The sequence below is a fragment of the Procambarus clarkii genome, chromosome 9, assembly GCF_040958095.1.
Source record: "Procambarus clarkii isolate CNS0578487 chromosome 9, FALCON_Pclarkii_2.0, whole genome shotgun sequence".
In the NCBI taxonomy this organism is placed as follows: Eukaryota; Metazoa; Arthropoda; class Malacostraca; order Decapoda; family Cambaridae; genus Procambarus; species Procambarus clarkii.
The window spans coordinates 38,476,417-38,548,505 of record NC_091158.1 but is presented as its reverse complement, the minus strand read 5'-3'; the positions used below and the strand labels follow the sequence as shown (position 1 = coordinate 38,548,505).

The 72,089-nt window shown below is 47.7% G+C and overlaps 10 protein-coding genes across 10 annotated transcripts; 2 read left to right on the top strand and 8 right to left on the bottom strand.

Moving 5' to 3' along the window:
* The first annotated feature begins 19,379 nt into the window (after positions 1 to 19,379).
* On the top strand, positions 19,380 to 20,207 carry LOC138362891 (ice nucleation protein-like). Its single transcript, XM_069321467.1, has one exon. The coding sequence runs from the start codon at positions 19,380 to 19,382 to the stop codon at positions 20,205 to 20,207; it is 828 nt and encodes a 275-aa protein (XP_069177568.1).
* Positions 20,208 to 20,299: 92 nt separating this feature from the next.
* LOC138362890 (placenta-expressed transcript 1 protein-like) lies at positions 20,300 to 22,419 on the bottom strand. Its single transcript, XM_069321466.1, has 2 exons — positions 22,226 to 22,419; positions 20,300 to 20,513 (listed from the first exon to the last, which is right to left on the bottom strand). Exons 1-2 carry the CDS (start codon positions 22,417 to 22,419, stop codon positions 20,300 to 20,302), a joined length of 408 nt encoding a protein of 135 aa, XP_069177567.1.
* A 2,774-nt stretch (positions 22,420 to 25,193) lies between these two features.
* Positions 25,194 to 26,270, top strand: LOC123751389 (RNA-binding protein 12B-like). Its single transcript, XM_069321465.1, has 2 exons — positions 25,194 to 25,722; positions 25,768 to 26,270. The coding sequence occupies exons 1-2, from the start codon at positions 25,194 to 25,196 to the stop codon at positions 26,268 to 26,270; spliced, it is 1,032 nt and encodes a 343-aa protein (XP_069177566.1).
* A 3,160-nt stretch (positions 26,271 to 29,430) lies between these two features.
* On the bottom strand, positions 29,431 to 30,126 carry LOC138362889 (antifreeze protein Maxi-like). Its single transcript, XM_069321464.1, has one exon. The coding sequence runs from the start codon at positions 30,124 to 30,126 to the stop codon at positions 29,431 to 29,433; it is 696 nt and encodes a 231-aa protein (XP_069177565.1).
* Positions 30,127 to 32,300: 2,174 nt separating this feature from the next.
* LOC138362888 (antifreeze protein Maxi-like) lies at positions 32,301 to 32,996 on the bottom strand. Its single transcript, XM_069321463.1, has one exon. It carries the CDS (start codon positions 32,994 to 32,996, stop codon positions 32,301 to 32,303), a length of 696 nt encoding a protein of 231 aa, XP_069177564.1.
* Positions 32,997 to 33,224: 228 nt separating this feature from the next.
* Positions 33,225 to 34,948, bottom strand: LOC138362887 (uncharacterized). Its single transcript, XM_069321462.1, has 2 exons — positions 34,944 to 34,948; positions 33,225 to 34,746 (listed from the first exon to the last, which is right to left on the bottom strand). The coding sequence occupies exons 1-2, from the start codon at positions 34,946 to 34,948 to the stop codon at positions 33,225 to 33,227; spliced, it is 1,527 nt and encodes a 508-aa protein (XP_069177563.1).
* Positions 34,949 to 35,836: 888 nt separating this feature from the next.
* LOC138362886 (antifreeze protein Maxi-like) lies at positions 35,837 to 36,574 on the bottom strand. Its single transcript, XM_069321461.1, has one exon. It carries the CDS (start codon positions 36,572 to 36,574, stop codon positions 35,837 to 35,839), a length of 738 nt encoding a protein of 245 aa, XP_069177562.1.
* Positions 36,575 to 41,092: 4,518 nt separating this feature from the next.
* Positions 41,093 to 43,143, bottom strand: LOC138362885 (uncharacterized). Its single transcript, XM_069321459.1, has 3 exons — positions 43,118 to 43,143; positions 42,085 to 42,848; positions 41,093 to 41,973 (listed from the first exon to the last, which is right to left on the bottom strand). Exons 1-3 carry the CDS (start codon positions 43,141 to 43,143, stop codon positions 41,093 to 41,095), a joined length of 1,671 nt encoding a protein of 556 aa, XP_069177560.1.
* A 2,800-nt stretch (positions 43,144 to 45,943) lies between these two features.
* Positions 45,944 to 47,947, bottom strand: LOC138362884 (uncharacterized). The gene is made up of 3 exons (XM_069321458.1): positions 47,923 to 47,947; positions 46,972 to 47,799; positions 45,944 to 46,818 (listed from the first exon to the last, which is right to left on the bottom strand). The coding sequence occupies exons 1-3, from the start codon at positions 47,945 to 47,947 to the stop codon at positions 45,944 to 45,946; spliced, it is 1,728 nt and encodes a 575-aa protein (XP_069177559.1).
* A 3,758-nt stretch (positions 47,948 to 51,705) lies between these two features.
* On the bottom strand, positions 51,706 to 56,045 carry LOC138362883 (uncharacterized). Its single transcript, XM_069321457.1, has 4 exons — positions 55,996 to 56,045; positions 53,127 to 53,691; positions 52,917 to 52,950; positions 51,706 to 52,517 (listed from the first exon to the last, which is right to left on the bottom strand). Exons 1-4 carry the CDS (start codon positions 56,043 to 56,045, stop codon positions 51,706 to 51,708), a joined length of 1,461 nt encoding a protein of 486 aa, XP_069177558.1.
* Between the last annotated feature and the right edge of the window lie 16,044 nt (positions 56,046 to 72,089).

The following is a 72,089-nucleotide window of genomic DNA, read 5'->3' as shown; positions in this document are numbered from 1 at the left end:
CATGAGACTAAGAGAAAGATCACAGAAAAAATGGAGATACTTGTGAAAATATGAACTGAATGGGCTGTGATCATTTGAAGAACATGGAGTGAATATGGAAAACATGGATGAGAATACGATGAGCACAGAGAATATAGAGAAAATATGCAAATACAGTACGATTATTGAAGGTTTGGATAAGTTGGGGATGAGAAGGTAAGGGAGGGAAAGGGTAAGGTGAGATTTTGACCGTGTGATTATTGCTTACTTGGGTAAACAAAAGGTATTGAAGGTAAGGTGTTATATGGCCGTGTGAATATTATATAGCTGAGTACAAAAAGGATATTAACGGTAATGATGTTTACTTTGATAGACTGGAGAGGGGCTTGATCTGAAATAATTTGATAAACTAAGGTGGAGGACATGAGCTGAAACAGGGTTAATGTCTTGATTTATTTTACTACATAGAATTATAGCAGGTCTAAATTTTTTTGAAAATTAATGGGTTATTAACGAAGATACGAGAGAGAGCTAAGGCGGAAGACATGAGCTAAAACTCGATTAATGTCTTGATTTATTTTACTACGTAGAAATATAGTGATCTTAAATTTCAGGGGAATTGATCTGATAATAAAGAACATGTACAAATGAGCTAAGGCAGCGGACGTGAGCTAGAGTTTGGTAATTGTTCGGAACTATTTTACTATGTTTGAAATTACCGCAGTTACAAATTTCAGGAAAAATTAGTCTGTTACCAAAGAACTTGTACAAATGAACTAAGGTGGGGGACATGAGCTGTAGCTCAGTAACTGACTTGATCTTATTTACTGTGTCTGAAATACAGGGGGTTAAAAAATTCAGGGAAATTGATCTGCTACTGAAGAACTTGTACAAATGAACTATGGTGGAGGAGAAGAGTTGGAGTTCGGTAACTGACTTGATCTTATTTTTTGTGTCTGTAATACAGAGGGTTAAAATTTCAGGGAAATTGATTAGGTGTTACCGAAGATACGAGAGGGAACAAAGGCTGTGGACAGAAGCTGGAACTCGGTAATTGTTCGGATCTTATTTACTAAGTCTGAAATATGACTGTTTAAAATTAGGCTAAAATTGGGCTATTAGTAGCGAAAATGTGGTCTCTAACAAATTTCGATCATGAACTGGACTCTGATTATTTTTTGGGTATAAACTGGACCCTGAATATTTTCGGGAATAAACTGGACTCTGACGATTTTTCAGTAAAAAATGGACTCTGAGGAAAATTGGTTTGAAAATTGACTCTGACGAATTTTGCTTACAAAATGGACTCTTACTAACTTTCATAGATTACAGGACTGAATATTTTCTGGCACAAACTGGACTCTGAATATTTTAGGGCACAAACTGGACTCTGAATATTTTAGGGCACAAACTGGACTCTGAATAATTTCTGTCTATAACTGAACTCTGATGAAATTTGTGCTTAAACTGGACTCTGACGAAATTCTGACTACAACTGGACTCTGTCCAATTTCAGTCTATTACAGGTGAAAAAGCCATAAATGGTTATAACAACAAAAAACTTACTGTTAAGATGTCTGTTTTCCTTAACAAAACTTCTATGATCATATTCTCAGAAAATGGTCTTTGAAAAAATTTGTTGGTTTGAAAAGAGACAAACTTTGTCCGTAGAGCTTATTCATAGTAAGAACTGGAAAAAATTCAAATTTTCCCCCTAAGAAATCCGTAGGAGCATAATAGCCATTTTTTCTGAATTTTTGTAAAGGTTTTCCTACTTAATTTCCCCCATAAGAACTCTTAACAAACCTCTAAAACCTCAGAAATTAATTTTCTCATCAGAATTCCTTAATTCCAAATCAGTGACTGCCCAAATTATCCTGGAACCCCTGACTACTCAGCGTCCTCTTCCCAAAAGTTCGGTGAAACCGGTAAGACATATCGTCCCTTTTTCCAAGAAAAAAGGGACGATGAGTCGTCATCCCTACTACTGCTGGCCACTCACTGCATGCTGGCCACTCATTATATGCTGGTCACTCAATGCCTGCTGACCACTCACTCCATGCTGGCCACTCAATGCCTGCTGACCACTCCTTATATGTTGGTCACTCAATGCCTGCTGACCACTCACTGCATGCTGGCCACACACTGCATGTTGGTCACTCACTGCATGCTGGCCACTCAATGCCTGCTGACCACTCACTGCATACTGGCCACTCACTACATGCTGGCCACTCACTTCACGCTGGCCACTCAAAGCGTTCTGGTCACTCACTGCATGCTTGCCACTCAATGCCTGCTGACCACTCACTGCATGCTGGCCACTCACTACATGCTGGCCACTCACTTCACGCTGGCCACTCAAAGCGTTCTGGTCACTCACTGCATGCTGGCCACTGAATGCATGCTGACCACTCACTGCATGCTGGCCACTCACTTCACGCTGGCCACTCAAAGCGTTCTGGTCACTCACTGCATGCTTGCCACTCAATGCTTGCTGACCACTCACTACATGCTGGCCACTCACTACATGCTGGTCACTCACTACATGCTGGCCACACACTACATGCTGGCCACACACTACATGCTGGCCACTCACTGCATGTGGACCACTCACTACAAGCTGGTCAGTCACTGCATGCTGGCCACTCACTGCATGCTGATCACTCACTGCATGTTAGCCACTCAATGCCTGCTCACCCCTAACTTCATGCTGGCAACTCACTACATACTTGTCACTCACTGCATCCTTCCACTCAATGCCTGCTGGCCACTCACTACATGCTGGCCACTCACTACATGCTGGCCACTCACTGCATGCTGGCCACTCACTACATGCTGGCCACTCACTACATGCTGGCCACTCACTGCATGCTGGCCACTCAATGCCTGCTGACCAATTACTGCATGCTGACCACTCACTTCATGCTGGCCACTCACTGCATGCTGACCACTCACTGCATGTTGGCCACTCATTAAATGCTGACCACTCATTGCATGCTGACCACTCACTTTATGCCGGCCACTCACTGTATGCTGGCCACTCACTGCATGTTGACCACTCACTACAAGCTTGACACTCACTGCAAGCTGGCTATTCACTGCATACTGACCACTCACTACATGCTGGCCACTCACTGTATGCTGGCCACTCAATGCCTGCTTACCACTCACTGCATGCTGGTCACTCACTGCATGCTGGCCACTCATTACATGCTGGCCACTCAATGCCTGCTTACCACTCACTGCATGCTGGTCACTCATTACATGCTGGCCACTCACTGCATGCTGGCTATTCACTGCATGCTGGCTATTCACTGCATGCTGGCTATTCACTGCATGCTGGCTATTCACTGCATGCTGGCTATTCACTACATGCTGGCTATTCACTGCATGCTGGCTATTCACTGCATGCTGGCTATTCACTGCATGCTGGCTATTCACTACATGCTGGCTATTCACTGCATGCTGGCTATTCACTGCATGCTGGCTATTCACTGCATGCTGGCTATTCACTACATGCTGGCTATTCACTGCATGCTGGTTATTCACTACATGCTGGCTATTCACTGCATGCTGGCTATTCACTGCATGCTGGCTATTCACTGCATGCTGGCTATTCACTACATGCTGGCTATTCACTGCATGCTGGCTATTCACTACATGCTGGCCACTCACTGCATGTTGGCCACTCACTGCATGCTGGCTATTCACTACATGCTGGCTATTCACTTCATGCTGGCTATTCACTGCATGCTGGCTATTCACTGCATGCTGGCTATTCACTACATGCTGGCTATTCACTGCATGCTGGCTATTCACTACATGCTGGCTATTCACTGCATGCTGGCCACTCACTGCATGCTGGGCACTCACTGCATGCTGGGCACTCATTACATGCTGGCGACTCACTACATGCTGGCCACTCACTGAATGCTGGCTATTCACTGCATGCTGGGCACTCACTGCATGCTGGCCACTCACTGCATGCTGGGCACTCACTGCATGCTGGGCACTCACTGCATGCTGGCCACTCACTGCATGCTGGGCACTCACTGCATGCTGGGCACTCACTACATGCTGGCGACTCACTACATGCTGGCCACTCACTGCATGCTGGCCACTCAGTACATGCTGGCCACTCACTGCGTGCTGGCTATTCACTGCATGCTGGCTATTCACTGCATGCTGGCTATTCACTGCATGCTGGCCATTCATTACATGCTGGCCTCTCACAGCATGCTTTCCACTCACTGCATGGTGGCCACTCATTACATGCTGACCACTCACTGCATGCTGGCCACTCACTGTATGCTAACCACTCAATGCATGTTGACCACTCACTACAAGCTGGGCACTCACTGCATGCTGGCCACTCACTGTTTGCTCGCCACTCATTATATGCTGGCCACACAATGCCTGCTGACCACTCACTGCATGCTGCCATTCACTGCATGCTGGCCACTCACTAAATGTTGGCCACTCACTGCTTGCTTGCCACACACTGTATACTGGCCACTCACTACATGCTGGCCAATCATTATATGCTGGCCACTCAATGCCTGCTGACCACTTACTGCATGCTGGCCACTCACTGTATGATGGCGACTCACTGCATGCTGGCCACTCACAACATGCTGGCCACTCACTTCATGCTGGCCACTCACTGCATGCTGGCCACTCCCTGCATGCTGGCCACTCACATCATGCTGGCCACTCAATGCCTGTTTGCCACTAACTGCATGCTGCAACTCAATGCCTGTTGACCACTTACTGCATGCTGGCCACTCACTGTATGATGGCGACTCACTGCATGCTGGCCACTCACAACATGCTGGCCACTCACTTCATGCTGGCCACTCACTGCATGCTGGCCACTCCCTGCATGCTGGCCACTCACTGCATGCTGGCCACTCACAACATGCTGGCCACTCACTACATGCTGGCCACTCACATCATGCTGGCCACTCACTGCATGTTGACCACTCACTACATGCTGGCCACTCACATCATGCTGGCCACTCACTGCATGTTGACCACTCACTACATGCTGGCCACTCACTGCATGCTGGCCACTCACTGCATGTTGACCACTCACTACATGCTGGCCACTCACATCATGCTGGCCACTCACTGCATGTTGACCACTCACTACATGCTGGCCACTCACATCATGCTGGCCACTCACTGCATGTTGACCACTCACTACATGCTGGCCACTCACATCATGCTGGCCACTCACTGCATGTTGACCACTCACTACATGCTGGCCACTCACATCATGCTGGCCACTCACTGCATGTTGACCACTCACTACATGCTGGCCACTCACTGCATGCTGGCCACTCACTGCATGTTGACCACTCACTACATGCTGGCCACTCACATCATGCTGGCCACTCACTGCATGTTGACCACTCACTACATGCTGGCCACTCACATCATGCTGGCCACTCACTGCATGTTGACCACTCACTACATGCAGGCCACTCACTACATGCTGGCCACTCACTACATGCTGGCCACTCACTGCATGCTGGCCACTCAAAGCCTGCTGGCCACTCACTGCATGTTTGCCACTCAATGCCTGCTGACCACTCACTACATGCTGGCCACTCACTACATGCTGGCCACTCACTACATGCTGGCCACTCACTACATGCTGGCCACTCACTGCATGTTTGCCACTCATTAAATGCTGACCACTCACTGCATGTTGGCCACTCATTAAATGCTGACCACTCATTGCATGCTGGCCTCTATCTACATGCTGGCCACTCACTACACGCTTGCCACTCTCTGAATAGTGCCCACTCACTGCATGTTTGCCACTCATTAAATGCTGACCACTCACTGCATGTTGGCCACTCATTTCATGCTGGCCATTCACTGCATGCAGGCCATTCACTAAATGCGGGCCACTCACTACATTGTGGCCACACACTACATGCTGGCCACACACTTCATGCTGGCCACTCACTGCATGTTGGCCACTCACTGCATGCTGGCCACTCACTGCATGATGGCCACTCACTGCATGCGGGCCACTCACAACATGCTGACCACTCAAAGCCTGCTGACCACTTCCTGCATGCTGGTCACTCACTGTATGTTGGCAGCTCACTGCATGCTGGGCACTCACTACATGCTGGCGACTTACTACATGCTGGCCACTCACTGCATGCTGGCCACTCACTACATGCTGGCCACTCACTACATACTGGCCACTCACTACATGCTGGCCACTCACTACATGCTAGCCACTCACTGCATGTTCGCCACTCACTACATGCTAGCCACTCACTTCTTGCTGGCCACTCATTACATGCTGACCACTCACTGTATGCTCTCCACTCACTGTATGCTGGCCACTCACTGTATGCTGACCACTCAATGCATGTTTACCACTCACTACAAGCTGGGCACTCACTGCATGCTGGCCACACAATGCCTGCTGGCCACTCACTGCATGCTGGCCACTCACTGCATGCTGGCCACTCACTGTATGCTGACCACTCAATGCATGTTGACCACTCACTACATGATAGCCACTCACTTCTTGCTGGTCATTCACTACATGCTGGCCACTCACTGCATGCTGGCCTCACACTACATACAGCCAACTCAGTGCATGCCGGACACTCACTGCATGTTGACCACTCACTGCATGCTGGCCAATCATTATATGCTGGCCACTCAATGCCTGCTGACCACTTACTGCATGCTGGCCACTCACTGTATAATGGCCACTCACTGTATGCTGGCCAGTCACTTCATGTTGACCACACACTGCATGCTGGCCACTCACTGCATGTTGGCCACAAACTACATGCTGGCCACTCACTACATGCTGGCCACAAACTACATGCTGGCCACTCACTACATGCTGGCCACTTACTGCATGCTGGCCACTCACTGCCTGCTAACCAATTACTGCATGCTGCCCACTCACTGTATGGTGGCCACTCAATGCCTGCTGACCACTCACTGCATGCTGGCCACACACTGCATGCTGGCCACTCACTGCATGTTGGCCACACACTGCATGCTGGCCACTCACTGCATGTTGGCCACTCACTGCATGCTGGCCACTCACTGCATGCTGGCCACTCACTGCATGTTGGCCACACACTGCATGCTGGCCACTCACTGCATGTTGGCCACTCACTGCATGCTGGCCACTCACTGCATGCTGGCCACTCACTGCATGCTGGCCACTCACTGCATGCTGGCCACTCACTGCATGCTGGCCACTCACTGCATGCTGGCCACTCACTGCATGCTGGCCAGAAACTACATGCTGGCCACTCACTACATGCTGGCCACTTACTGCATGCTGGCCACTCAGTGCCTGCTGGCCACTCACTGCATGCTGTCTACTCAAAGCCTTGCTGGCCACTCAATGCCTGCTGACCACTCACTGCGTGCTGACCACTCACTGCATGCTGGCCACTCACTGCATGCTGGCCACTCACTGCATGCTGGCCACTCACTGCATACTGGCCTCTGTCTACATGCTGGCCACTCACTACATTCTGGCCACTCACTACATATTGGCCACTCACTTCATGATAGCCACTCACTGCATGCTAGCCACTCACTGCATGCTGGACACTCACTGCATGCTGGCCACTCACTACTTGCTGGCCACTCATTAAATGCTGGCAACTCACTACATTCTGGCCACTCACTACATGCTGGCCACTCACTTCATGCTGGCCACTCACTGCATGCTGGCCACTCACTTCATGCTGGCCACTCACTTCATGCTGGACACTCACTACATGCTGGCCACTCACTTCATGCTGGCCACTCACTGCATGCTGGCCACTCACTATATGCTGGCCACTCACTGCATGTTGGCCACTCACTACAAGCTGGCCACTCACTGCATGCTGGCCACTCACTTCATGCTGGCCACTCACTACATGCTGGCCACTCACTTCATGCTGGCCACTCACTGCATGCTGGCCACTCACTGCATGATGGCCACTCACTGCATTATGGCCACTCACTGCATGCTGGCCACTCACTGCATGATGGCCACTCACTGCATTATGGCCACTCACTGCATGCTGGCCACTCACTGTATGCTGGCCATTCACTGCATGTTGGCCACTCACTAGAAGCTGGCCACTCACTGCATGCTGGCAACTCACTGCATGCTGGCCACTCATTACATGCTGGTCACTCATTACATGCTGACCACTCATTGCATGCTGACCACTCACTTTATGCCGGCCACTCACTGTATGCTGGCCACTCACTGCATGTTGACCACTCACTACAAGCTTGACACTCACTGCAAGCTGGCTATTCACTGCATACTGACCACTCACTACATGCTGGCCACTCACTGTATGCTGGCCACTCAATGCCTGCTTACCACTCACTGCATGCTGGTCACTCACTGCATGCTGGCCACTCATTACATGCTGGCCACTCAATGCCTGCTTACCACTCACTGCATGCTGGTCACTCATTACATGCTGGCCACTCACTGCATGCTGGCTATTCACTGCATGCTGGCTATTCACTGCATGCTGGCTATTCACTGCATGCTGGCTATTCACTGCATGCTGGCTATTCACTACATGCTGGCTATTCACTGCATGCTGGCTATTCACTGCATGCTGGCTATTCACTGCATGCTGGCTATTCACTACATGCTGGCTATTCACTGCATGCTGGCTATTCACTGCATGCTGGCTATTCACTGCATGCTGGCTATTCACTACATGCTGGCTATTCACTGCATGCTGGTTATTCACTACATGCTGGCTATTCACTGCATGCTGGCTATTCACTGCATGCTGGCTATTCACTGCATGCTGGCTATTCACTACATGCTGGCTATTCACTGCATGCTGGCTATTCACTACATGCTGGCCACTCACTGCATGTTGGCCACTCACTGCATGCTGGCTATTCACTACATGCTGGCTATTCACTGCATGCTGGCTATTCACTGCATGCTGGCTATTCACTGCATGCTGGCTATTCACTACATGCTGGCTATTCACTGCATGCTGGCTATTCACTACATGCTGGCTATTCACTGCATGCTGGCCACTCACTGCATGCTGGGCACTCACTGCATGCTGGGCACTCATTACATGCTGGCGACTCACTACATGCTGGCCACTCACTGAATGCTGGCTATTCACTGCATGCTGGGCACTCACTGCATGCTGGCCACTCACTGCATGCTGGGCACTCACTGCATGCTGGGCACTCACTGCATGCTGGCCACTCACTGCATGCTGGGCACTCACTGCATGCTGGGCACTCACTACATGCTGGCGACTCACTACATGCTGGCCACTCACTGCATGCTGGCCACTCAGTACATGCTGGCCACTCACTGCGTGCTGGCTATTCACTGCATGCTGGCTATTCACTGCATGCTGGCTATTCACTGCATGCTGGCCACTCAGTACATGCTGGCCACTCACTGCATGGTGGCCACTCATTACATGCTGACCACTCACTGCATGCTGGCCACTCACTGTATGCTAACCACTCAATGCATGTTGACCACTCACTACAAGCTGGGCACTCACTGCATGCTGGCCACTCACTGTTTGCTCGCCACTCATTATATGCTGGCCACACAATGCCTGCTGACCACTCACTGCATGCTGCCATTCACTGCATGCTGGCCACTCACTAAATGTTGGCCACTCACTGCTTGCTTGCCACACACTGTATACTGGCCACTCACTACATGCTGGCCAATCATTATATGCTGGCCACTCAATGCCTGCTGACCACTTACTGCATGCTGGCCACTCACTGTATGATGGCGACTCACTGCATGCTGGCCACTGACAACATGCTGGCCACTCACTTCATGCTGGCCACTCACTGCATGCTGGCCACTCCCTGCATGCTGGCCACTCACATCATGCTGGCCACTCAATGCCTGTTTGCCACTAACTGCATGCTGCAACTCAATGCCTGTTGACCACTTACTGCATGCTGGCCACTCACTGTATGATGGCGACTCACTGCATGCTGGCCACTCACAACATGCTGGCCACTCACTTCATGCTGGCCACTCACTGCATGCTGGCCACTCCCTGCATGCTGGCCACTCACTGCATGCTGGCCACTCACAACATGCTGGCCACTCACTACATGCTGGCCACTCACATCATGCTGGCCACTCACTGCATGTTGACCACTCACTACATGCTGGCCACTCACATCATGGTGGCCACTCACTGCATGTTGACCACTCACTACATGCTGGCCACTCACTGCATGCTGGCCACTCACTGCATGTTGACCACTCACTACATGCTGGCCACTCACATCATGCTGGCCACTCACTGCATGTTGACCACTCACTACATGCTGGCCACTCACATCATGCTGGCCACTCACTGCATGTTGACCACTCACTACATGCTGGCCACTCACATCATGCTGGCCACTCACTGCATGTTGACCACTCACTACATGCTGGCCACTCACATCATGCTGGCCACTCACTGCATGTTGACCACTCACTACATGCTGGCCACTCACTGCATGCTGGCCACTCACTGCATGTTGACCACTCACTACATGCTGGCCACTCACATCATGCTGGCCACTCACTGCATGTTGACCACTCACTACATGCTGGCCACTCACATCATGCTGGCCACTCACTGCATGTTGACCACTCACTACATGCAGGCCACTCACTACATGCTGGCCACTCACTACATGCTGGCCACTCACTGCATGCTGGCCACTCAAAGCCTGCTGGCCACTCACTGCATGTTTGCCACTCAATGCCTGCTGACCACTCACTACATGCTGGCCACTCACTACATGCTGGCCACTCACTACATGCTGGCCACTCACTACATGCTGGCCACTCACTGCATGTTTGCCACTCATTAAATGCTGACCACTCACTGCATGTTGGCCACTCATTAAATGCTGACCACTCATTGCATGCTGGCCTCTATCTACATGCTGGCCACTCACTACACGCTTGCCACTCTCTGAATAGTGCCCACTCACTGCATGTTTGCCACTCATTAAATGCTGACCACTCACTGCATGTTGGCCACTCATTTCATGCTGGCCATTCACTGCATGCAGGCCATTCACTAAATGCGGGCCACTCACTACATTGTGGCCACACACTACATGCTGGCCACACACTTCATGCTGGCCACTCACTGCATGTTGGCCACTCACTGCATGCTGGCCACTCACTGCATGATGGCCACTCACTGCATGCGGGCCACTCACAACATGCTGACCACTCAAAGCCTGCTGACCACTTCCTGCATGCTGGTCACTCACTGTATGTTGGCAGCTCACTGCATGCTGGGCACTCACTACATGCTGGCGACTTACTACATGCTGGCCACTCACTGCATGCTGGCCACTCACTACATGCTGGCCACTCACTACATACTGGCCACTCACTACATGCTGGCCACTCACTACATGCTAGCCACTCACTGCATGTTCGCCACTCACTACATGCTAGCCACTCACTTCTTGCTGGCCACTCATTACATGCTGACCACTCACTGTATGCTCTCCACTCACTGTATGCTGGCCACTCACTGTATGCTGACCACTCAATGCATGTTTACCACTCACTACAAGCTGGGCACTCACTGCATGCTGGCCACACAATGCCTGCTGGCCACTCACTGCATGCTGGCCACTCACTGCATGCTGGCCACTCACTGTATGCTGACCACTCAATGCATGTTGACCACTCACTACATGATAGCCACTCACTTCTTGCTGGTCATTCACTACATGCTGGCCACTCACTGCATGCTGGCCTCACACTACATACAGCCAACTCAGTGCATGCCGGACACTCACTGCATGTTGACCACTCACTGCATGCTGGCCAATCATTATATGCTGGCCACTCAATGCCTGCTGACCACTTACTGCATGCTGGCCACTCACTGTATAATGGCCACTCACTGTATGCTGGCCAGTCACTTCATGTTGACCACACACTGCATGCTGGCCACTCACTGCATGTTGGCCACAAACTACATGCTGGCCACTCACTACATGCTGGCCACAAACTACATGCTGGCCACTCACTACATGCTGGCCACTTACTGCATGCTGGCCACTCACTGCCTGCTAACCAATTACTGCATGCTGCCCACTCACTGTATGGTGGCCACTCAATGCCTGCTGACCACTCACTGCATGCTGGCCACACACTGCATGCTGGCCACTCACTGCATGTTGGCCACACACTGCATGCTGGCCACTCACTGCATGTTGGCCACTCACTGCATGCTGGCCACTCACTGCATGCTGGCCACTCACTGCATGTTGGCCACACACTGCATGCTGGCCACTCACTGCATGTTGGCCACTCACTGCATGCTGGCCACTCACTGCATGCTGGCCACTCACTGCATGCTGGCCACTCACTGCATGCTGGCCACTCACTGCATGCTGGCCACTCACTGCATGCTGGCCACTCACTGCATGCTGGCCAGAAACTACATGCTGGCCACTCACTACATGCTGGCCACTTACTGCATGCTGGCCACTCAGTGCCTGCTGGCCACTCACTGCATGCTGTCTACTCAAAGCCTTGCTGGCCACTCAATGCCTGCTGACCACTCACTGCGTGCTGACCACTCACTGCATGCTGGCCACTCACTGCATGCTGGCCACTCACTGCATGCTGGCCACTCACTGCATACTGGCCTCTGTCTACATGCTGGCCACTCACTACATTCTGGCCACTCACTACATATTGGCCACTCACTTCATGATAGCCACTCACTGCATGCTAGCCACTCACTGCATGCTGGACACTCACTGCATGCTGGCCACTCACTACTTGCTGGCCACTCATTAAATGCTGGCAACTCACTACATTCTGGCCACTCACTGCATGCTGGCCACTCACTGCATGCTGGGCACTCACTGCATGCTGGGCACTCACTGCATGCTGGCCACTCACTGCATGCTGGGCACTCACTGCATGCTGGGCACTCACTACATGCTGGCGACTCACTACATGCTGGCCACTCACTGCATGCTGGCCACTCAGTACATGCTGGCCACTCACTGCGTGCTGGCTATTCACTGCATGCTGGCTATTCACTGCATGCTGGCTATTCACTGCATGCTGGCCATTCATTACATGCTGGCCTCTCACAGCATGCTTTCCACTCACTGCATGGTGGCCACTCATTACATGCTGACCACTCACTGCATGCTGGCCACTCACTGTATGCTAACCACTCAATGCATGTTGACCACTCACTACAAGCTGGGCACTCACTGCATGCTGGCCACTCACTGTTTGCTCGCCACTCATTATATGCTGGCCACACAATGCCTGCTGACCACTCACTGCATGCTGCCATTCACTGCATGCTGGCCACTCACTAAATGTTGGCCACTCACTGCTTGCTTGCCACACACTGTATACTGGCCACTCACTACATGCTGGCCAATCATTATATGCTGGCCACTCAATGCCTGCTGACCACTTACTGCATGCTGGCCACTCACTGTATGATGGCGACTCACTGCATGCTGGCCACTCACAACATGCTGGCCACTCACTTCATGCTGGCCACTCACTGCATGCTGGCCACTCCCTGCATGCTGGCCACTCACATCATGCTGGCCACTCAATGCCTGTTTGCCACTAACTGCATGCTGCAACTCAATGCCTGTTGACCACTTACTGCATGCTGGCCACTCACTGTATGATGGCGACTCACTGCATGCTGGCCACTCACAACATGCTGGCCACTCACTTCATGCTGGCCACTCACTGCATGCTGGCCACTCCCTGCATGCTGGCCACTCACTGCATGCTGGCCACTCACAACATGCTGGCCACTCACTACATGCTGGCCACTCACATCATGCTGGCCACTCACTGCATGTTGACCACTCACTACATGCTGGCCACTCACATCATGCTGGCCACTCACTGCATGTTGACCACTCACTACATGCTGGCCACTCACTGCATGCTGGCCACTCACTGCATGTTGACCACTCACTACATGCTGGCCACTCACATCATGCTGGCCACTCACTGCATGTTGACCACTGTGGGAACCGACCTGTGAGATTTATATTTATTTAATTTATATGAATTTATATTTACGTTAATTTATATACTTCGATAGCAATTTGTATAATGATAAGTGGACTGTATTTCTGCAATAATCTCATAATCTCACAAATCGATCCTCTACACATTAGGGGGGTTTATATTTATATGTATGCAGCCAATCAAACTACAGTAACTACATACATTGAAAAGGTTCCTTATCTTATAGTACAGCAGGTTAGTCCACCAGGTATAACTAGGGTGTAGACACCAAATTATCCTCTTTGAGGTAGCTTCCATATCACCCAGTAACTGGTGCACAAATCTTCCATCCTCGTCTTGACCTGTCAAAAGTGCGCTAGCTGTGAAGCCAGAATCCTATATATGACAAGCTATATCAGAGAAAACACTATACAGTACATAGAACATGAAGACCTGGCTTAATTACCTTTAGTATGAGGCGATTTCGCGTTCTAACCGGGTCACCCTATATAATGACATTAATGGCCACTAATGATAGATAATGGGTTTCGGAAAGAACACTTAACTTGATTTGTTGACAGCGTGTTGACAGATGGTACACCTTTGGTATCCATAACACTACGTCCAAGTAAAATTAACAGGAGCCGAATTTGCTCCCGTGTGAGCCTCTGGTCTCGTATAAACAACAATGGCTGCCCTCCTTCCCCACTGACGCCTGGCCTACTTTGTCCAGATTTCAGAAAGTGATAGAAGGGTCACATTTACTCTACTTTAATATTGATAATTAAGTTAATTTATATAAGATGTTTTTATGATGGTAAAGTCCAAAGACTTATGTATTTAAGAATAATTCCCAGCAGAATAGCTGGTGAATTATAATAGTATGTGGTGATGATATCCCGTTTTCTATAGACGGTAATTCCACTACAAGTTACGTTTTCTATGGGTAACTTGTTGGTAATACAGTTATTATCTGTATGATATATTAAATGGTGTCGGATTTTCCGACAACCACTCACTACATGCTGGCCACTCACATCATGCTGGCCACTCACTGCATGTTGACCACTCACTACATGCTGGCCACTCACATCATGCTGGCCACTCACTGCATGTTGACCACTCACTACATGCTGGCCACTCACATCATGCTGGCCACTCACTGCATGTTGACCACTCACTACATGCTGGCCACTCACTGCATGCTGGCCACTCACTGCATGTTGACCACTCACTACATGCTGGCCACTCACATCATGCTGGCCACTCACTGCATGTTGACCACTCACTACATGCTGGCCACTCACATCATGCTGGCCACTCACTGCATGTTGACCACTCACTACATGCAGGCCACTCACTACATGCTGGCCACTCACTACATGCTGGCCACTCACTGCATGCTGGCCACTCAAAGCCTGCTGGCCACTCACTGCATGTTTGCCACTCAATGCCTGCTGACCACTCACTACATGCTGGCCACTCACTACATGCTGGCCACTCACTACATGCTGGCCACTCACTACATGCTGGCCACTCACTGCATGTTTGCCACTCATTAAATGCTGACCACTCACTGCATGTTGGCCACTCATTAAATGCTGACCACTCATTGCATGCTGGCCTCTATCTACATGCTGGCCACTCACTACACGCTTGCCACTCTCTGAATAGTGCCCACTCACTGCATGTTTGCCACTCATTAAATGCTGACCACTCACTGCATGTTGGCCACTCATTTCATGCTGGCCATTCACTGCATGCAGGCCATTCACTAAATGCGGGCCACTCACTACATTGTGGCCACACACTACATGCTGGCCACACACTTCATGCTGGCCACTCACTGCATGTTGGCCACTCACTGCATGCTGGCCACTCACTGCATGATGGCCACTCACTGCATGCGGGCCACTCACAACATGCTGACCACTCAAAGCCTGCTGACCACTTCCTGCATGCTGGTCACTCACTGTATGTTGGCAGCTCACTGCATGCTGGGCACTCACTACATGCTGGCGACTTACTACATGCTGGCCACTCACTGCATGCTGGCCACTCACTACATGCTGGCCACTCACTACATACTGGCCACTCACTACATGCTGGCCACTCACTACATGCTAGCCACTCACTGCATGTTCGCCACTCACTACATGCTAGCCACTCACTTCTTGCTGGCCACTCATTACATGCTGACCACTCACTGTATGCTCTCCACTCACTGTATGCTGGCCACTCACTGTATGCTGACCACTCAATGCATGTTTACCACTCACTACAAGCTGGGCACTCACTGCATGCTGGCCACACAATGCCTGCTGGCCACTCACTGCATGCTGGCCACTCACTGCATGCTGGCCACTCACTGTATGCTGACCACTCAATGCATGTTGACCACTCACTACATGATAGCCACTCACTTCTTGCTGGTCATTCACTACATGCTGGCCACTCACTGCATGCTGGCCTCACACTACATACAGCCAACTCAGTGCATGCCGGACACTCACTGCATGTTGACCACTCACTGCATGCTGGCCAATCATTATATGCTGGCCACTCAATGCCTGCAGACCACTTACTGCATGCTGGCCACTCACTGTATAATGGCCACTCACTGTATGCTGGCCAGTCACTTCATGTTGACCACACACTGCATGCTGGCCACTCACTGCATGTTGGCCACAAACTACATGCTGGCCACTCACTACATGCTGGCCACAAACTACATGCTGGCCACTCACTACATGCTGGCCACTTACTGCATGCTGGCCACTCACTGCCTGCTAACCAATTACTGCTTGCTGCCCACTCACTGTATGGTGGCCACTCAATGCCTGCTGACCACTCACTGCATGCTGGCCACACACTGCATGCTGGCCACTCACTGCATGTTGGCCACACACTGCATGCTGGCCACTCACTGCATGTTGGCCACTCACTGCATGCTGGCCACTCACTGCATGCTGGCCACTCACTGCATGTTGGCCACACACTGCATGCTGGCCACTCACTGCATGTTGGCCACTCACTGCATGCTGGCCACTCACTGCATGCTGGCCACTCACTGCATGCTGGCCACTCACTGCATGCTGGCCACTCACTGCATGCTGGCCACTCACTGCATGCTGGCCACTCACTGCATGCTGGCCAGAAACTACATGCTGGCCACTCACTACATGCTGGCCACTTACTGCATGCTGGCCACTCAGTGCCTGCTGGCCACTCACTGCATGCTGTCTACTCAAAGCCTTGCTGGCCACTCAATGCCTGCTGACCACTCACTGCGTGCTGACCACTCACTGCATGCTGGCCACTCACTGCATGATGGCCACTCACTGCATGCTGGCCACTCACTGCATACTGGCCTCTGTCTACATGCTGGCCACTCACTACATTCTGGCCACTCACTACATATTGGCCACTCACTTCATGATAGCCACTCACTGCATGCTAGCCACTCACTGCATGCTGGACACTCACTGCATGCTGGCCACTCACTACTTGCTGGCCACTCATTAAATGCTGGCAACTCACTACATTCTGGCCACTCACTACATGCTGGCCACTCACTTCATGCTGGCCACTCACTGCATGCTGGCCACTCACTTCATGCTGGCCACTCACTTCATGCTGGACACTCACTACATGCTGGCCACTCACTTCATGCTGGCCACTCACTGCATGCTGGCCACTCACTATATGCTGGCCACTCACTGCATGTTGGCCACTCACTACAAGCTGGCCACTCACTGCATGCTGGCCACTCACTTCATGCTGGCCACTCACTACATGCTGGCCACTCACTTCATGCTGGCCACTCACTGCATGCTGGCCACTCACTGCATGATGGCCACTCACTGCATTATGGCCACTCACTGCATGCTGGCCACTCACTGCATGATGGCCACTCACTGCATTATGGCCACTCACTGCATGCTGGCCACTCACTGTATGCTGGCCATTCACTGCATGTTGGCCACTCACTAGAAGCTGGCCACTCACTGCATGCTGGCAACTCACTGCATGCTGGCCACTCATTACATGCTGGTCACTCATTACATGCTGACCACTCACTACATGCTGGCCTCTCACTGCATGCTGGCCACTCATTACATGCTGGTCACTCATTACATGCTGGCCACTCACTTCATGCTGGCCACTCACTGCGTGCTGGCCATTCACTACATGCTGGCCTCTCTCTACATGTTGGCCACTCACTACACGCTTGCCACTCTCTACATGTTGGCCACTCACTGCATGCTGGCCTCTCACTGCATGCTGGGCACTCACTACATGCTGGCCAATCACTGCATGCTGGCCACTCACTGCATGCTGGCCACTCTCTACATGCTGGCCTCTCACTGCATGCTGGCCACTCTCTACATGCTGGCTTCTCACTGCATGCTGGCCTCTCACTGCGTGCTGGGCACTCACTACATGCTGGCCTCTCACTGCGTGCTGGGCACTCACTGCATGCTGGCCACTCTCTACATGCTGGCCTCTCACTGCATGCTGGCCACTCTCTACATGCTGGCTTCTCACTGCATGCTGGCCACTCTCTACATGCTGGCTTCTCACTGCATGCTGGCCACTCACTGCATGCTGGCCTCTCACTGCATGCTGGCCACTCTCTACATGTTGGCTTCTCACTGCATGCTGGCCACTCACTGCATGCTGGCCACTCTCTACATGCTGGCCTCTCACTGCATGCTGGCCTCTCACTGCTTGCTGGCCTCTCACTGCGTGCTGGGCACTCACTACATGCTGGCCACTCACTACATCTGGTCAATCACTACATGCTGGCCACTCACTGCATGCTGGCCACTCTCTACTTGCTGGCCTCTCACTGCATGCTGGCCACTCACTGCATGCTGGCCACTCTCTACTTGCTGGCCTCTCACTGCATGCTGGCCACTTACAACAACATGTCCTCATATTACCGACCCCAACATAAAATTCCTTACCATCCAAGCAGTGAGAGGTTGTAATATTTGTTTATGATTCTGACTCTGTCTCTAATTTTTTAATCCCAACAGGCAATAACTGCACTTGGCACCAGAGCAGCCAGGCCGTCCCAGACGAACGGTGTGTCCTTAGAGAGACGGTCCACGTGACAGCGTATAATTAACCGCCTCTTTGATATGCTGAGGTTTTGCTCCTTTGCAGCTGCTACTGGAGGACGATTGAGCACGACTAAGCAGCTTCGACACCTCTCTCGTGTCCTCTTAAAGGGTATATTTATTAGAAACGATCTCAATAGTTTAGGTGGTTGAGGGCTACGCGTGTCGTGTATGTTCTCTGTACTCCCGCTATTTCAGTACTCTCTCCTGCTGTGAAGATGAAACTGAATATTGACCAATACTCAGGGCGGGACAACATTAATGATTTGAATAATATGAGCTTTTTGATGGGATCCCTGGACTTGAAGGTTCTCGTAATCCATTCTGCTGCAGGCGACATCCTGAGAACTACTGCAGGCGACAACTTAAACATTACTGTGGGCAACATCCTGAGAACTACTGCAGGCGACAATTTAAACATTACTGCAGGTGACATCCTGAGAACTACTGCAGGCGACAACTTAAACATTACTGCAGGCGACATCCTGAGAACTACTGCAGGCGACAACTTAAACATTACTGCAGGCGACATCCTGAGAACTACTGCAGGCGACAACTTAAACATTACTGCAGGCAACATCCTGAGAACTACTGCAGGCGACAACTTAAACATTACTGCAGGCGACATCCTGAGAACTACTGCAGGCGACAACTTAAACATTACTGCAGGCAACATCCTGAGAACTACTGCAGGCGACAACTTAAACATTACTGCAGGCGACATCCTGAGAACTACTGCAGGCGACAACTTAAACATTACTGCAGGCGACATCCTGAGAACTACTGCAGGCGACAACTTAAACATTACTGCAGGCAACATCCTGAGAACTACTGCAGGCGACAACTTAAACATTACTGCAGGCGACATCCTGAGAACTACTGCAGGCGACAACTTAAACATTACTGCAGGCGACATCCTGAGAACTACTGCAGGCGACAACTTAAACATTACTGTAGGCAACATCCTGACAACCAATTCAGGCAACATCCTGACAACCAATTCAGGCAACATCATGACAACCAATTCAGGCAACATCCTGCAGTAGACCACTGCAGGTGGTGTCTTAGAGAGTACTGCAGGCGACATCCTGAGGTCTGCTTCAGGACATGAGACTACTGCAGGCGACATCTTAAGAGCTTATCTTTTAGTGCAGACAGTTACTGTGTTAGACATGCTCAGGGCTACTGTGTTAGACATGCTCATGGCTACTGTGTTAGACATGCTCAGGGCTACAGTGTTAGACATGCTCATGGCTACTGTATTAGACATGCTCAGGGCTACAGTGTTAGACATGCTCATGGCTACTGTATTAGACATGCTGAGGGCTACTGTGTAGACATGCTCAGGACTACTGTGTTAGCCATGCTCAGGGCTACTGTGTTAGACATGGCCAGGGGCTACTGTGTTAGACATGCTCAGGGCTACTGTGTTAGACATGCTCAGGACTACTGTGTTAGCCATGCTCAGGGCTACTGTGTTAGACATTACCAAGGCTACTGTGTTAGACATGACCAGGGCTACTGTGTTAGACATGCTCAGGACTACAGTGTTAGCCATGCTCAGGGCTACTGTGTTAGACATGACCAGGGCTACTGTGTTAGACATGCTCAGGGCTACTGTGTTAGACATGACCAGGGCTACTGTGTTAGACATGACCAGGGCTACTGTGTTAGACATGATCAGGGCTACTGTGTTAGATATGACCAGGACTACTGTGTTAGACATGCACAGGGCTACTGTGTTAGACATGATCATGGCTACTGTGTTAGACATGCTCAGGGCTACTGTGTTAGACATGCTCAGGGCTACTGTGTTAGACATGACCAGGGCTACTGTGTTAGACATGCTCAGAGCTACTGTGTTAGACATGACCAGGGCTACTGTGTTAGACATGCTCAGGGCTACTATGTTAGACATGACCAGGGCTACTGTGTTAGACATGACCAGGGCTACTGTGTTAGACATGACCAGGGCTACTGTGTTAGACATGACCAGGGCTACTGTGTTAGACATGCTCAGGACTACTGTGTTAGCCATGCTCAGGGCTACTGTGTTAGACATGACCAGGGCTACTGTGTTAGACATGACCAGGGCTATTGTGTTAGACATGCTCAAGGGTACTGTGTTAGACATGCTCAGGGCTACTGTGTTAGACAAGACCAGGGCTACTGTGTTATGCTCAGGGCTACTGTGTTAGACATGCTCAGGGCTACTGTGTTAGACATGACCAGGGCTACTGTGTTAGACATGCTCAGGTCTACTGTGTTAGATATGACCAGGGAAACTGTGTTAGCCATGCTCAGGGCTACTGTGTTAGACATGACCAGGACTACTGTGTTAGACATGACCAGGCCTACTGTGTTAGACATGCTCAGGGCTACTGGGTTAGATATGACCAGGGCTACTGTGTTAGACATGACCAGGGCTACTGTGTTAGACATGCTCAGGGCTACTGTGTTAGACATGATCATGGCTACTGTGTTAGACATGCTCACGGCTACTGTGTTAGACATGCTCAGGGCTACTGTGTTAGACATGACCAGGGCTACTGTGTTAGACATGACCAGGGCTACTGTGTTAGACATGATCAGGGCTACTGTGTTAGATATGACCAGAACTACTGTGTTAGACATGCACAGGGCTACTGTGTTAGACATGATCATGGCTACTGTGTTAGACATGCTCAGGGCTACTGTGTTAGACATGCTCAGGGCTACTGTGTTAGACATGACCAGGGCTACTGTGTTAGACATGCTCAGGGCTACTGTGTTAGATATGACCAGGGCTACTGTGTTAGCCATGCTCAGGGCTACTGTGTTAGACATGACCAGGGCTACTGTGTTAGACATGACCAGGGCTACTGTGTTAGACATGCTCAGGGCTACTGTGTTAGACATGACCAGGGCTACTGTGTTAGACATGTTCAGGGCTACTGTGTTAGACATGATCATGGCTACTGTGTTAGACATGCTCACGGCTACTGTGTTAGACATGCTCAGGGCTACTGTGTTAGACATGACCAGGGCTACTGTGTTAGACATGCTCAGGGCTACTATGTTATACATGACCAGGGCTACTGTGTTAGACATGACCAGGGCTACTGTGTTAGACATGACCAGGGCTACTGTGTTAGACATGACCAGGGCTACTGTGTTAGACATGCTCAGGTTTACTGTGTTAGCCATGCTCAGGGCTACTGTGTTAGACATGACCAGGGCTACTGTGTTAGACATGACCAGGGCTATTGTGTTAGACATGCTCAAGGGTACTGTGTTAGACATGCTCAGGGCTACTGTGTTAGACAAGACCAGGGCTACTGTGTTATGCTCAGGGCTACTGTGTTAGACATGCTCAGGGCTACTGTGTTAGACATGACCAGGGCTACTGTGTTAGACATGCTCAGGTCTACTGTGTTAGATATGACCAGGGAAACTGTGTTAGCCATGCTCAGGGCTACTGTGTTAGACATGACCAAGGCTACTGTGTTAGACATGACCAGGCCTACTGTGTTAGACATGTTCAGGGCTACTGGGTTAGATATGACCAGGGCTACTGTGTTAGACATGACCAGGGCTACTGTGTTAGACATGCTCAGGGCTACTGTGTTAGACATGATCATGGCTACTGTGTTAGACATGCTCACGGCTACTGTGTTAGACATGCTCAGGGCTACTGTGTTAGACATGACCAGGGCTACTGTGTTAGACATGCTCAGGGCTACTGTGTTAGACATGCTCACGGCTACTGTGTTAGACATGCTCAGGGCTACTGTGTTAGACATGACCAGGGCTACTGTGTTAGACATGCTCAGGGCTACTGTATTAGACATGCTCAGGGCTACTGTGTTAGACATGATCATGACTACTGTGTTAGACATGCTCAGGGCAACTATGTTAGACATGACCAGGGCTACTGTGTTAGACATGACCAGGGCTACTGTGTTAGACAAGACCAGGGCTACTGTGTTAGTCATGCTCAGGGCTACTGTGTTAGACATGCTCAGGACTACTGTGTTAGCCATGCTCAGGGCTACTGTGTTAGACTTGATCAGGGCTACTGTGTTAGACATGCTCAGGGCTACTGTGTTAGACATGACCAGGGCTACTGTGTTAGACATGACCAGGGCTACTGTGTTAGACATGATCAGGGCTACTGTGTTAGATATGACCAGGACTACTGTGTTAGACATGCACAGGGCTACTGTGTTAGACATGATCATGGCTACTGTGTTAGACATGCTCAGGGCTACTGTGTTAGACATGCCCAGGGCTACTGTGTTAGACATGACCAGGGCTACTGTGTTAGACATGCTCAGGGCTACTGTGTTAGATATGACCAGGGCTACTGTGTTAGCCATGCTCAGGGCTACTGTGTTAGACATGACCAGGGCTACTGTGTTAGACATGACCAGGGCTACTGTGTTAGACACGCTCAGGGCTACTGTGTTAGATATGACCAGGGCTACTGTGTTAGACATGTTCAGGGCTACTGTGTTAGACATGATCATGGCTACTGTGTTAGACATGCTCACGGCTACTGTGTTAGACATGCTCAGGGCTACTGTGTTAGTCATGACCAGGGCTACTGTGTTAGACATGCTCAGGGCTACTATGTTAGACATGACCAGGGCTACTGTGTTAGACATGACCAGGGCTACTGTGTTAGACATGACCAGGGCTACTGTGTTAGACATGACCAGGGCTACTGTGTTAGACATGCTCAGGACTACTGTGTTAGCCATGCTCAGGGCTACTGTGTTAGACATGACCAGGGCTACTGTGTTAGACATGACCAGGGCTATTGTGTTAGACATGCTCAAGGGTACTGTGTTAGACATGCTCAGGGGTACTGTGTTAGACAAGACCAGGGCTACTGTGTTATGCTCAGGGCTACTATGTTAGACATGCTCAGGGCTACTGTGTTAGACATGACCAGGGCTACTGTGTTAGACATGCTTAGGTCTACTGTGTTAGATATGACCAGGGAAACTGTGTTAGCCATGCTCAGGGCTACTGTGTTAGACATGACCAGGCCTACTGTGTTAGACATGCTCAGGGCTACTGGGTTAGATATGACCAGGGCTACTGTGTTAGACATGATCATGACTACTGTGTTAGACCTGCTCAGGGCTACTATGTTAGACATGACCAGGGCTACTGTGTTAGACATGACCAGGGCTACTGTGTTAGACATGCTCAGGGCTACTGTGTTAGACATGATCATGGCTACTGTGTTAGACATGCTCACGGCTACTGTGTTAGACATGCTCAGGGCTACTGTGTTAGACATGACCAGGGCTACTGTGTTAGACATGCTCAGGGCTACTGTGTTAGACATGCTCACGGCTACTGTGTTAGACATGCTCAGGGCTACTGTGTTAGACATGACCAGGGCTACTGTGTTAGACATGCTCAGGGCTACTGTATTGGACATGCTCAGGGCTACTGTGTTAGACATGATCATGACTACTGTGTTAGACATGCTCAGGGCTACTATGTTAGACATGACCAGGGCTACTGTGTTAGACATGACCAGGGCTACTGTGTTAGACAAGACCAGGGCTACTGTGTTAGTCATGCTCAGGGCTACTGTGTTAGACATGCTCAGGACTACTGTGTTAGCCATGCTCAGGGCTACTGTGTTAGACATGACCAGGGCTACTGTGTTAGACATGACCAGGGCTATTGTGTTAGACATGCTCAAGGCTACTGTGTTAGACATGCTCAGGTCTACTGTGTTAGACATGACCAGGGCTACTGTGTTAGACATGACCAGGGCTACTGTGTTAGACAAGCTCAGGGCTACTGTGTTAGATATGACCAGGGCTACTGTGTTAGACATGCTCAGGGCTACTGTATTAGACATGATCATGGCTACTGTGTTACACATGCTCAGGGCTACTGTGATAGACATGGCCAGGGCTACTGTGTTAGACATGACCAGGGCTACTGTGTTAGACATGCTCAGGGCTACTGTGTTAGACATGCTCAGGGCTACTGTGTTAGATATGACCAGGGCTACTGTGTTAGACATGCTCAGGGCTACTGTGTTAGACATGCTCAGGGCTACTGTGTTAGACATGTTCATGGCTACAATGTTAGACATGCTCAGGGCTACTGTGTTAGACATGACCAGGGTTACTGTGTTAGACATGCTCAGGGCTACTGTGTTAGACATGCTCAGGGCTTCTGTGTTAGACATGCTCAGGGCTGCTGAGGAAGACAGTCAGAGGATTACTGAGGAAGACAGTCAGAGGGCTGCTGAGGAAGACAGTCAGAGGACTACTGAGGAAGACAATCAGAGGGCTGCTGAGGAAGACAGTCAGAGGCCTGCTGAGGAAGACAGCCAGAGGAGTACTGAGGAAGACAGTCAGAGGACTATTGAGGAAGACAGTCAGAGGGCTGCTGAGGAAGACAGTCAGAGGCCTGCTGAGGAAGACAGTCAGAGGACTACTGAGGAAGACAGTCAGAGGACTACTGAGGAAGACAGTCAGAGGGCTACTGAGGAAGACAGTCAGAGATCTACTGAGGAAGACAGTCAGAGGACTACTGAGGAAGACAGTCAGAGGGCTACTGAGGAAGACAATTAGAGATCTACTGAGGAAGACAGTCAGAGGGCTACTGAGGAAGACAGTCAGAGGGCTACTGAGGAAGACAGTCAGAGATCTACTGAGGAAGACAGTCAGAGGGCTACTGAGGAAGACAGAGTGAGGACTACTGAGGAAGACAGTCAGAGATCTACTGAGGAAGACAGTCAGAGATCTACTGAGGAAGACAGTCAGAGGACTACTGAGGAAGACAGTCAGAGGGCTACTGAGGAAGACAGTCAGAGGACTACTGAGGAAGACAGTCAGAGATCTACTGAGGAAGACAGTCAGAGGACTACTGAGGAAGACAGTCAGAGGGCTACTGAGGAAGACAGTCAGAGATCTACTGAGGAAGACAGTCAGAGGGCTACTGAGGAAGACAGTCAGAGATCTACTGAGGAAGACAGTCAGAGGCCTGCTGAGGAAGACAGTCAGAGGCCTGCTGAGGAAGACAGTCAGAGGACTACTGAGGAAGACAGTCAGAGATCTACTGAGGAAGACGTACAGAGGCCTTTGTTATAATGCATCATGAAGGAGACAGTATGAATCATCCTGAACACGAAGTAAGCTTCAGGCGGGCCTGACCTAGTACTATTATACTATGGGAAATTATACCGGTAATTAGTTTATAAGCTAATTTAACTTGGAAGTCATTAAAAAAGATAATTTCCCATACTATAACTTTTACTGTGATCTTTAATCAATATTATGAGCCCCTTAAGTGTTATTTAAGAGAACTTGCTAGATAAATTAAATTAGAGTCCTATTTTGTTCTATATAAAAGTTTTAATAAATACTTGTATGGTAAAATACAATTATAAATGCTTTCGTTATTATCACCGCTATCATTTAATTATTGTTAGATTCAACATGTAACAACTTTTAACAAACCTCATTATCTCCAATATTTATTGTAAATAATAATGTTGCTTTGATATTGTTTACTGTTTTATGTCAGGTACAGAGTAGAACAATCATTAATACATAACGTTGAAGAAAAATATATTTGTCAATGCTCGAATGGAATCAACGAAAACAGTTCATGAAAGACAACTGCCATGGGTCGCCAAGGCAACACGGGCAGCATAGTTGTTGACTACAGTGACTGTGGCAACACTGACAGCATAGTGGTACACTACAGTGACTATGGCAACACTGACAGCATAGTGGTTGACTACACTGAATGTGACAACACAGGCAGCATAATGGTTGACTACAGTGACTATGTCAACACTGAGAGCATAGTGGTAGACTACAGTGCCTGTGTCAACATTGGCAGCATAGTGGTTGACTTCAGTGACTGTGGCAACATTGGCAGCATAATAGTTGACTACAGTGATTGTGGCAACACTGGCAGCAACACATGCAGCATAGTGGTTGACTACAGTGACTGTGTCAAAACAGGCAGCATAGTGGTTGACTACAGTGATTGTTGCAACACTAGCAGCAACACAGGCAGCATAGTGGTTAACTACAGTGACTGTGGCCACACTGGCAGCATAGTGGCAGACTAGAGTGACTGTGGCCACACTGGTAGCAACACTGGCAGCATAGTGATAGACTACAGTGACTGTGAACACACTGCAGAAACACTGGCAGCATTGTGGTTGACTACAGTGACTGTGGCCACACTGACAGCAACACTGGCAGCATAGTAGTTGACTACAGTGACTGTGTCAACACTGGCAGCAAAGTGGTTGACTACAGTGACTGTGTCAACACTGGCAGCATAGTGGTTGACTACAGTGACTGTGGAAACACTGGCAGCTTAGTGGTAGACTACAGTGACTGTGGTCACACTGGCAGCAACACTGGCAGCACAGTGGTTGACTACAGTGACTGTGGCCACACTGGCAGCATAGTGAATGACTACAGTGACTGTGGCAACACTGGCAGCATAAAGGATGACTACAGTGACTGTGGCAACACTGGCAGCATAATGGTTGACTACAGTGACTGTGGCAACACTGACAGCGTAGTTATTGACTGCAGTGACTTTGGCAACACTCGCAGCATAGTAGTTGACTACGGTGACTGTGGCCACACTGGCAGCAACACTGGTACCATAGTGGTTGACTACAGTGATTGTGGTAACACTGGCAGCATAGTGGTTGACTACATTGATTGTGGTAACACTGGCAGCATAGTAGTTGACTACAGTGATTGTGGCAACACAAACAGTATAATAGTAGACCACAGAGACTATAACAACACTGGCAGCATAGTGGTTGACTACAGAGACTGAGACAACACAAGCAGCAAAAGAGTTGACTACAGAGACTGTGGCAACACTGGCAGCATTGTGGTAGACTTCAGTGACTGTGGAAAAACTGGCAGCATAGAAGTAGACTACAGTCACTGTGGCAACACCGGCAGCATAATGGTTGACTACAGTGACTGTGGCAACACTGGCAGCATTTTGGTAGAATACAGTGACTGTGGCAACACTGGTAGCATAAATGTTGACTACAGTGACTGTGGCAACACTGGCAGCATTGTGGTAGACTACAATGACTGTGGCCACAATGACAGCAACACTGGCAGCATAGTAAGTTGACTACAGTGACTGTGTCAACACTGGCAGCATAGTGGTTGACTACAGTTACTGTGTCAACACTGGCAGCATAGTGGTTGACTACAGTGACTGTGGAAACACTGGCAGTTTAGTGGTAGACTACAGTAACTGTGGCAACACTGGCAACATAAAGGATGACTACAGTGACTGTGGCAACACTGGCAGCATAATGGTTGACTACAGTGACTGTGGAAACACTGACAGCCTAGTTGTTGACTACATTGACTTTGACAACACTCTCAGCATAGTAGTTGACTACAGTGACTGTGGCCACACTGGCAGCAACACTGGTAGCATAGTGGTTGACTACAGTGACTGTGGCAACACTGGCAGCATAGTGGTTGACTACGGTGAATGTGGCTACACTGGCAAAATAATGTTTGTCTACAGTGACTGTGGCAACACTGGCATCATAGTGGTTGACTACAGAGACTATGGCAACACTGGCAGCATAGTGTTTGACTACAGAGACTATGGCAACACTGGCAGCATAGTGGTTGACTACAGTGACAGTGGCAACACTGGCAGCAACACAGGCAGCATAGTGGTTGACTACAGAGACTCTGGCAACACTGGCAGCAAAACAGGCAGCATTGAGGGTTGACTACAGTACTGTGGCAACAATTGCAGCAACACTGGCAGCATAGTGGTTGACTACAGAGACTGTGGCAACAGAAGCAGTATAATGGTTGACTACAGAGACTGTGGCCACACTGGCAGCATAGTGGTTGACTACAGTGACTGTGGCAACACTGGTAGCATAATGGTTAACTACAGAGACAATGGCAACACTGGCAGCATAGTGGTTGACTACAGTGACTGTGGCAACACTGGCAGCATAGTGTTTGATTAGAGTGACTCTGTCAACACTAGAAGCATAGTGGTTGACAACAGTGACTGTGGCACCACTTGCAGCAACACTGGCAGCATAGTGGTAGTCTACAGAGACTGTGGCAACACTGGTAGCATAGTGGTTGACTACAGTGACTGTGGCAACACTGGCAGCATAATGGTTGACTACAATGACTGTGTCAACACTAGCAGCATAGTGGTTGACTACAGAGACTGTGGCAACACTGGCAGCAACATAGGCAGCATTGTTATTGACTACAGTACTGTGCCAACAATTGCAGCAACACTGACAGCAATACTGGCAGAATAGTGGTTGACTGCAGAGACTGTGGCAACGGTAGCAGCATAATGGTTGACTACAGTGACTGTGGCTACACTGGCAGCATTGTGGTAGACTATAATGTCTGTAGGAGCAGTGGCAGCACTGTGATAGACTATAGTGACTCTTGCAACACTGGCAGCATATTGGTAGACTATAGTGACTGTGGAAACACTGGCAGCAACAATGGCTGCATAATTGTTGACTACAGAGACTATGGCATCACTGGCAGCATTGTGGTTGACTACAGTGACAGTGGCAACACTGGTAGCAAAATAGGCAGCATAGTGGTTAACTACAGAGATTGTGGCAACACTGGCCGCAACACAGGCAGCATAGTTGTTGACTACAGTGATTGTGGCCACAATGGCAGCAACACTGGCAGCATAGTGGTTGACTACAGAGACTGAGGCAACACAAGCAGCAAAAGGCATGACTATAGAGACTGTGGCAACACTGGCAGTATTGTGGTAGACTACAGTGACTTTGGCAACTCTGGCAACATAATGGTTGACTACAGTGACTGTGGCAACACTGTCAGCATTGTGGAAGACTACAGTGACTGTGGCAACACTGGCAGCATAATAGGAGACAACAGAGACTGTGGCAACACTGGCAGAAACTGGCAGCATCGTGGTTGACTACAGAGACTATTACAACACTGGTAGCATAGTGATTGACTACAGTGACAACACTGGCAGCAAAACAGGCAGCATAGTGGTTGACTACAGAGACTGTGGCAACACTGGCAGCAAAACAGGCCGCATAGTGGTTCACTACAGAGACTGTGGCAACACTGGCAGCAAATGGGTTGGCTACAGAGACTGTGGCAACACTGGCGGCATAATGGTTAACTACAGTGACATAGCAACAATGGCAGCATAGAGGTTGACTACAGTGACTGTGGCAACACTGGCAGCACAGTGGTTGACTACAGTGACTGTGTGAACACTAGCAGTATAGTGATTGACTACTGTGACTGTGGCAACACTGGCAGGAACACTGGCAGCATAATGGTAGACTACAGAGACTGAGGCAACACTGGTAGCATAGTGGTTGACAACAGTGACTGTAGCAACAATGGCAGCATAGTGGTTAACCACAGTGACTCTGTCAACACTAGCAGTATAGCGGTTAACTACATTGACTGTGGTAACACTGGCAGCAGAGTGGTTGGCTACAGAGACTGTGGCAACCCTGACGGCATAATGGTTAACTACAGTGACTGTGGGAACAAAGGCAGCATAATGGTCGACTACAAAGACTGTGGCAACACTGGCATCAACACTGGCAGCATAATGGTAGACTACAGAGACTGAGGCAACACTGGTAGCATAGTGGTTGACAACAGTGACTGTAGCAACAATGGCAGCATAGTGGTTAACCACAGTGACTCTGTCAACACTAGCAGTATAGCGGTTGACTACATTGACTGTGGTAACACTGGCAGCAGAGTGGTTGGCTACAGAGACTGTGGCAACCCTGACGGCATAATGGTTAACTACAGTGACTGTGGGAACAAAGGCAGCATAATGGTCGACTACAAAGACTGTGGCAACACTGGCATCAACACTGGCAGCATAATGGTAGACTACAGAGACTGAGGCAACACTGGTAGCATAGTGGTTGACAACAGTGACTGTAGCAACAATGGCAGCATAGTGGTTAACCACAGTGACTCTGTCAACACTAGCAGTATAGCGGTTGACTACATTGACTGTGATAACACTGGCAGCAGAGTGGTTGGCTACAGTGAATGTAGCAACACTGGCATCAACACAAGCAGCATATTGGTTGACTACAGAGACTGTGGCAACACTGACGGCATAATGGTTAACTACAGTGACTGTGGGAAGAAAGGCAGCATAATGGTCGACTACAAAGACTGTGGCAACACTGGCATCAACACTGGCAGCATAGTGGTAGACTATAGAGACTGTGGTAACACTGGTAGCATAGTGGTTCACTACAGTGCCTGTAGCAACACTGGCGGCATAGTGGTTGACTACCGTGACTATGTCAACACAAGCAGCATAATCGTTGACAACAGTGACTGTGGCAACACTGGCAGCATTGTGGTAGACTACAGTGACTGTCGCAATACTGGCAGAATAATGGTAGACTACAGTGACTGTGCCAACAATAGCAACAACACTGGCAGCAACACTGGCAGCATCACTGGCCGCATAGTGGGTGACTACAGAGACTGTGGCAACACAAGCAGTATAATGGTTGACTACAGAGACTGTAGCAACATTGACAGCATAGAGGTAGACTACAGTGTGTGTGGCAACACTGACCGCATAATGGTTGACTACAGTGACTGTGGCAACACTGGAAGCATTGTGGTAGTCTACAGTGACTGTGGCAACACTGGCAGCATAGTGGTAGACTACAGTGACTGTCGCAACACTTGCAGCATTGTGGTAGACTATATTGACTAGGGAAACTCTGGCAGGATTGTGGTAGACTACAGTGACTGTGGAAACACTGGCAGCATAATGGTTGACTACAGACACTGTGGCAACACTGGCAGCATTGTGGTAGACTACTAAGAATAAGGAGACACTGGAAGCATGGTGGTTGACTACAGTGACTGTGGCAACACTGGCAGCACAGTGGTTGATTACAGTAACTCTGTCAACACTAGCAGTATAGTGATTGACTACTGTGACTGTGGCAACACTGGCAGGAACACTGGCAGCATAATGGTTGACTACAATGACTGTGTCAACACTAGCAGCATAGTGGTTGACTACAGAGACTGTGGCAACACTGGCAGCAACATAGGCAGCATTGTTATTGACTACAGTACTGTGCCAACAATTGCAGCAACACTGACAGCAACACTGGCAGAATAGTGGTTGACTGCAGAGACTGTGGCAACGGTAGCAGCATAATGGTTGACTACAGTGACTGTGGCTACACTGGCAGCATTGTGGTAGACTATAATGTCTGTAGGAGCAGTGGCAGCACTGTGGTAGACTATAGTGACTCTTGCAACACTGGCAGCATATTGGTAGACTATAGTGACTGTGGAAACACTGGCAGCAACAATGGCTGCATAATTGTTGACTACAGAGACTATGGCATCACTGGCAGCATTGTGGTTGACTACAGTGACAGTGGCAACACTGGTAGCAAAATAGGCAGCATAGTGGTTAACTACAGAGATTGTGGCAACACTGGCCGCAACACAGGCAGCATAGTTGTTGACTACAGTGATTGTGGCCACAATGGCAGCAACACTGGCAGCATAGTGGTTGACTACAGAGACTGAGGCAACACAAGCAGCAAAAGGCATGACTATAGAGACTGTGGCAACACTGGCAGTATTGTGGTAGACTACAGTGACTTTGGCAACTCTGGCAACATAATAGTTGTCTACAGTGACTGTGGCAACACTGTCAGCATTGTGGAAGACTACAGTGACTGTGGCAACACTGGCAGCATAATAGGAGACAACAGAGACTGTGGCAACACTGGCAGAAACTGGCAGCATCGTGGTTGACTACAGAGACTATTACAACACTGGTAGCATAGTGATTGACTACAGTGACAGTGACAACACTGGCAGCAAAACAGGCAGCATAGTGGTTGACTACAGAGACTGTGGCAACACTGGCAGCAAAACAGGCCGCATAGTGGTTCACTACAGAGACTGTGGCAACACTGGCAGCAAATGGGTTGGCTACAGAGACTGTGGCAACACTGGCGGCATAATGGTTAACTACAGTGACATGGCAACAATGGCAGCATAGAGGTTGACTACAGTGACTGTGGCAACACTGGCAGCACAGTGGTTGACTACAGTGACTGTGTGAACACTAGCAGTATAGTGATTGACTACTGTGACTGTGGCAACACTGGCAGGAACACTGGCAGCATAATGGTAGACTACAGAGACTGAGGCAACTCTGGTAGCATAGTGGTTGACAACAGTGACTGTAGCAACAATGGCAGCATAGTGGTTAACCACAGTGACTCTGTCAACACTAGCAGTATAGCGGTTAACTACATTGACTGTGGTAACACTGGCAGCAGAGTGGTTGGCTACAGAGACTGTGGCAACCCTGACGGCATAATGGTTAACTACAGTGACTGTGGGAACAAAGGCAGCATAATGGTCGACTACAAAGACTGTGGCAACACTGGCAGCATAATGGTAGACTACAGAGACTGAGGCAACACTGGTAGCATAGTGGTTGACAACAGTGACTGTAGCAACAATGGCAGCATAGTGGTTAACCACAGTGACTCTGTCAACACTAGCAGTATAGCGGTTGACTACATTGACTGTGGTAACACTGGCAGCAGAGTGGTTGGCTACAGAGACTGTGGCAACCCTGACGGCATAATGGTTAACTACAGTGACTGTGGGAACAAAGGCAGCATAATGGTCGACTACAAAGACTGTGGCAACACTGGCATCAACACTGGCAGCATAATGGTAGACTACAGAGACTGAGGCAACACTGGTAGCATAGTGGTTGACAACAGTGACTGTAGCAACAATGGCAGCATAGTGGTTAACCACAGTGACTCTGTCAACACTAGCAGTATAGCGGTTGACTACATTGACTGTGGTAACACTGGCAGCAGAGTGGTTGGCTACAGAGACTGTGGCAACCCTGACGGCATAATGGTTAACTACAGTGACTGTGGGAACAAAGGCAGCATAATGGTCGACTACAAAGACTGTGGCAACACTGGCATCAACACTGGCAGCATAATGGTAGACTACAGAGACTGAGGCAACACTGGTAGCATAGTGGTTGACAACAGTGACTGTAGCAACAATGGCAGCATAGTGGTTAACCACAGTGACTCTGTCAACACTAGCAGTATAGCGGTTGACTACATTGACTGTGATAACACTGGCAGCAGAGTGGTTGGCTACAGTGAATGTAGCAACACTGGCATCAACACAAGCAGCATATTGGTTGACTACAGAGACTGTGGCAACACTGACGGCATAATGGTTAACTACAGTGACTGTGGGAACAAATGCAGCATAATAGTCGACTACAAAGACTGTGGCAACACTGGCATCAACACTGGCAGCATAGTGGTTGACTATAGAGACTGTGGTAACACTGGTAGCATAGTGGTTGACTACAGTGACTGTAGCAACACTGGCGGCATAGTGGTTGACTACCGTGACTATGTCAACACTAGCAGCATAATCGTTGACAACAGTGACTGTGGCAACACTGGCAGCATTGTGGTAGACTACAGTGACTGTCGCAATACTGGCAGAATAATGGTAGACTACAGTGACTGTGCCAACAATAGCAACAACACTGGCAGCAACACTGGCAGCATCACTGGCCGCATAGTGGGTGACTACAGAGACTGTGGCAACACAAGCAGTATAATGGTTGACTACAGAGACTGTAGCAACATTGGCAGCATAGAGGTAGACTACAGTGTGTGTGGCAACACTGACCGCATAATGGTTGACTACAGTGACTGTGGCAACACTGGAAGCATTGTGGTAGTCTACAGTGACTGTGGCAACACTGGCAGCATAGTGGTAGACTACAGTGACTGTCACAACACTTGCAGCATTGTGGTAGACTATATTGACTAGGGAAACTCTGGCAGGATTGTGGTAGATAGACTACAGTGACTGTGGAAACACTGGCAGCATAATGCTTGACTACAGAGACTGTGGCAACACTGGCAGCATTGTGGTAGACTACTGAGAATGTGGAGACACTGGAAGCATGGTGGTTGACTACAGTGACTGTGGCAACACTGGCAGCATAGTGGTTGATTACAGTGACTCTGTCAACACTAGATGCATAGTGGTTGACTACAGTGACTGTGGTTACACTGGCAGAATAGTGGTTGACAACAGTGACTGTGGCAACACTGGCATTATACTGGTTGACTACAGAGACTGTGGCATCACTAGCAGCAACACTGGCAGCAACACTGGCAGCATAGTGTTTGACTACAGAGACTATGGCAACACTGGCAGCATAATGGTTGACTACAGTGACAGTGGCAACACTGGCAGCAACACAGGCAGCATAGTGGTTGACTACAGAGATTGTGGCAACACTAGCTGCAACACAGGCAGCATAGTGGTTTACTACAGTCACTGTGGCAACAATGGCAGCAACACAGGCAGCATAGTGGTTGACTACAGAGACTGTGGCAACACTGGCAGCAACACAGGCAGCATTGAGGCTGACTACCGTACTGTGGCATCACTAGCAGCAACACTGGCAGCATAGTGTTTGACTACAGAGACTATGGCAACACTGGCAGCATAATGGTTGTCTACAGTGACTGTGGCAACACTGGCAGCAACACAGGCAGCATTGAGGTTGACTACCGTACTGTGGCAACAATTGCAGCAACACTGGCATCAACACTGGCAGCATATTGGTTGACTACAGAGACTGTGTCAAGAGAAGCGGCATAATGGTTGACTACAGAGACTGTGGCAACAATGGCAGCATAGTGGTTGACTACAGTGACTGTGGCAACACTGGTAGCAAAATGGTTGTCTACAGTGACTGTGGCTACACTGGCAGCATTGTGGTAGACTACAGTGACTGTAGCAACACTGGCAGTATAGTGGTAGACTACAGTGACTGTCGCTAGACTGGCAACATTGTGGTAGACTATAATGTTTGTGGGAACACTGGCAGCATTGTGGTAGACTATAATGTTTGTGGGAACACTGGCAGCATTGTCGTAGGGTACAGTAACTCTGGCAACACTGGCAGCATAAAGGTAGACTACATAGACTGTTGGAACAATGGCAGCAACACAGGCAGCATAGTGGTCGACTACAGAGATTGTGGCAACACTAGCTGCAACACAGGCAGCATAGTGGTTTACTACAGTCACTGTGGCAACAATGGCAGCATAGTGGTTGACTACAGACCCTTTGGCAACACAAGCCGCAAAAGGGTTGACTACAGAGACTATGGCAACACAAACAGCAAAAGGGTTGACTACAGTGACTCTGGCAACACTGGCAGAATAGAAGTAAACTACAGTGACTGTGGCAACACTGGCAGCATAGTGGTTGATTACAGTGACTGTCAACACTAGAAGCATAGTGGTTGACTACAGTGACTGTGGCTACACTGGCCGAATAGTGGATGACTACAGTGACTGTGGCAACACTGGCATAATAGTTGTTTACTACAGAGACTGTGGCAACACTGGCAACAACACTGGCAGCATAGTGTTTGACTGCAGAGACTATGGCAACAATGGCAGCTTAGTGGTTGATTACAGTGACAGTGGCAACTCTGGCAGCAACACAGGCAGCATAGTGGTTGAATACAAAGGCTGTGGCATCACTGGAAGCAACACAGGCAGCTTTCAGGTGGACTTCAGTACTGTGGCAACAATTGCAGCATCACTGGCAGCAACACTGACAGTATAGTGGTTTACTACAGAGACTGTGGCCACAGAAGCAGCATAATGGTTGATTACAGAGACTGTGGCAACAATGGCAGCATATTGGTTGACTACAGTGACTCTGTCAACACTAGAAGCATAGTGGTTGACTACAGAGATTGTGGCAGCTCTGGCAGCAACACTGGCAGCATTCTGGTAGACTATAGAGACTGAGGCAACACTGGCAGCACAGTGGTTGACTACAGTGACTGTGGGAACACTGGCAGCATAGTGGTTGACTACAGTGACTGTCAACACTAGCAGCATAGTGGTTGACTACAAAGACTGTAGCAACACTCGCAGCATAGTGGTATAATCCAGAGACTATTGCAACACTAGCAGCATAGTGGTAGACTACAGTGACAGTGGCAATACTGGCAGCAACACAGGCAGCATAGTTGTTGACTACAGTGACTGTGACAACAATAGCAGCAACACTGGCAGCATAGTGGTTGACTACAGAGACTGTAGCAACACAAGCAGCAAATTGGATGACTACAGAGACTGTGGCAACACTGGCAGCTTAGTAGTAGACTACAGTGACTGTGGCAACACTGGCAGCATAATGGTTGACTACAGTGACTGTGGCAACACTGGCAGCATTGTGGTAGACTACAGTACCTGTGGCAGCATAGTGATTGACTACAGATACTGTCGCAACACTGGCAGCATTGTGGTAGGCTACTGTAACTGTGACAACAACGGCAACAACACTGGCCGCATAGTGGTTGACTACAAAGACTGTGGCAACACAAGCAGTATAATGGTTGACTACAGAGACTGTAGCAGCACTTTTTTTTCTACCACTAACGTGGCCACATATTTACAATGCTAATCAGCATATATACATTTACTTCTGTTCTCCATGGACAGGGTTGGAGATGTGTTAAACATATAGTTCAAGGGTTTATTGAACACTCAACCACAGAAGGTGCTTCGGTGCTTTTAAAATGCTAAGCTAACCTACATACGTAAATACATAGATACACATATTTACGTATGACCTACATAATGTGTTCGATGTGTCTTTTACATAGTGTCATTAATGTGCATTTACAAAAGTGAAATATAATTCTGATCAGCTTCCATATTTACTTTATACACATACATATACATACACACACATACATATAGATACACACACATACATATAAATGTACACATACATATATACATACATTTATACATACATAGATAAACACATTAGCTCAACCCCCGAAAGCACATCTAGGTGAGTACAACTAGTTGAGTACACACATGCATTCACATACATTTGTCTATTTTGCTCTGACAGAGTGAGACAGCTGATAGAGAAACTAGTGTGCAATTGAGCACTTAATCACTGAAGGTGATGAAGGTGCTTTTACAATCTCAGGTTATATAGTTTCATCACATACATACATTATATAATTGATACATTACATGGTTAATCTTGGGTACAAGTCCAATATATCATCAAGTGTTACAGTACTCATATAGTAATTATACAGTTCAGCATACCTTAGCCAAAGAGGGCGAAAGTTAGTCAATGTGGGACATTCTACAATATAATGTTCAAGAGAGTGCATGTTTTCTCTTTCACAATGTTGACACATTGTGTACTCGACATTTGGGTTTTGAGAAAAATGCCAGATACGTCTATATCCCAGACGTATTTTGGCCACTAAAACATCACATTGCCGGGTTCTTGTTCTATTAGTCCCATATGTGAATGTCTCCTCACGATATCAATCATAAAATTTAATGCTACAACTTTCCGGTCTTTGTGAATTTGTTAGGTCTGTGAGAGCAACACTTTGTAGCAACACTGGCAGCATAGAGGTAGACTACAGTGTCTGTGGCAACACTGGCAGAATAATGGTTGACTACAGTGACTAGGGCAACACTGGCAGCATTGTGGTAGACTACAGTGACTGTGGTAACAATGGCAGCATAGTGGTAGACTATAGTGACTGTCGCAACACTGGCAGCATTGTGGTAGACTACAGTGACTAGGGGAACTCTGGCAGGAATGTGGTAGACTACAGTGAATATGGAAACACTGGCAGCATAATGGTTGACTATAGAGACTGTAGCAACACTGGCAGCATAGTGGTAGACTACAGAGACTGTGGCAACTCTGGCAGCATTGTGGTAGACTACAGAGACTGTGGCAAAACTGGCAGCATAGTGGTTGACTACAGTGACTGTGGCAACACTGGCAGCAAAGTGGTTGATTACAGTGACTGTGTCAACACTAGCAGCATTGTGGTTGACTACAATGACTGTGGCAACACAGGTAGCAACACTGGCAGCATAGTGGTAGACTACAGTGACTGTGGCAGCACTGCCAGCATAGAAGTAGACTACAGTGACTGTGGCAACACTGGCAGCATAGTGGTTGATAACAGTGACTCTGTCAACACTAGAAGCATAGTGGTTGACTACAGTGACTGTGGGAACATTTGCAGCAACACTGGCAGCATAGTAGTGGGCTACAGAGACTGTGGCAACACTGATAGCATAGTGGTTGACTACAGTGACTGTGGCAACACTGGCAGCATAGTGGTTGACTACAGTGACTGTGTCAACACTAGCAGCATACTGGTTGACAACAGTGACTGTGGCAACACTGGCAAAATAGTTGTTGACTACAGAGACTGTGGCAACACTGGCAGCAACACTGGCAGCATAGAGTTTGACTGCAGAGACTATGGCAACAATGGCAGCATAGTGGTTGATTACAGTGACAGTGGCAACACTGGCAGCAACACAGGCAGCATAGTGGTTGAATACAAATGCTGTGGCAACACTGGAAGCAACACAGGCAGATTTGAGGTTGACTTCAGTACTGTGACAACAATTGCAGCAACACTGGCAGTATAGTGGTTGACTACAGAGACTGTGGCAACAGAAGCAGCATAATGGTTGATTAAAGAGACTGTGGCAACAATGGCAGCATATTGGTTGACTACAGTGAATCTGTCAACACTAGAAGCATAGTGTTTGACTACAGAGACTGTGGCAACACTGGCAGCATCACTGGCAGCATTGTGGTAGACTACAGAGACTGAGGCAACACTGGCAGCAAAGTGGTTGACTACAGTGACTGTGGCAACACTGGCAGCATAGTGGTTGACTACCGTGACTGTCAACACTAGCAGCATAGTGGCTGACTACAAAGACTGTAGCAACACTGGCAGCATAGTGGTTGACTACAGAGACTGTAGCAGCACTTTTTTTTTCTACCACTAACGTGGCCACATATTTACAATGCTAATCAGCATATATACATTTACTTCTGTCCTCCATGGACAGGGTTGGAGATGTGTTAAACATATAGTTCAAGGGTTTATTGAACACTCAACCACAGAAGGTGCTTCGGTGCTTTTAAAATGCTAAGCTAACCTACATACGTAAATACATAGATACACAGATTTACGTATGCCCTACATAATGTGTTCGATGTGTCTTTTACATTGTGTCATTAATGTGCATTTACAAAAGTGAAATATAATTCTGATCAGCTTCCATATTTATTTTATACACATACATATAGATACACACACATACATAAAGATACACACACATACATATATATGTACACATACATATATACATACATTTATACATACATAGATAAACACATTAGCTCAACCCCCAAAAGCACATCTAGGTGAGTACAACTAGTTGAGTACACACATACATTCACATACATTTGTCTATTTTGCTCTGACAGAGTGAGACAGCTGATAGAGAAACTAGTGTGCAATTGAGCACTTAATCACTGAAGGTGATGAAGGTGCTTTTACAATCTCAGGTTATATAGTTTCATCACATACATACATTATATAATTGATACATTACATGGTTAATCTTGGGTACAAGTCCAATATATCATCAAGTGTTACAGTACTCATATAGTAATTACACAGTTCAGCATACCTTAGCCAAAGAGGGCGAAAGTTAGTCAATGTGGGACATTCTACAATATAATGTTCAAGAGAGTGCATGTTTTCTCTTTCACAATGTTGACACATTGTGTACTCGACATTTGGGTTTTGAGAAAGCTGCCAGATACGTCTATATCCCAGACGTATTTTGGCCACTAAAACATCACATTGCCGGGTTCTTGTTCTATTAGTCCCATATGTGAATGTCTCCTCACGATATCTATCATAAAATTTAATGCTACAACTTTCCGGTCTTTGTGAATTTGTTAGGTCGGTGAGAGCAACACTTTGTAGCAACACTGGAAGCATAGAGGTAGACTACAGTGTCTATGGCAACACTGGCAGCATAATGGTTGACTACAGTGACTAGGGCAACACTGGCAGCATTGTGGTAGACTACAGTGACAAGGGGAACAATGGCAGCATAGTGGTAGACTATAGTGACTGTCGCAACACTGGCAACATTGTGGTAGACTACAGAGACTGTGGCAACACTGGCAGCATTGTGGTAGAATACAGAGACTGTGGCAAAACTGGCAGCATAGTGATTGACTACAGTGACTGTGGCAACACTGGCAGCTAAGTGGTTGATTACAGTAACTGTGTCAATACTAGCAGCATTGTGGTTGACTACAATGACTGTGGCAACACTGGCAGCATAGTGGTAGACTACAGAGACTGTGGCAACACTGGTAGCATAGTGGTTGACTACAGTGACCGTGGCAACACTGGCAGCATAATGGTTGACTACAGTGACTGTGGCAACACTGGCAGCAACACAGGCAGCATAGTTGTTAACTAAAGATACTTGTGCAATACAAGCAGCATAATGGTTGACTACAGAGACAGTGGCAACACTGGCAGCATAGTAGTAGACTACAGTGACTGTGGCAAAACTGGCAGCATAATGGTTGACTACAGTGACTGTGTCAACACTGGCATTATAGTTGTTGACTACAGAGACTGTGGCAACACTGGTAGCATAGTGGTTGACAACAGTGATTGTGGCAACACTGGCAGCATAATGGTTGACTACAATGACTGTGTCAACACTAGCAGCATAGTTGTTGACTACAGTGACTGTGGCAACACTGGCAGCATAGTGGTTGACTACAGTAACTGTGGCAACACTGGCATCATAGTGGTTGACTACAGAGACTGTAGCAACACTGGCAGCAACACTAGCAGCATTGTGGTTGACTACAGAGACAATGGCAACACTGGCAGCACAGTGGTTGACTACAGTGACAGTGGCAACACTGGCAGCAACACTGACAGTATAATGGTTAACTACAGTGACTGTGGCAACAATGGCAGCATAATGGTTGACTACAGTGACTGTGGCAACACTGGCAGCAACACTGGCAGCATAGTGGTAGACTACAGAGACTGTGGCGACACTGGTAGCATTGTGGTTGACGACAGTGACTGTAGCAACATTGGCTGAATTGTGGTTGACTACAGTGACTTTGTCAACACTAGCAGCATAGTGGTTGACTACAGTGACTGTTGCATCACTGGCAGCATAGTGGTTGACTACATTGACTGTGGCAAAACTGGCATCATAGTGGTTGACTAGAGAGACAGTGGCAACACTGGCAGCAACACTGTCAGCAACACTGGCAGCATAGTGGTTGACTACAGTGACAGTGGCAACACAGGCCGCATAGTGGTTGACTACAAAGACTGTGGTAACACTGGCAGCAACACATGCAGCATAGTGGTTCACTACAGTAACAGTGGCAATATTGGCAGCAACACAAGCAGCATAATGGTTGACTACAGGGACTTTGGCCACACTGGCAGCATAATGGTTGACTACGGAGACTGTTGCGACACTGGCGGCATAATGGTTTACTACAGTGACTGTGGCAACATTGGCAGCATAGTGGTTGACTACAGTGACTGTGGCAACACTGGCAGCATAGTGGTTGACTACAGTGACTGTGGCAACACAAGTAGCACAATGGTTGACTATAGAGACTGTGGCATCACTGGCAGCATATTAGTAGACTACAGTGTCTGTGGCAATACTGGTAGCATAATGGTTGTCTACAGTGACTGTGGCAACACTGGCAGCATAGTTGTTGACTACAGAGACTGTAGCAACACTGGCAGAATAGTGGTTGACTACAGAGACTGTGGCAACAATGGCAGCATAGTGGTTGACCACAGAGACTGTGGCAACACTGGCAGCAACACAAGCAGCAAAATTGTTGACTACAGTGACTTTGGCCACACTGGCAGCATAATGGTTGACTACGGAGACTGTGGCAACATTGGCGGCATAATGGTTAACTACAGTGACTGAGGCAACATTGGCAGCATAGTGGTTGACTATAGTAACTGTGGCAACACTGGCAGCATAGAGGTTGACTACAGTGACTGTGTGAACACTAGCAGCATAGTGGTTGACTACAGTGACTGTGGCAACACTGGCAGCAACAGAAGCAGCATAATGGTTAACTACAGTGACTGTGGGAACACTAGCAGCATAATGGTTGACTACAGAGACTGTGGCAACACTGGCGGCATAATCGTTAACTACAGTGACTGTGGCAACAATGGCAGCATAATGGTCGACTACAGAGACTGTGACAACACTAGCAGAATAATGGTTGAGTTACAGAGAATTTGGCAACACTGGCAGTATAATGGTTAACTACAGAGACTATGGCAACACTGGTAGCATAGTGGTTGACTTCAGTGACCGTGGCAACACTGGCAGCATAGTGGTTGACTACAGTGACTGTGTGAACACTAGCAGCATAGTGGTTGACTACAGTGACTGTGGCAACACTGGCAGCAACACTGGCAGCTTAGTGGTAGACTACAGAGACCGTGGCAACACTGGTAGCATAGTAGTTGACTACAGTGACTGTAGCAACAGGGGCTGCATAGTTGTTGACTACTCTGACATTGTCAACAGAAGCAGCATAGTGGTTGACTACAGTGACTGTGGCAACATTGGCAGCATATTGGTTGACTACAGTGACTGTAGCAAAACTGGCAGCAACACAAGCAGCTTAATGGTTGACTACAGTGACTGTGAGAACACTGGCAGCATAAAGGTTGACTACAGAGACTGTGGCAACACTGGCGGCATAATCGTTACCTACAGTGACTGTGGCAACAATGACAGCATAATGGTCGACTACAGAGACTGTGACAACACTAGCAGAATAACGGTTGGTTTACAGAGACTTTAGCAACACTGGCAGTATTATGGCTAACTACAATGACTATGGCAACACTGGTAGCATAGTGGTTGACTACAGTGACCATGGCAACACTGGCAGAAAAATGGTTGACTACAGTGAGCATGGCAACACTGGCAGCATAGTTGTTGACTACAGAGACTGTGGCAACACTGGCAGCATAGTGGTTGACTAGAGAGACTGTGGCAACACTGGCAGCATAGTGGTTGACTACAGTGACTGTGTCAACACTAGCAGCTTAGTGGTTGACTACAGTGACTGTGGCAACACTGGCAGCAACAGTGGCAGCATAGTGGTAGATTACAGAGACTGTGCCAAAACTGGTAGCATAGTGGATGACTACAGTGATTGTAGCAACACTGGCGGCATAATGGTTAACTACAGAGACTGTGGCAACAATGGCAGCATAAAGGTTGACTACAGAGTCTGTGGCAACAGTGACAGTATAATGGTTAACTACAGTGACTGTGGCAACACTGGCAGCATAGTGGTTGACTACAGTGACTGTGGCATCATTGGCAGCAACACTGGCAGCATAGTGGTAGACTACAGAGACTGTATCGACACTGGTAGCATTGTGGTTTACTACAGTGACTGTAGCAACATTGGCTGAATTGTGGTTGACTACAGTGACTTTGTCAACACTAGCAGCATAGTGGTTGACTCCTGTGACTGTGGCAAAACTGGCATCATAGTGGTTGACTACAGTAACAGTGGCAACACTGGCAGCAACACAGGCAGCATAGTTGTTAACTAAAGAGACTTGTGCAACACAAGCAGCATATTGGTTGACTACAGAGACAGTGGCAACACTGGCAGCATAGTAGTAGACTACAGTGACTGTGGCAAAACTGGCAGCATAATGGTTGACTACAGTGACTGTGTCAACACTGGCATTATAGTTGTTGACTACAGAGACTGTAGCAACACTGGTAGCATAGTGGTTGACAACAGTGATTGTGGCAACACTGGCAGCATAATGGTTCACTAAAATGATTGTGTCAACACTAGCAGCATAGTTGTTGACTACAGTGACTGTGGCAACACTTGCTTCATAGTGGTTGACTACAGTAACTGTGGCAACACTGGCATCATAGTGGTTGACTACAGAGACTGTAGCAACACTGGCAGCAACACTAGCAGCATAGTGGTTGACTACAGAAACAATGGCAACACTGGCAGCACAGTGGTTGACTACAGTGACAGTGGCAACACTGGCAGAAACACTGGCAGCATTGTGGTTGACTACAGAGACTGTGGCAACACAAGCAGCATAATGGTTGACTACAGAGACTGTGGCAACACTGACAGTATAATGGTTAACTACAGTGATTGTGGCAACAATGGCAGCATAGTGGTTTATTACAGTGACTGTGGCAACACTGGCAGCAACACTGGCAGCATAGTGGTAGACTACAGAGACTGTGGCGACACTGGTAGCATTGTGGTTGACTACAGTGACTGTAGCAACATTGGCTGAATTGTGGTTGACTACAGTGACTTTGTCAACACTAGCAGCATAGTGGTTGACTACAGTGACTGTGGCAACAATGACAGCATAATGGTCGACTACAGAGACTGTGGCAACACTAGCAGAATAACGGTTGATTTACAGAGACTTTAGCAACACTGGCAGTATTATGGTTAACTACAATGACTATGGCAACACTGGTAGCATAGTGGTTGACTCCACTGACCATGGCAACACTGGCAGAAAAATGGTTGACTACAGTGACCATGGCAACACTGGCAGCATAGTTGTTGACTACAGAGACTGTGGCAACACTGGCAGCATAGTGGTTGACTAGAGAGACTGTCGCAACACTGGCAGCATAGTGGTTGACTACAGTGACTGTGTCAACACTAGCAGCTTAGTGGTTGACTACAGTGACTGTGGCAACACTGGCAGCAACAGTGGCAGCATAGTGGTAGATTACAGAGACTGTGCCAAAACTGGTAGCATAGTGGATGACTACAGTGATTGTAGCAACACTGGCGGCATAATGGTTAACTACAGAGACTGTGGCAACAATGGCAGCATAAAGGTTGACTACAGAGTCTGTGGCAACAGTGACAGTATAATGGTTAACTACAGTGACTGTGGCAACACTGGCAGCATAGTGGTTGACTACAGTGACTGTGGCATCATTGGCAGCAACACTGGCAGCATAGTGGTAGACTACAGAGACTGTATCGACACTGGTAGCATTGTGGTTTACTACAGTGACTGTAGCAACATTGGCTGAATTGTGGTTGACTACAGTGACTTTGTCAACACTAGCAGCATAGTGGTTGACTACAGTGACTGTGGCAACACTGGCAGCATGGTGGTTGACTCCTGTGACTGTGGCAAAACGGGCATCATAGTGCTTGACTACAGTAACAGTGGCAACACTGGCAGCAACACAGGCAGCATAGTTGTTAACTAAAGAGACTTGTACAACACAAGCAGCATATTGGTTGACTACAGAGACAGTGGCAACACTGGCAGCATAGTAGTAGACTACAGTGACTGTGGCAAAACTGGCAGCATAATGGTTGACTACAGAGACTGTGTCAACACTGGCATTATAGTTGTTGACTACAGAGACTGTAGCAACACTGGTAGCATAGTGGTTGACAACAGTGATTGTGGCAACATTGGCAGCATAATGGTTGACTACAATGATTGTGTCAACACTAGCAGCATAGTTGTTGACTACAGTGACTGTGGCAACACTTGCTTCATAGTGGTTGACTACAGTAACTGTGGCAACACTGGCATCATAGTGGTTGACTACAGAGACTGTAGCAACACTGGCAGCAACACTAGCAGCATAGTGGTTGACTACAGAGACAATGGCAACACTGGCAGCACAGTGGTTGACTACAGTGACAGTGGCAACACTGGCAGAAACACTGGCAGCATTGTGGTTGACTACAGAGACTGTGGCAACACAAGCAGCATAATGGTTGACTACAGAGACTGTGGTAACACTGACAGTATAATGGTTAACTACAGTGATTGTGGCAACAATGGCAGCATAGTGGTTTATTACAGTGACTGTGGCAACACTGGCAGCAACACTGGCAGCATAGTGGTAGACTACAGAGACTGTGGCGACACTGGTAGCATTGTGGTTGACTACTGTGACTGTAGCAACATTGGCTGAATTGTGGTTGACTACAGTGACTTTGTCAACACTAGCAGCATAGTGGTTGACTACAGTGACTGTTTCAACACTGGCAGCATAGTGGTTGACTGCATTGACTGTGGCAAAACTGGCATCATAGTGGTTGACTAGAGAGACAGTGGCATCACTGGCAGCAACACTGTCAGCAACACTGGCAGCATAGTGGTTGACTACAGTGACTGTGGCAAAACTGGCATCATAGTGGTTGACTACAGTGACAGTGGAAACACTGGCAGCAACACAGGCAGCGTAGTTGTTAACTAAAGAGACTTTGGCAACACAAGCAGCATAATGGTTGACTACAGAGACTGTGGCAACACTGGCAGCATAGTAGTAGACTACAGTGACTGTGGCAAAACTGGCAGCATAATGGTTGACTACAGTGACTGTGTCAACACTGGCATTATAGTTGTTGACTACAGAGACTGGGGCAACACTGGCAGCATAGTGGTTGACTACAGAGACTGTGGCAACACTGGCAACAACACTGGCAGCATTGTGGGAGACTACATAGACTGAGGCCACACTGGCAGCATAGTGGTTGACTACAGTGACTGTGGAAACATTGGCAGCATAGTGGTTGACTACAGTGAATATGTCAACACTAGCAGCATAGTGGTTGACTTCAGTGACTGTGGCAACACTGGTAGTACACTGGCAGCATAGTGGTAGACTACAGAGACTGTGGCAACACAGCAGCATGATGGTTGACTACAGAGACTTTGGCAACACTGGCAGCTTAGTTGTAGATTACAGTGACTGTGGCAACTCTGGCAGCATAATGGGTGACTACAGTGACTGTGGCAACACTGGCAGCATTGTGGTAGACTACATTGACGGTGGCAACACTGGCAGCATCATGATAGACTACAGTGACTGTGGCAACACTGGCAGCATTGTGGTAGACTACATTGACGGTGGCAACACTGGCCACATAGTGGTTGACTACAGAGACTGTGGCAACACTAGCAGCATAATGGTTGACTACAGTGACTGTGGCTACACTGCGAGCATTGTGGTAGACTACTGTGACTGTGGCAACACTGGCAGCATAGTGGTAGACTACAGTGACTGTCGCAACACTAGCAGCATTGTGGTAGACTACAATTTCTTTGGGATCACTGGCAGCATTTTGGTAGACTACAGTGACTCTGGCAACACTGGCAGCATTGTGGTTGACTACAGTGACAGTGACAACACAGGCAGCATAGTGGTTGAGTATAGAGACTGTTGCAACACTGGCCGCAACACAGGCAGCATAGTGCTTGACTTCAGTAACTGTGGCAACAATGGCAGCAACACTGGCAGCATAATGGTTGACTACAGAGACTGTGGCAAAACTGGCGGCATAATGGTTAACTAAAGTGGCTGTGGCAACAATGGAAGCATAATGGTTAACTACAGTGACTGTGGCAACACTGGCAGCATAGTGATTGACTACAGGGACTGTGGCAACACTGGCAGCACGGTGGTTGACTACAGTGACTGTGGCAACATTGGCAGCATAGTGGTTGACTACAGAGACTGTGGCAACACAAGCAGCATAATGGTTGACTACACAGACTGTGGCAACACTAGCAGCATAGTAGAAGACTACAGTGACTGTGGCAACACTGGCAGCATAATGGTTGACTACAGTGACTCTGTCAACACTGGCATCATAGTTGTTGACTACAGAGACTGTGGCAACACTAACAGCAACACTGGCAGCATTGTGGTAGACTACAGAGACTGAGGCAACACTGGCAACATAATGGTTGTCTACAGTGACTGTGGAAAAACTGACAGCATAGCGGTTGACTACACTGACTGTGTCAACACTAGCAGCATAGTGTTGACTACAGAGACTGTGGCAACACTGGCAGAAACACTGGCAGCATAGTGTTAGACTAATGGGACTGTGGCAACACTGGTAGCATAGTGGTTGGCTACAGTGATTGTGGCAACACTGGCACCATAATGGTCAACTACAGTGACTGGCAACAATGGCAGCATAATGGTCGACTACAGAGACTGTCGCAACACTGGCAGCATAATGGTTCACTACAGACACTGTGGCAACACTGGTAGCATAATGGTTAACTACAGTGACTGTGTCAACATTGGCATTATAGTTGTTGACTACAGAGACTGGGGCAACACTGGCGGCAGTGTGGTTGACTACAGAGACTGTGAAAACACTGGCAACAACACTGGCAGCATTGTGGGAGACTACATAGACTGAGGCCACACTGGCAGCATAGTGGTTGACTACAGTGACTGTGGAAACATTGGCAGCATAGTGGTTGACTACAGTGAATATGTCAACACTAGCAGCATAGTGGTTGACTACAGTGACTGTGGCAACACTGGTAGCAACACTGGCAGCATAGTGGTAGACTACAGAGACTGTGGCAACACTGGTAGAATAGTGGTAGACAACAGTGATTGTGTGGCAACACTGGCAGCATAATGGTTGACTACAGTGACTGTGGGAACACTAGCAGCATAGTTGTTGACTACAGTGACTTTGGCAACACTGGCAGCATAGTGGTTGACTACAGTAACTGTGGCAACACTGGCATCATAGTGGTTGACTACAGAGACTGTAGCAACACTTTCAGCAACACTGGCAGCATAGTGGTTGACTACAGAGACTATGGCAACACTGGCAGCAAAATGGTAGGCTACAAAGTCTTTGGAAATACTGGCAGCAACACTGGCAGCATTGTGGTTGACTACAGAGACTATGGCAACACTGGAAGCATAGTGATTGATTACAGTGACTGTGGTAACACTGGCAGCACTGTGGTTGACTACAGTGACTGTGGCAACATTGGCAGCATAGTGGTTGACTACAGAGACTGTGGCAACACAAGCAGCATAATGGTTGACTACACAGACTGTGGCAACACTAGCAGCATAGTAGTAGACTACAGTGACTGTGGCAACACTGGCAGCATAATGGTTGACTACAGTGACTGTGTCAACACCGGCATCATACTTGTTGTCTACAGAGACTGTGGCAACACTAACAGCAACACTGGCAGCATTGTGGTAGACTACAGAGACTGAGGCAACACTGGCAACATAATGGTTGTCTACAGTGACTGTGGCAACACTGGCACCATAATGGTCAACTACAGAGACTGTGGCAACACTAGCAGAATAATGGTTGAGTTACAGAGAATTTGGCAACACTGGCAGTATTATGGTTAACTACAGAGACTATGGCAACACTGAAAGCATAGTGGTTGACTTCAGTGACCGTGGCAACACTGGCAGCATAGTGGTTGACTACAGTGACTGTGTGAATACTAGCAGCATAGTGGTTGACTACAGTGACTGTGGCAACACTGGCAGCAACACTGGCAGCTTAGTGGTAGACTACAGAGACCGTGGCAACACTGGTAGCATAGTAGTTGACTACAGTGACTGTAGCAACAGGGGCTGCATAGTGGTTGACTACAGTGACATTGTCAACACAAGCAGCATAGTGGTTGACTACAGTGACTGTGGCAACACTGGCAGCATAGTGGTTGACTACAGTGACTGTAGCAAAACTGGCAGCAACACAAGCAGCATAATAGTTGCCTACAGTGACTGTGGGAACACTGGCAGCATAAAGGTTGACTACAGAGACTGTGGCAACACTGGCGGCATAATCGTTACCTACAGTGACTGTGGCAACAATGGCAGCATAATGGTCGACTACAGAGACTGTGGCAACACTAGCAGAATAACGGTTGATTTACAGAGACTTTAGCAACACTGGCAGTATTATGGTTAACTACAATGACTATGGCAACACTGGTAGCATAGTGGTTGACTACAGTGACCATGGCAACACTGGCAGAATAGTGGTTGACTACAGTGACTGTGGCAACACTGGCAGCATAGTGGGTGACTACAGAGACTGTGGCAACACAATCAGCATAATGGTTGACTAGAGAGACTGTGGCAACACTGGCAGCATAGTTGTTGACTACAGAGACTGTGGCAACACTGGCAGGATAGTGGTTGACTACAGAGACTGTGGCAACACTGGCAACATAGTGGTTGACTACAGTGACTGTGGCAACACTGGTAGCATAGTGGATGACTACAGTGACTGTAGCAACACTGGCGGCATAATGGTTAACTACAGAGATTGTGGCAACAATGGCAGCATAAAGGTTGACTACAGAGACTGTGGCAACACTGCCAGTATAATAGTTAATTACAGTGACTGTGGCGACACTGGTAGCATTGTGGTTGACTACAGTGACTGAAGCAACACTGGCTGAATTGTGGTTGACTACACTGACTTTGTCAACACTAGCAGCAAAGTGGTTGACTACAGTGACTGTGGCAACACTGGCAGCATAGTTGTTGACTACAGAGACTGTGGCAACACTGGCAGCATAGTGGTTGACTACAGAGACTGTGGCAACACTGGCAGCATAGTGGTTGACTACAGTGACTGTGTCAACACTAGCAGCTTAGTGGTTGACTACAGTGACTGTGGCAACACTGGCAGCATAGTGGTAGATTACAGAGACTGTGGGAAAACTGGTAGCATAGTGGATGACTACAGTGATTGTAGCAACACTGGCGGCATAATGGTTAACTACAGAGACTGTGGCAACAATGGCAGCATAAAGGTTGACTACAGAGTCTGTGGCAACAGTGACAGTATAATGGTTAACTAGAGTGACTGTGGCAACACTGGCAGCATAGTGGTTGACTACAGTGACTGTGGCAACACTGGCAGCATAGTGGTAGACTACAGAGACTGTATCGACACTGGTAGCATTGTGGTTGACTACAGTGACTGAAGCAACATTGGCTGAATTGTGGTTGACTACAGTGACTTTGTCAACACTAGCAGCATAGTGGTTGACTACAGTGACTGTGGCAACACTAGCAGCATAGTGGTTGACTCCAGTGACTGTGGCAAAACTGGCATCATAGTGGTTGACTACAGTGACAGTTGCAACTCTGGCAGCAACACAGGCAGCATAGTTGTTAACTGAAGAGACTTGTACAAAACAAGCAGCATAATGGTTGATAACAGAGACAGTGGCAACACTGGCAGCATAGTAGTAGACTACAGTGACTGTGGCAAAACTGGCAGCGTAATGGTGTACTACAGTGACTGTGTCAACACTGGCATTATAGTTTTTGACTACAGAGACTGGGGCAACACTGTCAGCATAGTGGTTGACTACAGAGACTGTGGCAACCCTGGCAGCATTGTGGTAGACTACATAGACTGGGGCCACACTGGCAGCAAAGTGGTTGACTACAGTGACTGTGGAAACATTGGCAGCATAGTGGTATAGTGGTTGACTACAGTGAATATGTCAACACTAGCAGCATAGTGGTTGACTACAGTGACTGTGGCAACACTGGCAGCATAGTGGTAGACTACAGAGACTCTGGCGACACTGGTAGCATTGTGGTTGACTACAGTGACTGTAGCAACATTGGCTGAATTGTGGTTGACTACAGTGACTTTGTCAACACTAGCAGCATAGTGGTTGACTACAGTGACTGTTGCAACACTGGCAGCATAGTGGTTGACTCCAGTGACTGTGGCAAAACTGGCATCATAGTGGTTGACTAGAGAGACAGTGGCAACACTGGCAGCAACACTGTCAGCAACACTGGCAGCATTGTGGTTAACTACAGTGACTGTGGCAACACTGACAGCATAATGATAGACTACAGTGACTGTCGCAACACTGGCAGCAACACAGGCAGCGTAGTTGTTAACTAAAGAGACTTTGACAACACAAGCAGCATAATGGTTGACTACACAGACGGCTGTGTCTGCCAGCTGGTCCACGGCAGTGTCTGCCTGCTGGTCCACGGCAGTGTCTGCCTCCTGGTCCACGGCAGTGTCTGCCTCCTGGTCCACGGCAGTGTCTGCCTCCTGGTCCACGGCAGTGTCTGCCACCTGGTCCACGGCAGTGTCTGCCACCTGGTCCACGACAGTGTCTGCCTCCTGGTCCACGGCAGTGTCTGCCTCCTGGTCCAAGGCAGTGTCTGCCACCTGGTCCACGGCAGTGTCTGCCAGCTGGTCCACGGCAGTGTCTGCCACCTGGTCCACGGCAGTGTCTGCCTCCTGGTCCAAGGCAGTGTCTGCCACCTGGTCCACGGCAGTGTCTGCCAGCTGGTCCACGGCAGTGTCTGCCTCCTGGTCCAAGGCAGTGTCTGCCACCTGGTCCACGGCAGTGTCTGCCAGCTGGTCCACGGCAGTGTCTGCCGCCTGGTCCACGGCAGTGTCTGCCAGCTGGTCCACGGCAGTGTCTGCCTCCTGGTCCAAGGCAGTGTCTGCCACCTGGTCCACCAAGTGTCTGCCACCTGGTCCACGGCAGTGTCTGCCGCCTGGTCCACGGCTGTGTCTTCCACCTGGTCCACGGCTGTGTCTGCCACCTGGTCCACGGCAATGTCTTCCAGCTTGTTCACCGCGAGCTGGATCACTGAGACAACCACCCAGATAACCAGGCTGGAGCAACTCGCAACTCCCCACAGATATCAACAGAATGTCGGGTCCTAATGCAACCTGTCCTCTTAAAAAGAACGTCACTTTTGGCCGTTTGCCCGTATGGCCGAATTTGGACGTAATTTGAAAATGAAAAAAATGAAAATATATTTGGGATTTTTTTTTTTCAACAACAGTAAGTTAAGGGTCCTCTGATAGGTTAGGTGGGCAGGAAATTCTCATAAAGTTTCAAAACGTTATGAAAAACGTTAATTTAAAGTGTCCTCTTATAACCTCTGCGCGTACGCCGGACGACTCGAACAGAAAACGGAACAGAACGTCACTTTTGTGAGTCGATTTCATTTCAAATTACGTCCAAATTTGGCCATAGCGCGTATACGAGCCAAAAGTGACGTTATTTTTAAGAGGACGGGTTGAGGTAATGATACTCTTTTCTTCCATACTCTTTAACCTCATACATGCCATTACTCGCCGTCTTCTCTTTCCATACAATCCTAAAATGCTGTATCAAGAATGCCTCAGTGTGTTCCAACGTTCACCTCAGTCTTTGAAGGATTGTCATCGCTCAGGTACAGCCCCCGAGCACTCAGTCTTTCCTTGAAACGCAAGAATGTAAAAATACCAAAATGTTTCTACGACACAAAAGAGGCTGTAAACCTTGATGTTCTTCGGTAATGTGTTGCGTGTGTCATACCTTAAGTAGCGCTGGTGCAGGAAGACCCGTATTTTTCCCAACTTATTCAGATATACATGGAAGTATATGCATCCAGAGGCAAGCAAAACACGACCATGGGTACCAGCACACGAGCACATAAGTATATACACAAGCATGACCACAAGTCCATGCACATATGTGTGTATAATCTCCAACAGGTCTCCCACTCTACATACACTGTACACTCACAAAGCAATAATATTAAGCATATTCTAACACACTATGGCTCTGCGCGTCATATCTACAATATTCAGAATATTTGCAAGATTAATCTGGCTAATGGAGCAGGAATACAGAGATAATGGACCCATTACACATGAACATTTTTACATCATATCAGCCGTTCCAGAAAGGCGAGTTTGTAGATATGGTCAGATATTAGGTCTCCAGGGGTCAGGGCTCTGCAGCGTGTACCGTATCCAGGGGTTAAGGCACTGCAGCGTGTACCGTATCCAGGGGTCAGGGTGCTGCTCTGTGTACTGTAGAAGTAGGGATGGCGGTCCACACATGATATTTTGTTTTCGGCAAATATCGTGTGTAGACCGCCACGGGTTTCAGGTAAATTTGGGCAGTCACAGATTTGGAATTAAGGAATTCGTATGAGAAAAATAATTTCTGAGATTATAGAAATTTGTTAGGAGTTCTTATGATGAAAATAATGTCATAGAAGATTGTGTGAGTTCTTTTGGGAGAAATTCAAATATCGTGTGTAGACTGCCAGGGGTTTCAGGTCAATTTGGGCAGTCACAGATTTGGAAGTAAGGAATTCTTATGAGGAAAATAATTTCTGAGATTATAGAAGTTTGTTAAGAGTTCTTATGAGGAAAATAAGTAGGAAAATCTTTTAGAAAAAAATTCAGAAATATCGTGTTTAAGTCACACAGTTTCCCGGTAAACTCTATGGACAATTCGTGCCTATTTTCAAAACCGCGTATTTTTCAAAGACCATTTTCTGAGAATATGTTCATATAAGTTTGTTAAGAGTTCTTATGAGGAAAATAATTTCATAAAAGTTGTTAAGAGTTCTTATGAGGAAAATAATTTCATCGAAGTTTGTTGAGAGTTTGTATGAGAGAAATTCAAATTTTTCAGAGTTCAGTTTTAAGAAAATATTTCAGTTTCAAGTAATCATAGAAGTTTATTTATTTGTTTATTACCGAATTTTGTAAAAAAGACCATTTTAGGAGAATATTGTCTTAGACGTTTTGTTAAGGAAAACAGACATCTTAGCCATGACATTTAGTTTTATATGCATTTAAGACTGAAAATTAGTCAGAGACAGTTTAAAGCTCAAAATTCTTCAGAGTCCAGTTTATGCCTGAAAATAATCAGAGTCAAGTTTTACCCTGGAAATTAACAGAGTCCTGTTGATCTAAATTATTTAGAGTCCACGTTGTGAGCAAAATTCGTCAGAGCCCATTTTCAGACCAATTTTCATTAGAATCCAGTTTATACCGAAAATTCGTCAGAGTTCACTTTGTGCCCAAAAATATTCAGAGTCCAGTAATGACGGAAATTAGGCAGAGTCCATAGACGACCAGATTTTAACTGAGTCCAGTTCATTACCAATTTTCATCAGAGTCCAATTGAAGGCCCAAATTTGACAGAGACCGCATTTTTGCTACTAATAGCCCAATTTTAGTCTAATTTTAAACAGTCATATTTCAGACGTAGTAAATAAGATCAAGTCAGTTACTGAGCTCCAGCTCTTTTCCTCCACCGTAGTTCATTTGTTCAAGTTCTTTATTAGCAGATCAATTTCCCTGACATTTATGATCACTATATTTCTACATAGTAAAATAAGATCCGAACAAATACCAAGTTCTAGCTCATGTCCTCTGTCCAAGTTCACTCATGTAAATTCAATACTATCAGTCCAAATCCCCCAGAGATTTAAACACCCAACTATATTTTCAGACCCCCTGCAAATAAATCAAACTGAAATTACCGAGTTCCAACTAATGTTCTTCACTTAGTTCAATGTTCATCAAATTATTTCAGATCAAGCCCCTCCCCAGTCTATCAAAGTAAACATCATTATCTTTAATACCCTTTGTGTACTCAGCTATGTAATATTTACACAGTCATATAACACCTTACCTTCAATACCTTTGTTTACCCAAGTAAGCAATAATCACACGGTCAAAAATCTCACCTTACCCTTTCCCTCCCTTACCTACTCATACCCAACATATCCAAACCTTCAATAATCGTACTGTATTTGCATATTTTCTCTATATTCAGCTGTGTTCTTCACATTCTTTTCCATGTTTTCTGTGTTCACTCCATGTTCTACAAATGTTCACAGCATGCTCAGTTCATATTTTTTTCACCTGTTTTCTCAATTTTTCTCTGTTTTCTACCATTTTCCCCCTATGTTCACTATGTTCTTTGTCATGTTTTCATGTACACCATATGTTCTCTGTACAACTTTTATACTCAATATTCACGTTCTCAATGTTCTTAGCTTGTTCTTCACATGTTCAGTGTTCATTCTTTATATTTCCTATTCTCCTTATCATGTTTTCATGTTCTCTGCAACTTCATATTCCCATCATGTTCACTGTATTCATCAACTTTTCTTACATGTTTTCTGTGTTCTTTGCCATGTTCCCCATATGTTCACTGGGTTCATTCCCTTACATGTTATTTATCGTTCCTTAACTAAAAAGATCTTTCGACAATCAACTAAAAACATAGTCACTTCTCGTCATTTCTCAACTAAACTTATTATCCAATCAACTAAAAATAGTCAGAATTAGCCTCGTTCAACACCGTTCTTAACTAAAATGGCCTTTCTCTTAGCTAAAAAATTGTCAAAGGAAACTTTCCAACACTGTTTATAACTAACCTTATCCATCGTCAAGTAACTGAAAATAGTCTTGTTCATCATTTCTTAACAGCCGTTATGTTTCATCAAGTAAGAAAAAATAGCCAAAGATATCTTTCATCGCTGTTCTTAACTGACATTATACTTTGGGGAGCACAAAAAATAACAATGATCATCAAATTTTCTTGTCGTTTCCTAACTAAAATTGTCAGTCAATCAACTGAAGATAGCCGCGTTCATCATTTTGTCAAGTGCAGCTTCGCTCAATACTTCTTAGAGTAGAAAATTAGTCAAATGTAACATCGTTCTACACTTTTGTAACTAACAGTATACTTCAATGAGTAAGAAAAATAATCAAAGACACTCTTCAAGACATCAAAGACACTCTTCGAGACATCAAAGTTACTCTTCGAGACATCAAAGTTACTCTTCGAGACATCAAAGTTACTCTTCGAGATATCAAAGTTACTCTTCGAGACATCAAAGACACAATCAAAAACACACTCAAAACGTCAAATACTATTCATGTCCACAAAAGTTATTCTCAGAGCAATCAAAAGTTATTTAACCTTTCATTCATCAGAGAAGCTTTCTAAGACATCTTCGTTCATCAAAGTTATTCTCAGAGACATCTAAAATTATTATCTAAGACGTTAAAGTCACCTTCATTCATCAGAGAAACTTTCCAAAACATCTTCGTTCATCAAAGTTATTCTCTAAGACATCAAAAGTTATTCTCAGAGTCATCAAGGTTATTCTCTAAGTCATCAAACTTGTTCTCTAAGACATAAAGTTATTCCCTATGTCATAAAAGTTATTCCCCGGAGCTATCAAAGTTTTTCTGTTTTTCTTCGTTCATCAAAGTTATTCTCAGAGTCATCAAAGGTGATCTCTAACTCACCTTCGTTCATCAAAAGTTGTTCTCTAAGACATCAAAGGTATTCCCAGAGTCATCAAAGTAGTTCTCTAAGTCACCAAAAGTTATTCTCAGAGCTAACAAAAAGTTAATCTCAGTCATCAAAAGTTATTCTCAAAGTAATCTTTCGTTCATCAGAGAAGCTTTCTAAGGCATCTTCGTTCATCAATGTTGTTCTCTAAGGCCTCAATATTGTTCTCAAAGACATCAATGTTCTTCTCCAAGACATCAAAAAGTTTTTCTCGGAGCTATCAAAAGTTAATCTCAGAGCCATCAAAGGTAATTTCTAACTCACCTTTGTTCATCAGTGTTGTTCTCTAAGACACATTCGTTCATCAAAGAAACTCTCTTTCTTCCATCAAGTTATTCTCAAAGACATCAATGTCATTCTCTAAGACATCTTAAGTCATAAAATTTCTCTCCAAAAATATAACTAGTTCAGCTTTTCATATCAAACCTTCACTTCTGTTAAAATATATTTTCTTAGTAACTTTACCTTAAACTGTTCTCTGAACTACACTGCATAAACGTACATAACCTATCCTCCCCACCCAATGTTACTTACCTAACATAACGTTCCTAAACCTAACCTAACTTAACCTAACTTACCTAACCTATCCTAACTTACTTTACCTTACCTAACATACCTAACCTATCTTAACCTATCCTAACTTACCTAACCTAACCTAACTTACATTATCTAACTTACCTATCCTAACTTAACGTAAATTACCTAACTTAACCTAACCTAACTTACCTAACCTAACTTATCTATCCTAACTTAACTAACCTATCCTTACCTAACTTAACCTAACCTAACTTACATATCCTAACTTAATTAACCTATCCTTACCTAACTTAACCTAACCTATCCTAACTTACCTAATCTAACTTAACCTAACCTAACTTAACTTGCATAACTGAACCTAACCTAACTTACATAACCTAACTTACCTATCCTTACCTAACTTAACTAACCTAACGTACCTATCCTTACCTAACTTAACTAACCTAACCTAACCTTACTGAACTAACCTAACCTAACCTTACTGAACTTGCATAACCTAACCTAACTTACCTAACCTAACTTACCTATCCTAACTTACCTAACCTAACTTAACATAAATTACCTAACTTAACCTAACCTAACTTACCTATCCTAACTTAACATGCATTCCCTAACCTAACTTACTTTTTCTTACCTAACTTACCCAACCTAACTTAACCTAACCTAACTTAACTTGAATAACTGAACCTAACCTAACTTACATAACCTAACTTACCTATCCTAACTTACCCAAACTGACATAACCTAACTTACCTATTCTAACTTACCCAAACTAACGAAGCCTAACTTACATAAATATTCCTGCTTGTTTCATATTCATTTGTTCGTTTCAATGGGTATTTTTCTCAAATGGTCATTTATGCATTTCAAGTGCTATTTGTTAAAGATTGGGGGTTTAAGCATTTCAAAGGATTTTTGTTATATATGGGAATTTACTCGTTTCAAGGGGTAATTTCTCAAATGGTCATTTTTGAATTTCAAGGGTTATTTGTTAAAGTTCATCAAGTTGCTCATAAGTTGTATTTATTATGTTTGTTATAATTGTTCTTATTTTTCCACCCTTTAACCTAGCCTCTTGTGATCTTAGTGTATTTATTATGTTTGTAGTAATTGTCTTATTCTTTCCCCCCTTAACCTTACCTTTTTAATCTTGGTGTATTTATTAGGTTTTTATCATTTGTTCCTAGTTTTACCCCATTAACCTAACCTCTAGTAATCTTAGTGTATTCATTAGGTTTTATCATATGTTTTTATTACCCAACCCTTTAACCTAATCTTTCAGATGTAGTTTATTGTGTTTTGACGTATTTGTTGAATATATTATCCTTTTCCTAACCTTTCAGATGTAGTTTTGTTTCTCCTTTTTGTATATTTTACCCAAACCCACTATCCCACTTAACCTTCCTTCTTTCTTTTACTTTGTTTTCACATATAAGTTCATTCTTTATCTTAGTAATAACATAAGTACAGTAGTAAAGAGACAGATCTACTAAGACTTGAAATTGAGAAAAACAAGAGAGCAAGGGAGTGAGAGCATGAAAAGAGGAGCAAGGAGTAAGAGAGAGGGGGAGGAACAGCATGGGAGCAAAGAAGAGAGAGAGAATGAGAGAGAGTGAGAGCATGGGAGAACTAAGACTTGAATTTAAGAAAAAGAAACATAAGAGAATGAGAGAGAGTGAGAGCATGGAAGAACTAAGACTTGAATTTGAGAAAAAGAAAAATAAGAGAATGAGAGAGAGTGAGCGAAGGAAAAGAGAAGGAGGACGATAGAGAGAAAAGGGGGGATAGAAGGAGGAAGATAGAGAGAAAAGGGGAATAGAAGGAGGGAGATAAAGAGAAAAGGGGGGATAGAAGGAGTAGGAGAAACACTAAATTTGACTGACTAAATTTGTTGGGGGAACTGTATTGCTGATGATAATATTTTGACAAAGAACAAGTTAGTGAATGGAAGAAACAATTGGTTTAAAGAAACAAAGAACATATAAAATTGAGACTAAGTAAGGGAATGAACACAGTGAACATACAGGGAACACAGGAAACATGTAAGAAAAGTTGATGAACACAGTGAACATGTAGGGAATATGAACTTACAGAGAATATGATAAGGAACATAGGGAATACATAGAATGAACACTGAACATGTGAAGAACAAGCTAAGTACATTGAGAACATGAATATTGAGTATAAAAGTTGTACAGAGAACATATGGTGTACATGAAAACATGACAAAGAACATAATGAACATACGGGGAAAATGGTAGAAAACAGAGAAAAAATTGGGAAAACAGGTGAAAAAAATATTTACTGAGCACGCTATGAACATTTGTAGAACATGGAGTGAACACAAAACATGGAAAAGAATGTGAAGAACACAGCTGAATATAGAGAAAATATGCAAATACAGTACGATTATTGAACGTTTGGATATGTTGGGTATGAGTAGGTAAGGGAGGGAAAGGGTAAGGTGAGATTTTTGACCGTGTGATTATTGCTTACTTGGGTAAACAAAGGTATTGAAGGTAAGGTGTTATATGACTGTGTAAATATTACATAGCTGAGTACACAAAGGGTATTAAAGATAATGATGCTTACTTTGATAGACTGGGGAGGGGCTTGATCTGAAATAATTTGATGAACATTGAACTAAGTGAGGAACATGAGTTGGAACTCGGTAATTTCAGTTTGATTTATTTGCAGGGGGGTCTGAAAATGTAAATGGGTGTTTAAATCTCTGGGGGATTTGGACTGATAGTATTGAATTTACATGAGTGAACTTGGACAGAGGACAAGAACTAGAGTTCGGTAACACTATTTTTCTTTATTTACTTAGTTAGAAGTACGATGGGTTTAAATTTCAGGAAAATTGATGGTTTAATAACGAAGATAAGAGAGGGAAGTAAGGTGAGGGACGAGAGCTGGAGCTTGGTAACTAAATTGTCGTATTGTACGTTGTGTGAAATAAAGTGGGTATAAATTTTAGGGAAATTAGACTGTTAGTAACGAAGTTAAGGGGATAAACTAAGACAAGAGCTGGAGCTCAGTAACTGACATGATCTTATTTACTGTGTCTGAAATACAGGGGTTGAAATTTCAGGGAAATTGATTAGGTATTACCGAAGATACCAGAGGGAACAAAGGCTGAGGACATGAGCTAGAACTTGGTATTTGTTCGGATCTTATTTACTACGTCTGAAATATGACTGTTTAAAATTATGCTAAAATTGGGCTATTAGTAGCGAAAATGTGGTCTCTAACAAATTTTGGTCTTCAATTGGACTCTGATTAATTTCGATCATGAACTGGACTCTGAATATTTTTGGCCATAAACTGGACTCTGGCGAATTTTGCTCACAAAGTGGACTCTGAAGAAATTAGGTTAACAACAGGACTCTGTTAATTTTCAGGGTAAAACTTGACTGATTATTTTCAGGCATAAGCTGCACTCCGATGAAATTTGAGCTTTAAACAGTCTCTGCTATTTTTTGAGGCCTTTACAGGTGAAACAACCGTAAATGGTTATAAAACTCAAAGTCACGACTAAGATGTCTGTTTTCCTTAACAAAATATCTAAGACTATATTCTCTGAAAATGGTCTTTTTACAAAATTTGGTCATAAACATATAAATAAACTTCTATGATTATTTGAAACTCTGAAATATTTTCTTAAAACTGAATTCTGAAAATTTGAATTTCTCTCATATGAACTCTTAACAAACTTCTATGAAATTATTTTCCTCATAAGAATTCCTTAATTCCAATTTGGCCCCTTTTCAAAGTTTGGTGAAACCGGTGTGGCATATCGGCCCCTTTTTCCATATGTTCGGCGAATACGGTGTGCCATATTGGCCCCTTTCCCCGGCGCGGTTTTTGAAAACAGGCAAAATATATCCGTAGAGTTTACCTGGAAGTGCTGTGATTTATTGACCCTTTTTTCTGAATTTTTTTGTAAGATTTTCCTACTTAATTTATCCCATAAGAACTCTTAACAAACCTCTAGAATCTCAGAAATTATTTTCCTCATAAGAATTCCTTAATTCCAAATCTGTGACTGCCCAAATTCACCTGAAAACACTGACACGCTAAACGGGAATTTCCAAAAAAATACAAATTCCCGTTTAGCGTGTCATCCCTACTACTTACCGTATCCAGGGGTTAGGGCTCTGCAGCGTGTACCGTATCCAGGGGTCAGGGTGCTGCACCGTGTACCGTATTCAGGGGTCAGGGTGCTGCACTGTGTACCGTATCCAGTGGTTAGGGCTCTGCTCCGTGTACTGTATCCAGGGGTCAGGGTGCTGCAGGGTGTACCGTATCCAGGGGTCAGGGCGCTGCACTGTGTACCGTATCCAGGGATCAGGGTGCTGCTCCGTGTACCGTATTCAGGGGTCAGGGTGCTGCACTGTGTACCGTATCCAGGGGTTAGGGCTCTGCAGCGTGTACCGTATCCAGGGGTCAGGGTGCTGCTCCGTGTACCGTATTCAGGGGTCAGGGTGCTGCACTGTGTACCGTATCCAGTGGTTAGAGCTCTGCTCCGTGTACTGTATCCAGGGGTCAGGGTGCTGCACTGTGTACCGTATCCAGGGGTCAGGGTGCTGCAGGGTGTACCGAATCCAGGGGTCAGGGCGCTGCACTGTGTACCGTATCCAGGGATCAGGGCGCTGCACTGTGTACCGTATCCAGGGGTCAGGGCGCTGCAGCGTGTGCAGTATCCAGGGGTCTGGGTGTTGCAGGGTGTACCGTATCCAGGGGTCAGGGCGCTGCACTGTGTACCGTATCCAGGGGTCAGGGCGCTGCAGCGTGTGCAGTATCCAGGGGTCTGGGTGTTGCAGGGTGTACCGTATCCAGGGGTCAGGGCGCTGCAGCGTGTACCGTATCCTGGGGTCAGGGCGCTGCAGCGTGTGCAGTATCCAGGGGTCTGGGTGTTGCAGGGTGTACCGTATCCAGGGGTCAGGGCGCTGCACTGTGTACCGTATCCAGGGGTCAGGGCGCTGCACTGTGTACCGTATCCTGGGGTCAGGGCGCTGCAGCGTGTACCGTATCCAGGGGTCTGGGTGTTGCAGGGTGTACCGTATCCAGGGGTTTGGGTGTTGCAGGGTGTACCGTATCCAGGGGTCAGGGCGCTGCACTGTGTACCGTATCCTGGGGTCAGGGCGCTGCACTGTGTACCGTATCCTGGGGTCAGGGCGCTGCAGCGTGTACCGTATCCAGGGGTCTGGGTGTTGCAGGGTGTACCGTATCCAGGGGTTTGGGTGTTGCAGGGTGTACCGTATCCAGGGGTCAGGGCGCTGCACTGTGTACCGTATCCTGGGGTCAGGGCGCTGCACTGTGTACCGTATCCTGGGGTCAGGGCGCTGCAGCATGTACTGTATGCAATCAACAGCACGTTTGACACTGAAATGACCTCGGTGCTGTTCTGTTACGCTCTGACATATTCACATTTAGACACAAACTTGTAATAGTCTCCTGATCGTTGACACTTTTACTGACGTAGTTTTCACCTGTGACTCATCTTTGTAATAAAGATCTATGCACTTTTGACCGTTTTAGTTTGACTTCAAATTTGATCTTTTGCCTTGCCATATGATAATAATTTAACTTGTGTTATTAGTATTTAATCATGGGCTTTATTCATATTAATTTTGAAACCTTTAGTAAATTAATGGATTCTTGATTTAAGTTTAACCAGGTAGATAACTGATGTATTGCACCAGTGGAAGTCAACTGCTGTCACACTACTTGCCAGAAATAACATTATCCCCATTAGTTGAGATCAAAATTGTGTGTCGTTCCGAGGCTCGCACAACACTCTGGCAACACAACAAAGCTGAGATGCTTAGCAAGCAGCGGCTACACATTGTCTCCTCGGATTGACGCCTTCTTTTGATAATTACTTGGGGAGCAGCGGATAATTACTTAGAAGACAGGACGATAGGTACTGCGAGACAGACAGGGAAGGAAGTAAACATAAGACAGGCAAGAGGCAGACAGATGAAGGTCGCGTCCACCGCCAGAACAGGATGTGTGTTATTTTGAGGTTTGCTCGTGGTGGACGAGTCGTCAACATTTTTACCGCTCGTTTTTATCCCTTCCTCTTTCCTTCAGTCTTACTCTCTCGTCTCTCTTCCCTGCCCGCCTGAATTTGAATTATATACACATTTTATATATATATTATATATATATAATGTATATATATGTATACATATATATATGTTATTGAATATAATCGAAAGGGTAAGATTAATAATTTTAACACGAATCTTCTCAATATTTCTTACGTTCTTCTTCACTGTCGATGGTAATTGATAAATTAACTCTCCAAAATTCATTCTTTTATTTCTGGTCTGACGCCTGAACGCATTTCGTAATGTTTATTATATTTTCAAAGACTTAGGTTTACACATAAAATACATCATACTTATACTCGTTTTGGGTGAGGTGATATGGTACAAAAGTTTTGGGTGAGGTGATATGGTACAAAAGTTTTGGGTGAGGTGATATGGTACAAAAGTTTTGGGTGAGGTGATATGGTACAAAAGTTTTGGGTGAGGTGATATGGTACAAAAGTTTTGGGTGAGGTGATATGGTACAAAAGTTTTGGGTGAGGTGACAAAGATAAGATAGGACACGAATCAATGGGCATGAACTGGATAATAAAACATACGAATGGAAGTAACTGCAGAAGGCCTATTGGCCCATACTTCCTCTTGCTGCTTCTATATTGGTTCGGGGTCTTGAAGTGGGTGGAATATAGTTGTGCATTAATTGGCTGTTGATTGCTGGTGTTGACTTTTTGATGTGTAGTGCCTCACTGATGTCGAGTCTCCAGCTATCGCTGTATTTATCGAAGATTTCTGTGTTGCTAAGATTTCTCTGGTGATGGTCTGGTTGTGAGAAGAGATTATATGTTCCTTAATGGAGCCCTGTTGTTTGTGCATAGTTAATCGCCTAGAAAGAGACGTTGTTGTCTTATCTATATACTTAGTTTTTTGGGGCTTACAGTCCCCAAGCGGGCATGTGAAGGCATAGACGATGTTGGTTTCCTTCAAGGCGTTCTGTTTGGTGTCTGGGGAGTTTTTCATCAGTAGGTTGGCCGTTTTCTTGTTTTTGTAGTAAATTATCAATTGTATTTGCTGATTTTTGTCTGTAGGGATAACGTCCCTATCACTAATGTCTTTCAGGACAATTTCCTCCGTTTTATGAGCCGTCGAAAAGAAGTTCCTGTAAAATAGTCTAATAGGGGGTGCAAGTGTTGTGTTAATTGGCTCTTCAGAGGTCCCTCTGAAGAGTCATCTAACGACAGAGGAGGACTGCTTGAGACTTTAAGATGACTGGACAAACTGAAGGAATGGTCGAACAAATAGTTGTTAGAGTTTAACCCAAGCAAATGTATTGTAATGAAGATATGTGTAGGGAGAAGGAGGCCAGATTCAAGGTATCATTTGGGAGATGAAATTCTTCAAGAGTCAGAGAGAGAGAGAGAGAGACTTGGGGGTTGATATAATGCCAGACCTGTCTCCTGAAGCCAATATCAAGAGAAAACCATCAATGGCAATAGTGGAAAATGCGCCTTTGCAAAGCCATTTTCCTTTTTACCCCGGCTTCGCATAGGCGCAGGGGTGTTTTCATATTTTCTCCAGCGGCTTCGTGTAGGACCAGGGGTGTTTTTATTTTTCCGACGGCTATCTCTAGCCCAGGGTATGCTTTTAAATTTTTGTTCGTCAGTACCTCGTAGTCTCCTCATATTTTCATTCGTTTATCGTTCGCTCCCTTCCATCATATATAATTTTCCCAAAAAGAAGGATTAAACAGCTCCCGTCTAGCCTCTACTCTTTCACTCGAAGGGATTAAATTGCAGTCTTCCGTCGCACTTAAATTTCGTTGCCTCGATGACCCTGCACAGACATTGTCAATGGTCAATGACGTCAGTCATTCATCATATTCCCTGAATAAGTCCGTTTTCTGTTATTGTGTATTTATTCCCATTTTCAATATTATTTAAATATAGTGCAAATTGTTTAAATTGTAATTGTTTAAATATAGTGCAACATATTCCTGCCTGAAAAAATATAATGTACAATGGAGTTCAGATCCAGGTAAAGAAAGTTTTCCTAATCTCTCTTTGTAATTGTTATTATAAAACAGAGATTTTATTGCACATTTATTTATAATTTAGTTGTTTTAGATTTAATGTGTTGAAAATTACAGAAAATAGCATATATTCCAAGATACAGAAAACTGTTATATGTGTATAACAAATAAAAATAAAGTATAAGTTTATTGTTAATGAAATTACTTTGATTGCTATATGAGTGAATATCTTGTAATTGTAAAAGCCGTCGCTGTCAATATTCTCACAAGTTATTGTCATCACCTCAAGTTCTTGAAGAAATGATAATATTGTATTATTTATTATATTTTCATATATTAAAGTTTGTTTACTTTTACTTTACTCATATTTTCTCATTCGGTGACCATTGCCGGTCCCTGGGACCTGCAGGTCAGTCTCTCACGATACAGTCCATGGGACCTGCAGGCCGGACACTCACGAGTGTCCCTGGGACCTGCAGGCCGGACACTCACGAGTGTCCCTGGGACCTGCAGGCCGGACACTCACGAGTGTCCCTGGGACCTGCAGGCCGGACACTCACGAGTGTCCCTGGGACCTGCAGGCCGGACACTCACGAGTGTCCCTGGGACCTGCAGGCCGGACACTCACGAGTGTCCCTGGGACCTGCAGGCCAGACACTCACGAGTGTCCCTGGGACCTGCAGGCCACTCACGAGTGTCCCTGGGACCTGTAGGCCGGACACTCACGAGTGTCCCTGGGACCTGCAGGCCACTCACGAGTGTCCCTGGGACCTGCAGGCCGGACACTCACGATACAGTTCCTGGGACCTGAAGGCCACTCACGAGTGTCCCTGGGACCTGCAGGCCGGACACTCACGATACAGTCCCTGGGACCTGCAGGCCACTCACGAGTGTCCCTGGGACCTGCAGGCCGGACACTCACGATACAGTCCCTGGGACCTGCAGGCCGGACAGTCACGAGTGTCCCTGGGACCTGCAGGCCAGACACTCACGAGTGTCACTGGGACCTGCAGGCCACTCACGAGTGTCCCTGGGACCTGCAGGCCAGACACTCACGAGTGTCCCTGGGACCTGCAGGCCGGACACTCACGAGTGTCCCTGGGACCTGCTGGCCGGACACTCACGAGTGTCCCTGGGACCTGCAGGCCGAACACTCACGAGTGTCCCTGGGACCTGCAGGCCAGACACTCACGAGTGTCACTGGGACCTGCAGGCCGGACACTCACGAGTGTCCCTGGGACCTGCAGGCCAGACACTCACGAGTGTCCCTGGGACCTGCAGGCCGGACACTCACGAGTGTCCCTGGGACCTGCAGGCCGGACACTCACGAGTGTCCATGGGACCTGCAGGCCAGACACTCACGAGTGTCCCTGGGACCTGCAGGCCGGACACTCACGAGTGTCCCTGGGACCTGCAGGCCAGACACTCACGAGTGTCCCTGGGACCTGCAGGCCACTCACGAGTGTCCCTGGGACCTGCAGGCCGGACACTCACGATACAGTCCCTGGGACCTGCAGGCCAGACACTCACGAGTGTCCCTGGGACCTGCAGGCCACTCACGAGTGTCCCTGGGACCTGCAGGCCACTCACGAGTGTCCCTGGGACCTGCAGGCCGGACACTCACGAGTGTCCCTGGGACCTGCAGGCCACTCACGAGTGTCCCTGGGACCTGCAGGCCACTCACGAGTGTCCCTGGGACCTGCAGGCCACTCACGAGTGTCCCTGGGACCTGCAGGCCACTCACGAGTGTCCCTGGGACCTGCAGGCCGGACACTCACGAGTGTCCCTGGGACCTGCAGGCCACTCACGAGTGTCCCTGGGACCTGCAGGCCACTCACGAGTGTCCCTGGGACCTGTAGGCCACTCACGAGTGTCCCTGGGACCTGCAGGCCACTCACGAGTGTCCCTGGGACCTGCAGGCCAGACACTCACGAGTGTCCCTGGGACCTGCAGGCCACTCACGAGTGTCCCTGGGACCTGCAGGCCACTCACGAGTGTTCCTGGGACCTGCAGGCCGGACACTCACGAGTGTCCCTGGGACCTGCAGGCCGGACACTCACGAGTGTCCCTGGGACCTGCAGGCCAGACACTCACGAGTGTCCCTGGGACCTGCAGGCCACTCACGAGTGTCCCTGGGACCTGCAGGCCGGACACTCACGATACAGTCCCTGGGACCTGCAGGCCAGACACTCACGAGTGTCCCTGGGACCTGCAGGCCACTCACGAGTGTCCCTGGGACCTGTAGGCCGGACACTCACGAGTGTCCCTGGGACCTGCAGGCCACTCACGAGTGTCCCTGGGACCTGCAGGCCGGACACTCACGATACAGTTCCTGGGACCTGAAGGCCACTCACGAGTGTCCCTGGGACCTGCAGGCCGGACACTCACGATACAGTCCCTGGGACCTGCAGGCCACTCACGAGTGTCCCTGGGACCTGCAGGCCGGACACTCACGATACAGTCCCTGGGACCTGCAGGCCGGACAGTCACGAGTGTCCCTGGGACCTGCAGGCCAGACACTCACGAGTGTCACTGGGACCTGCAGGCCACTCACGAGTGTCCCTGGGACCTGCAGGCCAGACACTCACGAGTGTCCCTGGGACCTGCAGGCCGGACACTCACGAGTGTCCCTGGGACCTGCTGGCCGGACACTCACGAGTGTCCCTGGGACCTGCAGGCCGAACACTCACGAGTGTCCCTGGGACCTGCAGGCCAGACACTCACGAGTGTCACTGGGACCTGCAGGCCGGACACTCACGAGTGTCCCTGGGACCTGCAGGCCAGACACTCACGAGTGTCCCTGGGACCTGCAGGCCGGACACTCACGAGTGTCCCTGGGACCTGCAGGCCGGACACTCACGAGTGTCCATGGGACCTGCAGGCCAGACACTCACGAGTGTCCCTGGGACCTGCAGGCCGGACACTCACGAGTGTCCCTGGGACCTGCAGGCCAGACACTCACGAGTGTCCCTGGGACCTGCAGGCCACTCACGAGTGTCCCTGGGACCTGCAGGCCGGACACTCACGATACAGTCCCTGGGACCTGCAGGCCAGACACTCACGAGTGTCCCTGGGACCTGCAGGCCACTCACGAGTGTCCCTGGGACCTGCAGGCCACTCACGAGTGTCCCTGGGACCTGCAGGCCGGACACTCACGAGTGTCCCTGGGACCTGCAGGCCACTCACGAGTGTCCCTGGGACCTGCAGGCCACTCACGAGTGTCCCTGGGACCTGCAGGCCACTCACGAGTGTCCCTGGGACCTGCAGGCCACTCACGAGTGTCCCTGGGACCTGCAGGCCGGACACTCACGAGTGTCCCTGGGACCTGCAGGCCACTCACGAGTGTCCCTGGGACCTGCAGGCCACTCACGAGTGTCCCTGGGACCTGCAGGCCACTCACGAGTGTCCCTGGGACCTGCAGGCCACTCACGAGTGTCCCTGGGACCTGCAGGCCAGACACTCACGAGTGTCCCTGGGACCTGCAGGCCACTCACGAGTGTCCCTGGGACCTGCAGGCCACTCACGAGTGTTCCTGGGACCTGCAGGCCGGACACTCACGAGTGTCCCTGGGACCTGCAGGCCGGACACTCACGAGTGTCCCTGGGACCTGCAGGCCAGACACTCACGAGTGTCCCTGGGACCTGCAGGCCACTCACGAGTGTCCCTGGGACCTGCAGGCCGGACACTCACGATACAGTCCCTGGGACCTGCAGGCCAGACACTCACGAGTGTCCCTGGGACCTGCAGGCCACTCACGAGTGTCCCTGGGACCTGCAGGCCACTCACGAGTGTCCCTGGGACCTGCAGGCCGGACACTCACGATACAGTCCCTGGGACCTGCAGGCCACTCACGAGTGTCCCTGGGACCTGCAGGCCGGACACTCACGATACAGTCCCTGGGACCTGCAGGCCGGACAGTCACGAGTGTCCCTGGGACCTGCAGGCCAGACACTCACGAGTGTCACTGGGACCTGCAGGCCACTAACGAGTGTCCCTGGGAAATGCAGGCCAGACACTCACGAGTGTCCCTGGGACCTGCAGGCCACTCACGAGTGTCCCTGGGACCTGCAGGCCGGACACTCACGAGTGTCCCTGGGACCTGCAGGCCACTCACGAGTGTCCCTGGGACCTGCAGGCCAGACACTCACGAGTGTCCCTGGGACCTGCAGGCCGGACACTCACGAGTGTCCCTGGGACCTGCTGGCCGGACACTCACGAGTGTCCCTGGGACCTGCAGGCCGAACACTCACGAGTGTCCCTGGGACCTGCAGGCCAGACACTCACGAGTGTCACTGGGACCTGCAGGCCGGACACTCACGAGTGTCCCTGGGACCTGCAGGCCAGACACTCACGAGTGTCCCTGGGACCTGCAGGCCGGACACTCACGAGTGTCCCTGGGACCTGCAGGCCGGACACTCACGAGTGTCCCTGGGACCTGCAGGCCAGACACTCACGAGTGTCCCTGGGACCTGCAAGCCGGACACTCACGAGTGTCCCTGGGACCTGCAGGCCAGACACTCACGAGTGTCCCTGGGACCTGCAGGCCACTCACGAGTGTCCCTGGGACCTGCAGGCCGGACACTCACGATACAGTCCCTGGGACCTGCAGGCCAGACACTCACGAGTGTCCCTGGGACCTGCAGGCCACTCACGAGTGTCCCTGGGACCTGCAGGCCACTCACGAGTGTCCCTGGGACCTGCAGGCCGGACACTCACGACTGTCCCTGGGACCTGCAGGCCACTCACGAGTGTCCCTGGGACCTGCAGGCCGGACACTCACGAGTGTCCCTGGGACCTGCAGGCCACTCACGAGTGTCCCTGGGACCTGCAGGCCACTCACGAGTGTCCCTGGGACCTGCAGGCCGGACACTCACGATACAGTCCCTGGGACCTGCAGGCCACTCACGAGTGTCCCTGGGACCTGCAGGCCACTCACGAGTGTCCCTGGGACCTGCAGGCCACTCACGAGTGTTTCTGGGACCTGCAGGCCACTCACGAGTGTCCCTGGGACCTGCAGGCCGGACACTCACGAGTGTCCCTGGGACCTGCAGGCCACTCACGAGTGTCCCTGGGACCTGCAGGCCACTCACGAGTGTCCCTGAGACCTGCAGGCCAGACACTCACGAGTGTCCCTGGGACCTGCAGGCCACTCACGAGTGTCCCTGGGACCTGCAGGCCACTCACGAGTGTCCCTGGGACCTGCAGGCCGGACACTCACGAGTGTCCCTGGGACCTGCAGGCCGGACACTCACGAGTGTCCC

Bases quoted from the DNA above. Each gene is read 5' to 3' on its own strand.
- LOC138362891 (XM_069321467.1), top strand. From the start codon at position 19,380: ATGAAACTGAATATTGACCAATACTCAGGGCGGGACAACATTAATGAT.
- LOC138362890 (XM_069321466.1), bottom strand. From the start codon at position 22,419: ATGTCTAACACAATAGCCCTGGTCATGTCTAACACAGTAGCCCTGGTC. The intron at 20,514-22,225 runs GTATAACATAGT...TGGCTAACACAG, and splicing joins AACACAGTAGCCCTGGTCAT to TAGTCCTGAGCATGTCTACA.
- LOC123751389 (XM_069321465.1), top strand. From the start codon at position 25,194: ATGCTCAGGGCTACTGTGTTAGACATGCTCAGGGCTACTGTGTTAGAC. The intron at 25,723-25,767 runs GTCAGAGGGCTA...CTACTGAGGAAG, and splicing joins GAGGACTACTGAGGAAGACA to ACAGTCAGAGGGCTACTGAG.
- LOC138362889 (XM_069321464.1), bottom strand. From the start codon at position 30,126: ATGCTGCCAGTTTCTGCCAGTGTTGCCACAGTCTCTGTTGTCTCCTAT.
- LOC138362888 (XM_069321463.1), bottom strand. From the start codon at position 32,996: ATGCTGCCAGTTTCTGCCAGTGTTGCCACAGTCTCTGTTGTCTCCTAT.
- LOC138362886 (XM_069321461.1), bottom strand. From the start codon at position 36,574: ATGCTTCTAGTGTTGACAGTCACTGTAATCAACCACTATGCTGCCAGT.
- LOC138362885 (XM_069321459.1), bottom strand. From the start codon at position 43,143: ATGCCGCCAATGTTGCCACAGTCTCC. The intron at 42,849-43,117 runs GTAGTCAACCAT...ATATGCTGCCAG, and splicing joins CCAATGTTGCCACAGTCTCC to TGATGCCACAGTCTCTATAG. The intron at 41,974-42,084 runs GTGCTGCCAGTG...GTGTTGCCACAG, and splicing joins TGTCACTGTAGTCAACCACT to TTACTGTAGTCAACCACTAT.
- LOC138362884 (XM_069321458.1), bottom strand. From the start codon at position 47,947: ATGCTGCTGTGTTGCCACAGTCTCT. The intron at 47,800-47,922 runs GTAGTCTACCAC...ATGTTTCCACAG, and splicing joins GCTGTGTTGCCACAGTCTCT to TCACTGTAGTCAACCACTAT. The intron at 46,819-46,971 runs GTGTTTCTGCCA...GTGTTGCCACAG, and splicing joins AGTCAACCACAATGCTGCCA to TTACTGTAGTCAACCACTAT.
- LOC138362883 (XM_069321457.1), bottom strand. From the start codon at position 56,045: ATGCGGTCTCTGTCAAATTTGGGCCTTCAATTGGACTCTGATGAAAAT. The intron at 53,692-55,995 runs GTAATGAACTGG...TGGTTGTCTCAG, and splicing joins TTGGACTCTGATGAAAATTG to TGATCCAGCTCGCGGTGAAC. The intron at 52,518-52,916 runs GTCAGTGTTGCC...ATGTTTCCACAG, and splicing joins CTGTAGTCTATCATTATGCT to TCACTGTAGTCAACCACTTT.